Below are 72,089 nucleotides of genomic sequence, written 5' to 3'. Positions count from 1 at the left end.
TGAAGAACACCTTCAGGATGATGTCAGGGTCCACTCTGGCAGGAGGGTTGGATGAGGCGGAAGAGTTTACCCTGTGAAGAAACTCATTGTCCTTTTTCACTGAAGGGTTGTCACTTGGCCTTAACAGAATGGGCTGGTTTGAGGTGATAATGTTCCCATTCATGTGAAGATTGCACTTCATTGGTTTCCCGTCCAGACACAGGTTGTTGTATTTCTTATATGCAGTGATGGCATCATCCTTCTTAACAAAGACCACTTCTGTTATCCCCGAATGGACCAGATGAGCCATTTCAGGGCTCCACATACACAGAAAAGTTCAACAATATCTTCCTCCATGACTCTAAAGTTCTGATTAATCAGTCATCTTGGTGCTTTCCAAAGTGCTGACAACAGACTCAGCAGGCGGCAGCTCTTTGGGGGAATCCTCCTTGTTCACTAGTTCCCAGGGCATGTTGTTCAAGGCTTTTGTTCCAGCCAAAGAGGGGAGAACAGGAGCTGTGTACACATCGTTCTGAACCACTTTGGTGAGAGGGAGGGTGTTGGACATGGAAAGCTTGGAACGGCTCAGCCCTGTCAAGTGATGTAGAAAACTGCCTGAGGCTGTGAATTTCATCTGTTTACTAAGAATGGGAGTTGCAACATCATTGTCTTCATCTAGATCATAAAAATTCTGTTTGACCTGGTGATTATTGACTATGTTAGTCCTCATTCCAACAAGATGGGCACAAGGTGGTTTTGAAATGTAACTAGTTCGCAGAATTTCTGGAAGGATAATTTCTTTTCTGCAGCTACCAGATTCAGTTTCTGATGCCTCTAACAACAACAGACTTGATAGAAAGTCATTTATGATATTTACTGTAGTTTGAGCAATTATTTATAAACACATACCACACTAATGATTCTCAAATGAAAACAAATATGCAATTATTTGCCTACCCAGTTAGACATCCCCTTATTTAGCCTGTGAAACATCCTATGTTCCAACTTCTTAATGTACTTACTTGTACCTATCTGAGAGATTATTATAGTTTATTCCCTCTCTTTCTCCCATTACTTTATTGCTAGGTGATAGGAGAGTAATCTGATTGAGCTACTATAATTATAATTTGAAGGACAAATGATACAATGTTTTGGAATTAATTTGAACCCAAGAGAACAGTATATTGATGATAAAAATGAGCAGACCAGTAGTCCTGATTCTAAGTGGTGTTACACATCTTCTCTAAAACAGTTTAAGTACATTTCTAGGAGGCTGAGTACAAGGCATGAAGCAACTGGGCACTGTTGCATATATCCCTATCCTTGTGGCCTAACTATGGTATACGTACAACATAGGACAAAAGATCCTCTCTGCTGCACAGTAAAGCCATTTAATCCTGGAGTCTACCAGAAATATGTCAGAGGAGATAGAATTACTGAATGTATTTAAGTAAAACTGGAAGTAAATTTATTAGCTCACTTTTTAAAATAATTATATTAAGAGAGCACAAGGGATATGGGAATAGTAAAATCCATGAGAATGGTACACAACTGACTGAGTTTGGGAAACACCTCTCTACAGCATCTAAAACGTTGCCCCTCACTCTGGCCGGTTTGGCTCAGTGGTTAGAGCATCAGCCTGTGGATCAGAGAGTCCCAGGTTCGGTTCCTGTTAGGGGCATGTACTAAAAATAAATAAATAAAATGTTGCCCCTCTGCAGCAGTAACTTATCAGAAGGGTATTGCCAAATCTAGATTGGAAGACCATGCAAGATGACCCCTGACTGCATTCTAGAATCATCACTTCCATTAATAGTCAATCTGGACCCTGAGACCTTTGGAGATACTGATCAAAGAGTCTTTTACATGTCATACACTTATTGTTTATTATGTGTTAGGCACAGGTAGTAATTCATCTAGCAATGTTGATAACAGCCTCTGGTGGAGTTTTGGTTGCCGACACCCACAGTGCCTTCTGCCCAGACTCTCTCTCTTAAGCCACAGCTAATTGGGTTTTGGTTCTTTTTATTTTTTAAATTAGGGTATCACTGAAGAAGTTAACTGTGGGGAGAATGGCTGAAAACTCAAGCTCATGGAGGGGCTGACATGCCTGCTTTATGGCGGGTACAAACAGAGAAAAAGAAGGTGATCCTGAGATGTAGAGAGAAAAATATACAACTGACAGACTCAGATGATCAAAGGATAAGCCATATGGCCTCTGACAGACAAGAGAGAACATCAGTTCCTGACATCTCTTCAGATCATTTGAAATTTGATTGGACTTCATTTTTTTGTCCTTGGACTCAACAGGACAGGTACATTTATAAAATGTCCAACATGTACTTTTTATTTTTCTCAAAACACATTGAATGAGTTTTAGTTCCTTGCAATCCAGAGTCCTGATGAGAAAATAAATCAGGAGATAAGTACACAGAGACATGGGTAAATATAAGGCATCAAGGAAGAAATAAAGGAACAAAGAAGGGCATTTGATCATTGTGTTATTTTAAAGCTATTCAGAGGAGATAAAGGTTTTTAAAACCGAGCCTTCAAAGTTTCTTTTTCTTGACTTGTCTCATATTTTCCAGCAATCCAATCATGTGTATCAAACTGGTGTTTTCACATACGGGTTTTTCTTTCAACCAGTGTAATAAAAGTAATTAATAGGGATTCCAGAAGATACATTTTTATTTCCTTTTTTAAAAGTTACCTTTTGTTCATCTTCCTCCTCTTCTTTCTCCCACTCCCACCCCAGACACACACACACACACACACGTACGTCCAACAAAAGTTAACAGTTAACATACATCCAATATTTGATTTAGTGAAAACCAAACTAATATATACATATATATAATATATATATTATACACATATATGTTTATATAAGTTCTTTGCTTAACCTTTTCTTAGCTACATGCTCTTGTGTTTCAGTTCTGATAAATACAAAAGATATTTTGATGAAGTTTTTAAAAGTGGCATGCTTGCCTATTCCTGTGTAATAGTCATGATGCTTACTCTGACTCTCCTTATCAAGTAAAGGCAATCCAAATGCTAAGCCTCTTATTCTTGGCAGTAATTACTTATGTTGGCTGCTTTCTTTATATCCATCTTCTAATAAGCATAATTAATAATTATAGTGACCTTTCTATGAACCTCCTGGAGGATGCTTGCCAGTTTCTTCCATTCCATCTGGATAAAAATAATAGCAATAACAGTTTACAAAGCATATTCACATTTACTGTAGAAGTCTCTAGTTCAGAATAAGTATACATTGAGCTTTCCTGAAGAGAGTACAAACAGTAAGGTATATAAGCAATTCCAAGATGTGGTGCTGAGAACTAGCTTGGAAACTATGGTTTAGCATTTCTCAGCTAATTAAATCTTGTGGGTTTATCTAATTGTATTCACTCAACAAGTACATCTTTACTATTTGTATTGATGTGCATGCACATATGCCTATACATTGAACACTTCATGAAATGACATCCAACTCCACAATCAAAGGCAGGTTGGAAGCCAGATAGAATGGAATGTTTAAGAAGAAAGTTACTGCAAAAGGTTCAGCTGGTTATGGTGAAGAGATTGGCATTATCCAAAATTTGTAGATCCAAAATTAATGTGTTTATTTCTAAAAGGGTTAGTTAGCACCAGAACAGAGAAGGGAGAGAGAGTTGGTTATTTGGTTTGTATTTTCTGGGTGATTTTTTAAAAATATCACTCCCTGAAAAAAACATATTCAGTGTAAGAGGTCCAGATCTTGTCATCTGTCTGGTCATGGGTGATAGTGCAGGTGCCAGTGGAATTGCATGCTATCATGTGAAAGCCAGCATCAGCTAGTTTGTCAAAGGCTTGTTCCAGAAAGGTAAATTTGAGGTAATATCGAGAAGTGTACCGCTCAGGAGGACGGTCGGGGTCTCTGCTTTCATTTAGAGTATCTCCAAATACTTCTTTGGCTAATGAGATCTTACCACACACCATGATTCGTGCCACACGGCGAAATTTGGCATCTGTTTGGCTATCCCGACCCAGAGTATAGGAGCCTCGATAGCCAATAGTGATGAAACCTGCCTTCCTGAGGTCAGAAGCAGTGTTTGCTGTCAGAGCTGGGAGGTAATTAGGGCCACTAACTTGGATGTTATTACTTGAAGAGAGATTACATGTGATATCAATGTTGGTAGAAAGCTCTTCTAGGTCATTTTCACATAAATCATTGCCAACTGAGTTGATCTTGTTGATTTTAGGAGCCAACATCTTCACTAACTCTGGTAGCTTGAAGTATTCTGCTTCTCTCTGGAGCCGACCACACTCTGGAAAGTGATCAGGAAGCACTAGTTTCCGGTCTCTCATGTAGTCTAGCACATAGCGAAAGAGGAAACCATCTCGGTCTACAAAAAACCTCCCTTTGTTGTCCTGTATTAGGGAGCAAGGTTTCTTTTCACTGAACATTTCCCAGAGCAGGGAGCCGGGAACACTGATCAAAGTAGGATAGCGAGTGATGTACACTTGACCACCCACGTTGAGTTCAATAATCTCAGGAAAATGACTGAAATCCTCACTTGATTTCTCTGTCATGGCCATATTGATCTGTAGAAGCAAAAGACATTGTTTCTAAGTAAACATTTACAGTAGGGGGATTCTGTTTATAAACATTAATTTTCTGCACTCATACACATGATATACTTAGAAAATGAAGCAAACCATACTCTTTTGCAAATTAACTATTTTCTGTAATCCTCATCTGAGAACATGCTTAGAGAGAGGAAGAGAAAGAGAGAGAAACATTAGTGTGAGAGAGCAGCATTGGTTGGTTGCCTTCCGTATGTGTCCCAACCAGGGATTAAACGAGCAACCCAGGCATGTGTCCTAACTGGGAATTAAACCAGCAACCTTTCGGTGCACAGGTGATTCTCAACCAACTGAGCCACTCAGGCTGGGCACAAATTAATTACTTTTAACTTGAGAATGGCAGAATAAAAAAATTGTACTAATTTGGCTTTGCAATGATTATTTTTAGTGTCCTTCTGAATGGTGGGTATATCAGATGATCATAATCCTCAGTTCATGGCATGTTATCACATTTCATGCAGGGCCCCCATTTCTTGTGGTGTTGTTTATTTGTTTTCATTATTCTATTTTACTCTCGCAGTCCATTCTCATTCCTGTCCCTGCTCCCACCATAGGCTGCCATTCTGATAAGTTTAGTGTGTATCTTTGTGTACATATATATTCTTGAAAAATTTATTTTGTTGTTTTAAATAGATGTATATGTTATTGTAATATATATTTCAGTCTTCATTTATACATATTTATACATTTTTCACTCTCAGCACCATATTGTTCAAATTCTTGCATGTTGTTATGTCTATGTCTAATTTCCTGCTTCTAATTGAGACATAATGCTCCATGGTATGCACCCACTATGTTTTACTATTCATTCTCCCAGTGACTGACACCCAGATCGCCACTAACTCCCTTCTCCAATTGACACTCCTGTACATGTTTCCTATGGACCCATGAAAGAACATCTTTAGACTATATATCCAGCAGTGGTATTTCTGAGCCATACTGTATGCATATACCTAGTTTGACTAAGTAGTGACATATTGCACTCTAAAATGTCCCTTGTCTGCATTCCTATTTAATCTTCACATCCCCACCATGACTTGGCATTATCCAGATTTCTAAATTTTTGCCACTCTACTGGGCATAAAGTGATATCTCATTACAGTAGGAGAAACTTAGCTATAAAATAAAGATTACAGGCAACTATCATAAGACCATAAGTTAGTACCTTTTCACTGTCCATTTATTCCTTACCTTTAATATCCCAACTTCTGTCCCTACCACTTTACTAGAACCAGTTTCCAACAAAAAACGTGGTGTGCTCATCACCTTTCTTTGCTCCCCATTCTACTTTATTTCTACATCATTCACCATCATTGTCCATATTAGACTTTGCTGAACCTCTTCCTACCTCACAGTCCAATTGCATCTTTGTCACTGGCTTCTATCTCTTTTCAAACCATCCTAAACTGTGCCTCAGAAGTGTGTTTTCTCTCTCTCTAATCCTTCCATTGCAGAATTCATCCTCTTAACTTTTCAGACTATTAAGTTTACATATATGACTACCAAATCCTAACTTCTCTTCTAAACTTCAGTTCAATACTGGTAAGTACTTGCTGAGTTTGCCACCAGTACCTTGAATTCAGCATTTTCCAAACCACATTCCTGTATGTGAAAGTGTTTTGTAAAATCTAAATTATTATACTTATTTTTTCAGTCTAAACAGGCCACATTTTATGACATTGTTCAGTCAATAATGCCACTTTTGCCAGTCATTCAACCTGGAGATTTAGAAACTTCAGAGTCATCTTACTGGCCTATTAATCTACCTCATGCATATTCCTTAGTAACCTAGAAATTATTCCTTTATGATGTCTCTTGCACACACATATTACTGCTGCTACTTCTGTTCTTTTTTTTAAAATTAATTAATTTATTTTGGTTACAGATGTTTCTCCTTTTCCCCCCACTGATTCCCCCCTCCGGCTCCCTCCCCACCTTGTCCCCAGCTTTGTTGTCCATGTCCATTGTTCATGCATACATGCATATAAGTTCTGTGGTTTATCTCTACCCCACCACTCCCTCTGCTGGGGATTGTCAGTTTGTACCCCACTTCCACATCTCTGGGACTACCCCGTTCCTCAGACTGTTATGTTCATTATATTTCACAAATAAATGAGATCATATGATACTTGTCTTTCTCTGTTTCACTTTTTTTCGCTTAGGTTAATACTTTCCAGGTCCCTCCATGTAGTCTCAAAGGATAAAAGATATTTATTTCTTACAGCTGCATAGTACTCCATTGTGTATATGTACCACAACCTTTTTATCCATTCGTCTACTGATGGACATTTGGGCTGTCACACCTGTCAGAATGGCTGCCATCAACAAATAATCAAACAACAAGTGTTGGCAAGGGTTTGGAGAAAAGGGGACTTTAGTACACTGCTGGTGGGAATGCAGACTGTTTCAGCCACTATGGAAAACAATATAGTGTTACCGCAAACAATTAAAAATTGAACTTCCATTTGACCCAGTGACCCCACTTCTAGGAATATACCCTAAGAAGCCTGAAACACCAATAAGAAAGAATATATGTACCTCCATGTTCATAGCAGCACTATTTACAATAGCTAGGATCTGGAAACTGCCCAAATTTCCATCAGTAGACGAATGGCTACTTCTGTTCTTTACGCTGCACTAATTGATCTGAACATCTGAAATGATCTGTCCATCTCCAGTTGAGATCCATCCACATCTGCCCTATACCCTGCCCTCACCTACAAAAAATACCCTACATGCTATTACCAGGTACATTGTTATCGTATTACCTTCTTGTCTGTTTAAAAAGTTAAGTAACTCCAATTTGTCTAAAGATCAAATTCAAAACCCTTACTCTGGAATTTAAAGCTATCTATTGCTAGTTCTTTCTCTCTTTAATGATGAGAATACCTACCACTACATATAACTTGCCATGCCAGGCATTGTTCTTAACCAATAAAGTGGGTATGAACATTATCCTTATTTTGCCAATGAACAAACTGGTAAATAGCTTCCCCAACATGATACTAAGACGTGTCTGAGGGGGTATTCAAACTCAAGCAGTAGGACTCCAGTGTCCATGTTCTTAATTGATTGTATCTGCCAAGACTTCTTTACATATACAAAAATGGTGTAGACATTATTGCCTGCCCATGATATGTTCATGTTTAGTTGCCTGTGTCTTTGCCTTTCCCTTTCTGGTCCTTGATGTCAAGAGCCAATTCAAGTCCCTCCTCATATTTATATATTAAATTTGAAAATTTTATTTTGTTTTTCACTCTTTGGTTTCCTACTCTTTTATATAATATAATAACAGTGGTAGTGGTAACAAAACAGTAGCTAACATTTTTGAAGCACTTACTATATGCCAGTCTTTTTGGATCTCTCTTTTTTTTAAAATTTATTTTTATTGTTGACAATATTACAGATATCCCCGATTTCTCCCCCCTGCATTGTCCCCCTCAACCCAGTTCCCACTCCACCCCAGCCCTTCACCACACTATTGTCTGTGTCCATGGGCTATGCATATATGCATATAAGTTCCTTGGTTAATCTCTTCCCGCCTGTCAGTATGTTCCATGCTTCCATGTCTCTGGACCAATTTTGTTTGTCAGTTTATTTTGTTCATTAGAGCCCACATATAAGTGAGATTATGTGATATTTGTATTTCTATGACTGGCTTATTCCATATAACATAATAATCTCCAGTTCTATCAACACTGTCTCAAAGAGTAAGAGAACCTTCTTTTTTACAGCTGCATAGTAGTCCATGAATCTCTTTTAATGTGATAACTCAGTTAATATTTCTAAGAATCCAATGAAGTAAATGCTATTGCAATCCTCAGTTCTCAAAGGAATAAGCAGGTGCACAGTTCATTATAATTCCTCATACAGACTAGTGTTTTTAGTCTCCACTTACTAATCTATTCTTCACACAACTAGAATTATCTTTCTCAAATGCAAAACTGATTATGGTCTTCATTGCATAAACATTGTCAAAGATTTCTCAAAGTCTACAGATTGAAGTTCAAACATATTAAGTACAGTGTCTAAAAAATTCCACACTGGTCTTTGCCTTGTTCTTGGGCTTTGATTCCAACTATCTATCTTTTTGATACCCTCAAAATTACTCTAAACTTTAATTATTGAATCTAAAACCAGCCCTCCATACTAATCCACATTGCTTTAATTTATGACTCCTTCTTCCTGAAATGTCCTCTTTTACTCTACCTACCCCCAACCTCCCTGTACCTTCTTGATAAAATATTATAACATATTTGCTTCGGGAAGGTCTAAATCTGAATCCCACTTCTGCATTTACTAACTGGGTAAATTTGGAAAAAATATGTATTCTCTCTGAGCCACTGTTTTCTTATCCAGAAAGTGGATACAACAAAAAATTCATAAGATGAGGAGGAAATTATATATAATGTATACAAAGTACTTAGCACAGTAGTAAGTGCTTAATAGATGGTTGGTTACATTGGCTCTCTTAGGTCATCTTGGAACAAGCAGTGTAAGACTGTAATTCACTAGTTGACTGTGGCACTAGAAGTCTTATAGTGATCCATTAAGATTCTTCTAAAATAAAACGTCCTCTCAAACTGCCCACCTTATCCCTTCATATTCTTTATTATTCCTTCAGATTGGAAATATCTCTTAGAGTACTTATTATACAGCACATCATAATTATTTATATGTTTGTCTGTCCCAAATAACCTCTAACTTACATAGTAATCTTGACTTAAAAATCTCTGGGTCCCCAGCACTGTGAGCCTAAAAAGTAGTAAGCAATTATTGAATGATGAATAAACCACCAACACACAATTTCATTATTTTCATAATCTCACAGTATACTAGTAGAAATACATTTATAGAAATGCATTTTGAGTACATGTGTGAGTATATAAACAAGAAATATACATATACTAGATCTTACAAATTTGTGAATGCAGAAAAGCAGTTATATATTCCCTGTAAAAACAATAATAAAAGTCAAAGATAGTTGTTCCTCATTGTAGAAAGAGATCATTTTATAACACAATTAAGCAGGTAAAAAATAATAAAGTTGATACCTTCTTATTTCAGATTTTTCTTTCTTGATGCTCTAGAGTTACTTTTTCTACTCAAGTCAGCTGATGGTTTAAAATCCTATGGGTCAGAGTCACATTCAGCATGAGGAGTCAAGGTGAGTTGTCTATTTTGCTTCTCACTAGAAGAGGATTTTTAGCTAAATCCTAAGGACAGAACCTTTATTTCTGTAGAAAGAAATAAAAGGGGAAAAATTTAGGACCAGAACTGCAGGTCTTCAACTGCCACATGCCTGTGGCAAAACCACAACCATATTTTAAACCATAAGTAGAAATTTTACTCTGAAAGTTATTCATAAGCCTACTCCTGATAACTAGGTATTTCAAGTTATTTTAAAGAAATAAAAATGGTGGCCCAGCCGGTATGGCTCGGTGGTTGAGCATTAACTCATGCACCAAGAAGTCGCCAGTGCAATTCCCACTCAGGACACATGCCCAGGTTGTGGGCCAAATCCCCAGTTGGGGGCATGCAGGAAGTGGCCAATCGATGTTCTCTCTCATTGATGTTTCCATCTCTCTCTCCCTCTCCTTTCCTCTCTCTTTAAAATCAATAAAGAAAAAAATGGTGGTAGTTCCCCCAATAATGAAAAATGTCCAACTCAAAAGAGCCTCTGTTGTATTATCATAACATGAAGTCAGGAAGGACATTTCCCAAAGAGAAAGATTTCTTATCTGTTTTGTATGTATTTCTAATGTAAAAATATATTTTGTATATAAAATTCTTTAAATATACCCTTTTCTCCCCTTCTCCATTCCAGTGTTTCCAGTTCATCCAGCTTACTGAAGAGGAAGCAACATAATTGTTTATTCAATCTAACCATTCCTTGGTCTTTTAAATGCTTATTTGGGATATAGCCTATAATATCTCATTTTTTTCTCTCCTGCATATAAACCTTAGGCTGATAAAAGCTTGTGGTTACCTGCTCTCAGTAAGTCAAAGAAATAATGGTCTCTGCAAGGAGGAAGTTGAAAGAGAAGATGTTAAAGGCAAATAGTTTAAATCGGAGGATGAAATGTGCAACCCAGCTGTATGCTGCAACCCAGGAAAAGTGGAACTTTATATTTCAGTGTTTCAAGGGCAGTGAAGAAAGTAGCTACTGCATTACTTGCTTTCTGTAGTCAAAGAATCCTGCAACCAAGATGCAGTGTTTTAAAAGAAAAACAGTCAGTTATATCAAAACCCCTGATTTCTACATGAAAATAAGAAGGAAATATTTTTAAGAAAATCTGACAGTTTATAAATGAACAATTTCCAATTTTATTAAGCCTTGTATCTTTGTGTCTTAATATCTCATCTCTTCTTTCTCTCCCTCTCTCTTTTTCCTTTTTTGACCAGTCTGTATTAAAATATACTCACTTATAAAAATGAACACATAAATATTAATTTTAAATGTGGTTCCCACCTTTTATGTTGTTCCAGTTCAAAGAGAGTCAAGGAAGCAAAGTAGGTAATAGCTGAACTGGAAGTGTAAGCAAAAGGAAAAAAAAAACAACACAACTTAAGTAAGAATTACAAAATAGTTTTTTTCTGCTTGAAGGAGAAAATTCTTAGCAGCATTTCCAGCCCCTACAAGTAACTTAGATCTATGGCTTTTTATTCATAAAATGAAATGCTGTACTAAGATGCTTAAAAAATTAAAATAAAAAAATAACTAAATGATGAAAAGCAACTGAATTTTCTGAATTTCATTTCAGGGAAGAAACTTGCCTGCTTCTGGATCTCTAGGAAGATTTCACATTCAGTCCTCTCTCAGTACACAGAAAGAACACACAGAGATATGCGCATCCCCAGCTCAAATGCAGAATCTCTTGAATTCCAGAAGCAGTGGACTGAAAAGGAAAGGTAAAGGGATCAATGGAGTAGTTACCTTAAATCTCCAGAAATTGGAATATTGCCAAGCACAGCCTCAGCCCCCTCTCTGCCTCGCTGCAGGCTTGGCTCAGCTTGTGAACTGTTTTCCTGTTCTTTCCCTCTCCTTTGCTGTGCACTTTGGTGCTCAGTCTGGGTTTCCCCTTTTAATACTAGGAAGCCTGTAGAACCTCCCCTCCTGCTATGACATACTTGGCTTCCTCCCCAGGCAGCCTCCCAAATGGAAAAGGCAAGGTCTCTACTCTGCAGTTTGAGGAGGAAGCAAAGTCCAGAAAGGGAGAAGATGATGGAGGTAATATTAATAAAAGAATATCATTTGGGGACAAGAGAAATTTTTTTCTGATATTTTGTTGGTTCAAAGAGAACAAATAAACATTTAGCAGCTGCAAATTAATTGAATGTGTTTTTTTAACTAAAGAGTTGGTTGAATTTTCAACATGAATATATCAGAATTGTTTACTTTAATAACTTACTGAAATAAACACTGAAATGACCTCCATAGTTCAAATAAATAATTTATTAAGCTCTTCTTATGTACCAGATACTGTACTAAATGCTGAAGATAAAGAAATAAATTACTCACATACGCCTTACAATTTAGTCCAGGAGAGAGATTTGTGAACAAATAAATTCAATATAAATTAGTAAGTGTTACGGAAGAGGTAAGCACACAGTGCTGTAAGAACACAAAGGAAACACCCCTCGGCCATCTAGGGGTTCCCAAAGACTTCCTAAAAGAGATGTATAAAATTAGCTTTATCAGAAGAATAAGAATTAGTAGGAAAAAAAAATAAGTAGGAAAAGCATTCCAGGCAGAAAGAATAGTGTTAGCAAAGTGAATTAGGTTGAAAGAGTATGTCATGTATTAGCAACCACAATATACATTTTTTAATTTTTTTCCTTTATTGATTTTACAGAGAGAGGAAGTGAGAGGGAGAGAGAGATAGAAACATCTATGAGAGAAAACATTGATTAGCCGCCTCCTGCATGACCCCCACTGGGGATTTGGCCCACAACCTGGGCATGTGTCCTGACTGGGAATCAATCTTGTGACCTCTTGGTGCATGGGTTGACACTCAACCACTGAGTCACACCGGCCGGACTAGCAACCATAATATTTTTTTGATGTTGGAGTAAGGAGTGGCAGGATTTTATAATCCTAAACTCCAAACTAATTTTCTTCAGATTGTCCATGTAATCCAAGTAAAGAATAGACAAATTATCTAATATGGGTAGCTCTAGTTTAATGATTACATTTCACATGCAATTTCCCTCTTTTACCTCAACTTGAATCACTAAATTAAAATGTGGAATTAAAAAAAAAAATTGTGAATATTGCTATGGCCATGTCTCTCTGAACCTTGTACCTCTTCCACTTCAGTCAAACAGCCAAACAGATTCCTGAAATAATGTTGAAATGGTGAGGTTTGGGATGGTTATTTTTGCTTATAAGGACCAGAAAGCCAGACTCAACAATAAGGGGATATGTATTTTCTCACATAACAAATCTTTAGGTAGGCCAATTATACTATTGGTTATTTCAGTAAATAAATTACTTCAACAAAGACACCTTCCATTATTATGTTTAACTGTCCTTGAATGTAAGCAACACCTTTGTCAGTCACCAAATGGCTTTAGCACCTTCAAATATTGTAATATTTCACAATACTTTCTAAAAACTTGGAAGTGAAGAAAAGGGCTATTCCTTCCAAGAGCGCATGCTCTCTCTCTCATTTTAGGAGTATTTATTTTTATATTAAATTTATCTTTATTCTTGAAAGTATTACATATGTCCTTTATTTTTTCCCTCATGGATCCACTCCTTTCTGCTCCCAACCTCCACACCTTCTCTGCACTATTGTCTATGTTCATTGGTTATGCATATACGCATATAAGTTCTTTGATTTATTTAAACAAAGAAGGATGTGTGCAGTAATATCAAATAGCTTTAAAAACTCATGTATTTGGACTCTAACTACAAGAACTCATTACCTAGAGCCCATGAAATATTTATTATTAAGGTAAGACAATCATTCACAGAAGCACTACCTGTTCCCCTAGTAGATGTTCCCACAGATCATATTGGCCCTGATTAGGTCATATGCCCATCCATAAACTGATCAGTGGTAAGGGGATTTAGAAAACAATCATAGGTTTAAATCAATCTTTTACAAAATTATTGAATTTACAATAAAGAAGACCTATTTGCAGAAAACAACAGATCACTGAAAAAAGAAATAGAGAAAGATATAAAAGAGTAGAAGCATATACCTTGTTAATGGCCTGGAAGACTCAACACCATTAAAATGTCCATACTACCCAAAGCAATCTATAGATTCAATACAATCCCCATCAAACTACCAACGACATATTTAACAGAACTAAAACAAATACTCCAAAAGTTTACATGGAACCAAAAAAGAGCCCGAATAGCTACAGCAATCTTGAAAAAGAAAAACAAAGTAGGAGGAATCACAATACCGGATATCAGGTTATACTACAAAGCCATAGTAATCAAAACAGCCTGGTACTGGCACAAACACAGACATATAGATCAATAAAATAGAACAGAGAACCCAAAAATCAACCCGTCATTATGCTCAATCAATATTTGATAAAGATGGCAAGAACATACAGTGGAGTCAAGACAGCCTTTTCAATAAATGGTGTTGGGAAAATTGGATAGTTGCATTCAAAAAAATGAAGCTAGACCACCAACTTACACCCTACACAAGAATAAACTCGAAATGGATAAAAGACTCAAATGTGACCAATGAATCCATAAAAATCCTAGAAGAAACTGTAGGCAACAAAATTTCAGACATCATATGCAGCAGAATTTTCACTGATACATCACCTAAGACAACAAAAACGAAGAAAATGAACACATGGGACTACAGCAAACTCAAGAGCTTCTGCACAGCAAAAGATACAATCATCAAAATGGAAAGGCTACCTACTGTATGGGAGAGCATAATTGCCAATCATATATCAGATAAGGGGTTAATTTCCAATATATAGAGAGTACTCATACAACTCAACGAAAGGAAGACAAAGAACCCAATTAAAAAATGGGCAGAGGAACTAAATAGACACCTCTCCAAACAGGACATACAAATGGCTAAGTGACATATGAAGAAATGCTCAACATCACTAATCATCAGAGAGATGCAAATTAAAACAACAATGAGGTATCACCTCACACCTGTCAGAATGGCCACCATCAACAAATGATCAAACAAGTGTTGGTGAGAGTGTGGAGAAAAGGGGACTCTAGTACACTGCTGGTGGGAATGCAGACTGGTGCAGCCATTATAGAAAACAATATGGTGTTACCTTAAAAAATTAAAAATTGAACTTCCATTTGATCCAGTGATTTCACTTTTAGGAATATACCCCAAGAAGCCTGAAACATCAATCAGAAAGAATCTATGTACCCCGATGTTTGTAGCAGCACTATTTACAATAGCTAAGATCTGGAAAAAGCCCAAATGTCCATCAGTAGACGAATGGATGAAAAAGCTGTGGTACATATATGCAGTGGAGTACTATACAACTGTAAGAAAGAAAGATTTCTTATCCTTTGAGACGACATGGAGGGACCTGGAAAGTATCATCCTAAGTGAAACAAGCCAAACAGAGAAAGACAAGTATCATATGATCTCATTTATTTGTGGAATATAATAAAAATAACAGTCTGAGGAATGGGGTAGTCCCAGAGACATGGAAGTGGGGTACACACTGACGATCCCCAGAAGAGGTGGTGGTGGGGGAGAGATAAACCATGGAACTTATATGCATGTGTGCATGAACAGTGGACATGCACAACAAAGCTGGGGATGGGGCAGGAAGGGAGGGGGAGGGGGAAATCAGTGGGGGGGAAGGAGAAACATCTGTAACAAAAATCAAGTAATTAATTAGATTAAAAATAAAATGTAGGCAACAAAATTTCAGTCATCATACACAGCAGAATTTTCATTGATACACCACCTAAGGCAACAGAAACAAAACAAAAAATGAACACCTGGGACGACATCAAAATAAAAAACTTCTGCACAGCAAAAGAAACAACAATCAGAATGGAAAGGGAACTCACTGTATGAGAGAGCGTAACTGCCAACAATACATCAGAGATAATGGGCTAATTTCCAAAATATATAAAGTATTCATAGAACACAACAAAAGGAACACAAAAAACGCAATGTAAAAATGGGCAGAGGACCTAAATAGACACCTCTCCAAACAGGACACACAAATGGCCAAGAGACATATGAAAAAATGCTCAACATCACTAATCATCAGAGAGATGCAAATTAAAACAACAATAAGGTATCACCTCACACCTGTCAGAATGGCCGCCATCAACAAATCCTCAAACAACAAGTGTGGGCAAGGGTGTGGTGAAAAGGGGACTCTAGTACACTGCTGGTGCAGCCACTATAAAAAACACTAAGGTGTTTTTTCAAAAAATTAAAAATTGAACTGCCATTTGATCCAGTGATCCCTCTTCTAGGAATATAGCCTAGGAAACCTGAATCTCCAATCAGAAAGTATATATGTACCCCCATGTTTATAGCAGCACTATTTACAATAGCTAAGATCTGGAAGCAGCCCAAATGTTCATCAGTAGACGAATGGATAAAAAAGCTGTGGTACATATACACAATGGAATTATATGCAGAGGTAAGATAGAAAGATCTCTTATCTCTTGAGACAACATGGAAGGACCTGGAGAGTATTATCCTAAGTGAAACAAGCCAATCAGAAAAAGACAAATATCACATGATCTCGCTCATTTGTGGAATATAATGAACAAATCAAGCTAAGGAACAAAATAGACCCAGAGTCATGGAAGTGGGGTGCAGACTGACAATCCTCAAAAGAGGTGGATGTGAGTTGAGGAAGAGATAATCCACAGAACTTATACACATTTATGAGTAACCAAAGACATAGACAATAATGTTTGGGGGGAGGGGATTGGGAGGAGGGTGTCAATGGGGAAAAAAGAGAAACATCTGTAAGCAAACAAAACAAAAAAACAATACAAAAAAAATTATTGAATTTTTTGTGGTGATATTGGTTAATAAAATTACATAGGTTTCAGGTGTACAATTCTATAATACATCACCTGCATACGTATTGTAATGTGTTCACCACTCCAAGTCAAGTCTCCTTCCATCACTATTTATCCCCTATACACTCTTCTCCTTCCTCCCACTCCTTTTTCCCTCTTGCAATCACCATACTGTTGTTTGTGTCTATGAGTGGTTCGTTTTTTTTTTTTTGCTTAATCCTTTTACCTTTTTCAACCAGCCCAACAACCACCCTCTACTCTGACAACTGTCAGTCTATTCTCTATGAGTCTGCTTCTATTTTGCTTGTTAGTTTATGCTGATCATTAGATTCCACATATGAGTGAAATCATGTGGTACTTATCTTTCCCTGACTGGCTTTCACTTAGCATAATGCTCTCCAGGTTAGTCCATGCATTCACAAAGGGTAAGATTTTCTTCTTTTTTATGGCTGAGTAGTATTCCATTGTGTAAATAGAGATTACATTGCATATATAGATGACTTTGGAAAGTAAGGGCATTTTAATGACTTTAATCCTCCTATTTCTATAAATATAGGCCATATTTCCATTTAATTGTGTTTTTCTCACACTCTTTAATTACTGTCTTAAAGTTTTCAATATACAGACCTTTCACTTACTTGGGTAATCTTATTCCAAAGAATTGTATTGTTTTGAATGCTATTGTATATATGCTGTCAGATAGGGTTCCAGGTTCATTCTTGTGCATGTTCATATTTATTTCCCCCAAATTATTTATTGAAGAGACTTATTTTTCCATTTTCTGTTCTTGGAAACCTTGCTGAAGATAATTATTTCATAAATGTGTGGGTTTATTTCTAGACTCTATTTTCTGTTCCACTGGTCTATATATATGTGTTTTTTTCTACCAGTACCATAATGCTTTGATTACAGTAACTGTAAAAAATAATTTGAAGTCATGAAGTGTGATGCCACCAACTTTGTTCTTTTTTCTCCAAATTGCTTTGGCTATTCATGGTTTTCAGTGGCTACACACAAATTTTAGAATAGAGTTTTTTCAAAATAAAAATGCCATTGTATTTTGATAGTGATTTCATGAATCTGTAGATTCTTTGGGTAATATAGAAAATTTAATAATGTCAATTATTCTAATCTATCAAAAAACGAGATGTCTTTATATTTGTATCCTATTGAATTTCCTTCAGCAATGTTTTATACTTTCAGTATACAAGTCTGTCACCTCTTTGTATAAGTTGACTCTTAAGTATTTCATTATTTTCATTACTATTGTAAATAAGATTGTTTTCCTTTTTCTTTTTCAGGTAGGTCATTGATAATATATGAGATTCAACTAATTTTTATATCTTCATTTTTTATCAAGAAACTTTTCTGACTTTATTTATTAATTCTAAATGCTTTTGGACAGATTCCAAGGAGGAAACATGACGGCAGGCAAGACGGGAGGGTGAAAATGTGAATGTGGGCAAGAGAGAGTGTATGTGGGTAAGAGTAAAAATGGGCATCTGCTGGTCAGTGCAGAAACTTAAAGCAGGTGGTTCAGGTTGGGGAGCTTCTAGCTGCCTCTGTATGCTGCTTTGTGGGAACCTTCACCCCACTTAGAGTTGGTGAGTGTGCCATTTGGGAGGATCAGCCGAGTCCTCCTTGGGAAGAGGTTGGAGAGAGGGGCCAAAACCCAGTGCTCAAGGCCACATGCTGGCACCATGGCCTCCCCCGAGCCAGCACCAGGAACGTGGACACCAACTGCAACCCCACCAGACCTGCCATCACCAACTGTGCCCCCGTTGGACCCACAGAAGCTGGATTAGCAATATTCACATTTAACAAAATAGACTTCAAAATGAAGGCCATAAGAAGAGACAATGAAGTTCAATTCATAATTCTAAATGCATCAATACAACAAGAGGATTTAACCCTGGTCAACATATATGCACCCAACATAGAAGCACCTAAATATATTTTTAAAAACTTCTGGAGGAATTTGAGAGATCAAAAGCAATACAATCATGGTAAGACATTTTAACATCTCACTGACATCATTGGATATATCTTCTACACACACACACACACAATCAACAAGGAAACAGTGAACCTAAACAACACACTAGATCAAATGGACTTAATTGACATTTATAGACATTTCACAACAAAGCTGCAGAATATACATTATTCTCAAGTGCACATGGGACATTCTGAAAGATAGACCACATGTTAAGAAACAAAGTCTCTAAAAATTCAAGAAGATTAAAATCATACCAAGCATCTTCTTATATCAAAATGGCACAAAACTAGAAATCAACAGTAAAAACACTCAAAAACATTCAAACACATGAAGGCTAAATAGCATGTTATTAAATAATGAATTAGTTATCAATGAGATCAAGCAAGAAATAAAAAACATACTGGAAAAAATGAAAATGAAAACACAACAACCCAAAATCTATGGGACACAGCAAAAGCAGTCCTGAGTGGGAAGTTCATAGCATTACAGGTCTACTTTAAGAAACAAGAAAAATTTCTAATAAACTATCTAATCCAATAAATTAAAGAATTATAAAGAGAACAACAACAAAAGCACAGAGTAAGATCAGAGTGGAAATAAATGATATAGATAGAAAAAAAAAAAAAAAACAATGTAAAAGAGCAATGAAACCAAGAGCTGGTTCTTTGAAAGATAAACAAGACTGATGAATCATTAGCCAGATTCACCAAGAAACAAAGAGATTACCCAAATAAATAGAATAAGAAATGAAAGAGGTGAGATAACAACTGATACCACAGAATTACAAAGGATTGTATGAAAATATTATGAACAAGTGTGTGGCAACAAGTTGGACAACCTAGACTAAATGAACAAATTTCTAGAAATATATGACCTTCCAAAACTGACTGAGGCAGAATCAGAAGTAACCTTAATAGGCCAATAACAACTAATGAAATAGGAGCAGTAATATAAAAACTAGAAGCCAACAAAAACCCTGGTCCAGAGGCTTCACAGGGGAGTTTTACCAAACACTCAAAGAAGAAATAACACCTATCTTCTTCAAACTATTGCAGAAAATCCAAGAGGAAATGAGACTTCCAAGCTCTTTCTGTGATGCCAGCATTATCCTATTTCCAAAACCAGATAAAAATATTACCAAAAAAGAGAATTACAGGCCAAATATCCCTGATGAACACAGATGGCAAAATTTTCACCAAATATTAGCAAATCAAATCCAGCAATATATTAAAAGGATCTTACACCATGACCAAGTTTGATTTATTCCAGGGATGCAAGGTTGGTATAATATTCACAAATCAATAAATGTGATACAGCACATAAACAATTTGAAATATAAAATCACATGATCATATCAGTAGATGTAGAAAAAGCATTTGATAAAACCCAACACTCATTTTTTATCAAAACTCTCAGCAAAGTGGGAATAGAGGGATTATACATAATAAATGCCATACATGAAACCTACAGCCAACATCATAATCAATAGGCAAAAACTGAAAGCATTTCCCCCAGGAGCAGGAACAAGACAGGGATGTCTACTTTCACTACTCTTATTCCACATAGTTCTGAAAGTCTAGGCCACAGCAATCAGAAAAAGAAGAAGTAAAAGACATCCAAATAGGAAAAAAAAAAAAATGAAACTGTCATTATTTGCAAGTGACATGCTATTATTGTACATAGAAAACCCTAAAGACCCCCACCAAAAAACTACTAGAATTAATAAATTAATCTGGCAACATAGCAGAACACAAAATTAACATCCAGAAATTGATAGCATTTTTATACACCAATAAAGAAGTATCAGAAAGAGAAACTAAAAACACAATCCCATTAACCAGTGCAACAACAAAAAAGTTAAGATACTTAAGAATAAACTTAACCAAGGAGGTAAAAAGACTTGTACTGAAAAACTACAGGATAATGAAAAAAGAGATTGAGGAAGATAAAAACAAGTGGAAGAGTATACCGTGTTCATGGACTGGAAGCACTAACATCATTAAAATGTCCATTCTACCTAAAGCAGTCTATAGATTCAATGTAATCACTATTAAAATACCAATGGCATATATCTCAGATCTAGGAAAAATACTCCAAAATGTATATGGAACCAAAAGAGACCCTAAATAGCCTCAGAAATCTTGAGAAAGAAAAACAAAGTAGGAGGGATTACAATACCAGATATACCTGTAAAACAAAGCCATTGTAATCAAAACAGCCTGATACTGTCACAAGAACAGGCATATAGATCAATGGAACAGAACGGAGGACCCTGAAATCGACCCCAGCCATTACGCTTGATTAATATTTGACAAAGGAGGCAAGAACATACAATGGGATAAAGACAGTCTCTTCAATAAATGGTATTGAGAAAATTGGACAGATACATGCAAAATATGAATCTAAACCATGAATTTATACCATATACATATAAAATTCAAAATGAATAAAAGACTTAAGTTGTGAAATCATATAAATCTTAGAAGAAAATATAGTTAGCAAAATTTCAGACATCTCACATAGCTGACTTTTCATTGATATATTGCCTTACAGCAAGAGAAACAAAGAAAAAAATGAACAAATGGTACTACATCAAACTTAAAATCTTCTGCACAGCTAAAGAAACCAGCATCAAAATTAAGAGGAACCCTACTGTTTGGGAGAACATATTTGTCAATGATACATCAGATAAGGGGTTAATTTAAAAAATATATAAAATATTCATACAACTGAACAAAAGGAAGACAAACAATCCAACTAAAAATACCCAGAAGACCTGAATTGACACTTCTCCAAATAGTACATACAAATGGCATAGAGACATGAAAAAATGCTCCAAGTCACTAATCATCAAGAAAGATGCAAATTAAATGATAATGAGGTACCGCCTCATACCTGCCATAATGGCTACCATCAATAAATCAACAAACAAGTGCTGGTGAGGATGTGAAGGGAACCCTAGTACACTGCTGGTGGGATTGCAGACTGGTACAGCCACTACAGAAAACAGTATGGAACTTCCTCAAAATATTAAAAATTGATCTGCTGTTTCATCAAGTGATCTAAATCCTAGGAATATATCCTAAGAATCCCAAAACACCAATCAGATAGAATATATGCAACCCTATATTCATAGCAGTGTTTTTCACAATAGCTAATGTCTGGAAACAGTCCAAATGCCCATCAGTAGATGAGTGGATAAAAAAGCTGTGGTACATATACACAATGGAATACTATGCAGTTATAAAAAATAAGCATCTCTTACCCTTTGAGACAGCATGGAGGGACCTGGAGAGTATTATGTTAAGCGAAGTAAGCCAGTCAGGAAAAGACAATTATCACATGATCTCACTTAAACATGGAGTCTAATGAGCAAAATAAACTGATGGATATAATAAAAACAGAGTCATGGAAACATGGATCAGACTGATGAACATCAGAGAGAATGGGGAAAGAGGGCTGGAAGAGATTACCCAAAGAATTTTCACACATTATCCATGGACTATAGGGTCTTGAATGCCTGGGGTGGGATGGAAAGTGGGAGGAGGGAGGCAATGGGGGTAAAAAAGAGGGGACACCTATAATACTCTCAACAATATTTAAAAGAAAATAAAAGCTTTGGTGAGTCTTAGATTATCTACATAAATAAACATGTCATCTATAGAAATAAATAAAACAGAGAATTGAAAAACCACAAAAACTAAGAGTTGAACTTTTAAAAAGTTAAAAAAATCAACAAACTCATAGATAACTTATTTAGAGAAAATCAAATACACAAATAAGTAAAATCAGAAATGAAAATGAAGACATTACATATTATAACATGAATATTAAGAATTGCAAAGAAATGTTATGATCAAATATATGCCAACAAATTTTAAAAACCTAGAAGAAATTAAGAAACTCATAAACATTCCACCTACCAAGAAAGAATAAAGAAGAAATAGAAACCCTAACAAACCAATAAAAATAGCCTTTCAGACCCAGAGTGAAGTCAGCATCATGACATAGTGAGACAACTCCCTTGGAACTCTCCTTAAATCTATTACCAGTTGGTCATCTATTATCCAAAAACGGTTTATTTGCTCAACACACCAGGATGCTTAAGGTATTCACAAAAGCAAAAATGTCTCTGAAGTGGGCATATGCGAACATGTAGGAAAGACAGGAATGGTGTGGGGGAGTCAGGGATGGTGCACACAGCCTAGGTTATCTGATGACCTGGACTGTGTCATGATTCCAGTGAATGCAGTAGCAGTAAAGGAATTTTGGAGTGGCTCCCACATCACAGCTGGATGAAGGGTAAGCAGGTAAGGAGCATCTTATATGTCAAAAATTGAGCATCTTACCCCAATTTTAGCTGTTCAGGAAAGAAAACAAAAACTTGCACTATAGCACCACTTACTGGAAAACAAAAGAAATACCTCTACTCATCAAATTGCTTAATTGTTAAAATCAAAATGGTACCTAAATACAAAAGGTATTCACTTACTTCAAATACACGGGCAGAGACCAACCTATCAGGTACCATGAATAACCATGGTAACACAGTAACAAAAAAACAACAAAAAAAATTACAATGTTCCCAAAACTGAACTCAAAGTCATGGCAGATTATAATCAAAATGAGAGAAAATTCAAAATAGCAGTCATAAACAAAATAAAGAAGATACAATAAAACTTAGAAAGCTCAATGAACACCGAAATAAAATTAATGAACAGAAGTACTTTACCAATAAGATTAAAACTCCACAAAAAATCTAAACAGAACTTCTGGAGCTGAAGAACTCAAATGAAATAAAAAATGCATTGAAAATCAATGAAAAAAAGTGGACATGAAGGTGGACCACCAAACATGAGCAGTGCAGAGATGCAGAGCAGAAGGTTCCTGTGCTGTGGACAGGAGCAGCCGGCTACCCTGGTAAGCGGCTCTTCAGGGTGCTTCTCCCTGTACTGTGGGAGGTCCCACCATTTTGGAAGATCCCAGGTCTTCCCTGGGAGGAGGCAGTGGGAGCAGCTAGGGCCCAGCAACCTTAGCCCACCAGGGCACCTGGCACCATCGGACCAGTGGACACCCCATGTCAACACAGACCAGTACACAGTAGTGGAGCTGTCAAGGTGCCAGTTGCGGAAGCTGCAGATGGCTGGGAGCCCAGCACCATCCCCCACAGTAGCAGCCTGATCAGAGTCAAGATATACCCCCAGCAACAGAGGCTGAGGAGGAGACATCCATCCCCAGGCCAACAGAAGCACAGACCAGCAGCTGAGACCCATCCCCAAAAACTACAGCAAAGGCTGAGAAAAAGTTGAGCCCCATGGGGCAGCAGCACTCCTCAGCCACCAACGGTGGAACCTGGGGCTCCACAGAGGCCTGTGCAGTCCAGTAGCCCACAGGAGCAGTGGAAAGCCGGAGCCTGAGAGGGCCTGGTGCGATCCAGCTTCCCACCCACAGGACCAGCAGGGTGTGGAGGCACCAGAGACTAATGTACAAACCAGCAGCACACAAGAACTGTGAAAAGCTAAAGCCCAAGAGGGACTGGTGCTATCCAGCTGCCCGCCCACAGGACCTGAAGGGTGCAGGAGCACCAGAGAGGCCTGTGCGACCCAGCAGCCCACAAGATAGGCATAGAGCCAGGTCTCCAAAGGGACTGTGCGAACCTGTTACCCATGGGACCTGCAGGGTGCTGAGGTGGGAGAGAGGCCTGTGTGACCCAGATACTCATCAGATAGGTGTAGAGCCGGGTCTCTAGAAGGACTGTGCGATTCAGCTGCCCACAGCATGGGCAGACAGTGCAGCTCCAACTGGGCCTGAGCTATACAGCTACAGGTGGCACCAGCTACCAGCTGGGAACACAGCTCCAGAGGGGCCCACATGATCCAGCAACAGCACCTACCAGGACAAACCAATACCAGCCCCCAGTAGTGAATCCTCCAGGATCCACAGCAGGCAAGAGGCGACAAGCAACAAAACAGTCTGAGAGGTACAGTAGCCTTATTTGATATACATTGAGCTGCATACACATCCAAATATCCCTCAGCGGGTATAGAGTACCAGATGGCTAAAATGGGGAGACAAAGAAACAACACCCAAAGGAAAGAAAAAGAGGAATCACCAGAAAAGGAACTACAGGTCATAGAAGACAGCAACTTGTCAGATAAAGAATTTAAAGCAATTATTTTAAGGGTGCTCAAACAATTTGTGGAAACTACAAGAAACTTAATAAGAATTATGAAGAGCTCACTGGGAACTACTCCAGTTTAAAAAAAGAGGCAGAAGCTATGCATAAAGAGGTAGAAGCTATGCATAAAAATCAAGAGGAAATAAAGACCAACATAGCTGTTATGAAAAATACCTTAGAAGGGTCTAGTAGTAGATTAGAAGAAGCTGAAGACTGAATCAGCGACTTAGAAGACAAGGTAGAGAAAAACACTCAAATAGAGCAGCAAATGGAAAAAAAAACTTTAAAAGCAAAAGGAAGGTTTAAGGGCGCTGTGGGACAATACAAAATGTAACAACATTCACATTATAGGGATACTGGAAGGAGAAGAATCAGAGAAAGGAATAGAGAACCTGTTTAAAGAAATAATGACAGAAAACTTTCCTAAACTAGTGAAGAAAAAAGTCACACAAGTCCAGGAAACACAGAGAATCCCAAGCAAGATGAACTACAGAAGACCCACAGCTAGATACATCATAATAAAAATGGCAAACATTAAAGACAAAGAAAGAATCTTAAAGGAAGCAAGAGAGAGACAGAAAGTTACCTACAAGGGAGCTCCCATTAGACTGTCAGTTGATTTCTCAACAGAAACGATGCAGGCCAGAAGGGAGTGGCATGAAGTGTACAAAGTAATGCAAGGCAAGGGTCTGAATCCAAGTCTACTCTATCCAGCAAGGCTATCATTCAAAATTGAAGGCAAATTGAACGGCTTCACACATAAAAAAAAAAAAAAAAGCTATAGAAATTTACCACCACCAAACCAGCACTGCAAGAAATGCTGAAGGAACTGTTGAAGAAGAAGAAGAAGAAGAAGAAGAAGAAGAAGAAGAAGAAGAAGAAGAAGAAGAAAGAGAGAGAGAGAGAGAGAGAGAGAGAGAGAGAGAGAGAGGGAGAGAGAAGAGTACAGGCATAAAATTAAAGTGGCAACTAATAACTATCAATAATAACCTTAAATGTAAATGGCTTAAATGCTACAATCAAAAGACATAGGGTAGCTGATTGGATAAGAAAACAGAGCCCATATATATGCTGTCTACAAGAGACAGAACTCACAACAAAAGCCTCACACAAAGTAAAAGTAAAGGGATGGACAAAAATTTTCCAAGCAAATAAAAATTTTAAAAAAGGTGGTGTAGACATATTCATATCTGACAAGATAGACTTCAAAACAAGGGCCATAATAAGAGACAGAGAAGGTCACTATATAATATTAAAAGGAGCAATGCAACAAGAGGATATAACCCTGGTAAACATATATGTACCAAATACAGGACCACTAAAATGTATTTAAAAACTTTTGGAGGACTTCAAGGGAAAGATCAATAGCAACAAGATCATAGTGGGTGACTTTAACACACCACCGATACGACTGGATAGATCTTCTAGACAAAAAATTAACAAAGACATAGAGTCCTTACAAGACAAACTAGATCAGTTGGACTTAATTGATATTTACAGATCATTTCACCCTAAAGCTGCAGAACTCACATTCTTCTCAAGTGAACATGGGTCATTCGCAATGATAGACCACATGTTAGGACACAAAGCAAGTCTCTACAAATTCAAGAAAATTGAAATCATATCAAGCATCTTCTCAGATGACAGTGACATGAAACTAGAACTCAATTACAGTAAAACCACACAAAAACATTCAAACACTTGGAAGTTAAATAGCATGCTATTAAACAACAAATGGGTTACTAACCAGATCAAGGAAGAAGTAAAAAAACTTCCTCGAAACCAATGAAAACAAACACACAACACAAAATCTATGGGACACAGCGAAAGCAGTCCAGAGAGAAAAGTAAAGAGAACTACAGGCCTACCTCAAGCAACAAGAAAAATTCTGAATTGACTTTCTAACCCTACAACTTAATAAACTAGAAAGTAAACAAAAAGAAAAACCCAGACCTAATAGAAGGAAGGAAATAGTAAAGGTTAAAGCAGAAATAAACGACATAGAGACTAAAAAAAAAAAAAAAAAAAAAAACAATTCAAAAGATCAATGAAACAAAAAGCTGGTTCTTTGAAAAGATAAACAAGATTGATGGACCTTTAGCTAGACTCACTATGAAACAAAAAGAGAGGAACCAAATAAACAAAATCAGAAATGAAAGAGAAGTAACAGCTGACACCACAGAAATACAAAGGATCATCGAAACATACTATGAACACTTGTACATCAACAAATTGGACAATCTAAGAGAAATGGACAAATTTCTAGAAACACACAGCCTCAAAAACTAAACCAGAAAGAGATAACAAATTTGAACAGACCAATAACAACAAAGGAAATTGAAGATGTATTCAAGAAACTCCCAGCAAACAGAAGCCCAGGCACAGATGGTTTCACGAGAGAGTTTTACAGAACATTCAAAGATCTAATACCCATTCTCCTCAAACTATTCCAATAAATCAAAGAAGACAGAACACTTTCAAACTCATTTTATGAGGCCAGCATAATTCTATTCCAAAACCGGATAAAGACACTACAAAGAAAGAAAACTACAGGCCAATATCCCCGATGAACACAGATGCCAAAATCCTGAACAAAATACTAGCCGATCGGATCCGGCAATACATCAAAAAAATTATTCATCATGACCAAGTGGGTTTCATCCCAGGCATGCAAGAATGGTACAATATTCGCAAATCAATAAATGTGACACACTACATAAACAAAATGAAAGATAAAAATCATATGATCATATCAATATATGCTGAAAAAGCATTCAACAAAATCCAGAACCCATTTCTGATAAAAATGCTCAGCAATGTGGGACTAGAGAGATTATATCTCGACATAATAAAGGCCACATATAAAAGACCTACAGTGAACATCATACTCTACTCAATGGGCAAAAACTAAAAGCATTTCCATTAAGAACACAAACAAAAGAAGGATACCCACTTTCACCACTCTTATTTAACATAGTACTGGAAGTCTTAGCCACAGCAATTAGAAAAGAAGAAAAAATAAAAGGGATCCAAATTGGAAAGGAGGAAGTGAAACTGTCATTATTCGCAGAGGACATGATACTATACGTAGAAAACCCCAAAGACTCCATCAAAAATTTACTAGACTTAATAAATGAATTTGGCAAAGTAGCAGGATACAAAATTAACATCAAGAAATTGATGGCATTCTTTTTTTTTTTTTTTTTTTAATTTTCCATTTTTTATTCAGGTAGAGTGGGAGGGAGAGAGAGAGGAACAGAGAGAGAGAGAGAAACATCGATGTGAAAGGGACCCATCGAGTGGCTGCCACCCGCACGACCAACCAGGGCCGGGGACAAACTGCAACCGAGGTACGCGCTCTTAGCGGGAACCGAACCCAGGTCTCTCAGGACCGCAGGGTGACGCTCTGACCGCTGAACCAAACCGGCCAGGGCTTGATGGCATTCTTACACACCATTGATGAACTCACAGAGAGAGAAACTGAAAAAAACAATCCCATTTACCATCGCAGCAAAAAAATTAAGATACCTAGGAATAAACTTAACCAAAGAAATAAAGGACTTATTCGCAGAAAACTACAGGTCATTGAAAAAAGAAATAATGGAAGATATAAAAAAGTGGAGGCACTTACCTTGTTCATGCACTGGGAGAATTCACATCATTAAAATGTGCATACTACCCAAAGCAATCTATAGATTCAATGCAATCCCCATGAAAATAGCAACGACATAATTAACAGAACTAGAACAAATACTTTTAAAGTTCATATGAAACAAACAAACAAAAAAAAAAGCCAGAGAAATCTTGAAAAAGAAGAACAAAGTCAGAGGGATCACATTACCAGATTTCAGATTATACTACAAAACCACTGTAATAAAAACAACCTGGTACTGGCACAAGAACAGGCAGATAGATCATTGGAACAGAATACAGAACCCAGAAATGGACCCAAGGCAATATGCTCAATTAATATTTGACAAAGGGGGCAAGAGCATCCAGTGGAGTAAAGACAGCCCTTTTAATACATGGTGTTGGGAAAATTGGAAAGCTATATGCAAAAAAATAAAACTAGACCATCACTTACACCATACACAAGAATAAACTCAAAATGGATAAACATTTTGAATGTGACTCATGAATCCATAAAAATCCTAGAAGAAATGGTAGGCAACAAAATTTCAGACATCATACGTAGCAGAATTATTACTGATTCATCACCTAAGGCAACAGAAACAAAGGAGAAAATGAACACATGGGACTACATCAAACTCAAAAGCTTCTGCACAGCAAAAGTTACAATCATCAAAATAGAAAGGCAATCCACTGTATGGAAGAGCATAATTGCCAATGATATATCAGATAGGGGATTAATTTCCAATATATATGGAGTGCTCATACAACTCAACAAAAGGAAGACAAAGAACCCAATTAAAAAATGGGCAGAGGAACTAAATAGACACCTCTCCAAACAGGACATACAAATGGCCAAGAGATATATGAAGAAATGCTCAACATCACGAATCATCAGTGAGATGCAAATTAAATCCACAATGAGGTATCACCTCACACCTGTCAGAATGGCTGCCATCATCAAGTCATCAAACCACAAGTGATGCCGAGTGTGTGGAGAAAAGGGGACTCTAGTACACTACTGGTGGGAATGTAGACTGGTGCAGCCACTATGGAAAACAATATGGTGTTACCTCAAAAAATTAAAAATTGAACATCCCTTTGACCCAGTGATCCCACTTCTAGGAATATACCCTAAGAAGTCTGAAACATCAATCAGAAAGTATATATGTACCCCCATGTTTGTAGCAGCACTATTTACTATAGCTAAGATCTGAGAACAGCCCAAATGTCTATCAGTAGACAAATGGATAAAAAAGCAGTGGTACATATACACAATGGAGTACTATGCAGCTGTAAGAAAGAAAGATTTCTTACTCCTTGAGATGACATGGAGTTACCTGAAGAGTATTATGCTGAGCAAAGTAAACCAGTCAGGGAAAGACAAATAGCACATGATCTCACTTATTTGTGGAATATAATGAATAAAATAGGCTTACAATCAAAATAGTTCCAGAGACATGGATGTAAGGAACATATTGACAAACCTCAGAGGGAAGGGCTGTGGCAGGTGGGAAGAGATAAACCAAAGAACTTATATGCTTATTTGCATAACCAGTGGACAGAGACAAAGGTGTGGAGAAGGCAGGAAGAGGGTGGGAGCAGGGAGGAGGAGGTCAATGGCAGAAAAAAAGGAAGGAAATGTGTAATACATTCAACAATAAAATAAAAATATTAAAAAGAAAAGAAAAGAAAACTAAAACCAGGAATATTCTCTTTATAAATCATCCAGAATAGAAAATCAGTAGTGAAATGTTGGCCTTAAATTGCACATTTTACCAGAAGGATATAATCAACATTTACAGAGCCTTTCATTCTAGAACACCAGATTATACATTCTTCTCTAGTGCACATGGAACATTCTCAAGGATAGACCATATGTTGGGTCACAAAACTATCCATAACACATTTAAAAAGACTGAAGTCATACCAGCCACATTTATTGACCACAATTATTGGAAATTAGAAATCAACTGCAAAAGGAAAGCAGAAAAGAAACCCATAAATATGTGGAAATTAAACAATATTCATCTAAAGAAAAAATGGGTGATAAAGTAAATAGAAAGAGATATAAACAAAATCAGAAATGAAAGAGAAGACATTACTCCAGACATCACAGATATACAAAGGATCATACTAGAATACTATGAAAGACTTTATGCTACCAAATTCAATAACCTAGAAGAAATGAATAAGTTCCTAGAAATATATAACCTTCCTAGACTAAATCATGAAGAATTTGAAAATCTAAATTGACCAATGAACAGTGAAGAAATAAAAACAACCATCAAAACCCTCCCTAAAATAAATCCAGGACCAGATGTCTTCACTATTCAATACTACCAAACATTCAAACAAGATTTGAGAGCTATCCTCTCAAACTCTTCCCCTAAAATTGAAGAAGCAGCAAAACTTCACAACACATTTTATGAGGCCAATATAACCCTGATATCAATACCTGGCAAGACTAACACAAAAAAGAAAACTACAGACCAATATCTCTGATGAATCCAGATGCAAAAATCCTAAACAAAATACTAGCAAATTGAATACAACAATACATTAAAACATAATACATCACTCTATGGTGGGTTTATTCCAGGGGCACAAGGGTGGCTCAACATATGCAAATCAGTCAATATAATACAGCACATTAGCAAAACAAATGATAAAAATCATATGATGTTGTGAATAGATGCAGAAAAAGCATTTGATAAGATACAACATCCATTTATGATTAAAACACCTAATAAAATGGGTATGGAAGGAAAGTACCTCAACATAATAAAAGCTATATATGGCAACCCTCAACCAATATCATACTCAATGTTAAAAAACTGAAAGCTTTCCTTCTAATGCCAGGAACAAAACAAGAATGCCCATTGTCATCATTCTTATTCAACAGTACTGGAAGTCCTTGCCAGAGCAATCAGGTAAAATAAATAAATGAAAGTTATCCAAATTGGGAATGCTGAAGTATGTGTCATTTTTTTTTGCAAATGACATAATTCTGTACATTGAAAACCCTAAAGATTCCACCCAAAAGTATTAGAAACAATAAACAACTACAGTAAGTTTGCAGGATACAAATTAAATGTACAAAAATCCACTGCTTCCCTATATACTAAAAATGAAACTTCAGAAAAAAATGTAGCCACTATGGAAAATAGTATGGAGGTTCCTCAAAATATTAAAAATAAAATTACCTTATGATCCAACAATTCAACTTCTGGGTATTTATCAAAAGGAAATGAAGACACTAACTCAAAAAAACATTTGTACCCCTATGTTCACTGCAGCATTATTTACAAAGGTCAAGACATGGAAAAAACCTGTGTCCATCAAGGGATTAATGGATAAAGAATATGTGGTATATACATACCATGCAATACTATTAATCCATAAAATCAATAAAATATTGCCATTTGTGGCAACATGAATGGATCTTGAGGGTACTATGCTAAGTGAAATAAGTCAGATGGAAAGGTAAAAAATCATATAGTATGTGTTTATATATGGAATATAAAACAAAAAAATATAACACACTAACAAATATAAGAAAACAAACTCATAGATGTAGGCAACAGAATGACAGTTACCAGAAGGGAAGGTGAATGAGGGGAAAACGAAATACGTAAAAGGAGGGAAATATATGATAAATGATGGAAACTAGACTTTTGGTGGTGAGCATGCAATAGAGTATATAGATTTCAAGTTATAATGTTGTATATCTGAAATTTATATAATGTTATTAAGCAATATTACTTAATACAAAATTAAAAAATATGAAGTTGGATCCCTACTTTCTACCATATATTATAATTAACCCGAAATGGATCAGAGACCGAAATATAAAGGCAAAAACTATAAAACTCATAAGAAAAGAGAGCACGTTTTCATGACTTGGATTTGATAATGGATTCACAGATATAATATGGAAAGCACAAACAACAATAAAAATAAACTGAAATTCATCTAAATTATAAACTTTCATGGATGAAAGGACATTATCACAAAAGTGGTAGGAACCCACAGAATAGAAAAGATTTGCAAATCACACAACTGATCAGAGTCTGATATCCAGAGTATATGAAGAACACTTAAAATGCAATAAATAAAGATAAAATTTTTTACGTGGGCAAAGATTTGAAGAGACATTCTCCAAAGAAGACAGATCAATATTGAATAAGCACATGAAAACATACTCAACATCATTAGTCTTTAGGGATATGCAGATCCAAGCCGCAATAAGACACCATCTCACACACATTAAGATGACTACTATCAAGGTTCCTTCAAAAAGTAAAAATGCACCTACCGCCTCCCTTCCCACCCTGCATGGGCCCTGGGAACTCTGTAGCCTGCTAAGCTCTCGGCTGAGGCCCACAGACTCGCGGGCACCAGGGGACACAGCAGGACCAGGGAATTCGGCGGGAAGTTACTCCTACCGCCTCCCTTGCCACCCTGCATGGGTCCTGGGAACGCTGTAGCCTGCTAAGCTCTCGGCTGGAGCTGCACAGACTCCCGGAGACCAGGGGACTCGGCGGGATTCTGCTACGAAGACTGAGTCCTGCGAACTCTGCGTGCTAAGCCCTCGGCGGGCGCCGCGCACACTCGCGTGGACCAGGGGACTGTGGTAGACGCTACTGCCACCTCTGCAGAGTCCCGCTACCGCGGCTCAGTCCTGGGGCTTCTGCTGAGTGCAACCCCCTCAGCTGGTGCCACAGCCACAGCCGCAGCCACCCTTGGCTGGAAGCAGCGCCCTCAGGTTAAAAGTCCCAGGTGGCTCCAGGACGCAGAGTCCGGACAGAGGCTAAATTGGCAGCAGCCACTCACCTTGGGCTCCGGCGGAGGGAAGGCAGACTGGACTGGAACTGTGTGGGGACACTCGGGTTTTGGAGGGTGCTAAGAGCTTTCACTGAGTGCAGCCACGCAGGACTGTGGTAATTTTACTTTTTCTCAGGGCCCTGGGGAGAGGCGGTGGCCCCTCCCTCAGAGATTCAACCCCACCTGGCGGCCACTGAAATGCTAATTGAGGCCCATTAACAAGGAACACCTGCCTCATTCTCAGGAAATCCTCATACACTGAGCACCTGAGGGAGTTTTCCAGGCAACTCAGAAACCAAGGGTCTGGAGGTGACCTCTACTAATAGCCTCCAGGCAAAAAAAAAAAAAAACCTAGAGAATAACTACCATTCCCGGGGGCGTGCAACACTAACCAGAAAAGCTAAGACTTGACGGTGGTGTTTAAAGTGGGTCCTCCCTAGTGCATCCAAACCCAGGAGAGGGTGCCACAAACAGCAGAACACCAACACCCATTGGGAAAACTTGGCAGATTCCAAAGCCCACTGTGATAACCAAAATGGTGAGAAACAGAAACAAAAGCCAAATGAAAGAACAAGAGACCTCTACGGAACATGAAATAAATGAGGTGCAGTTAAGCAAGATAACAGAACTAGAATTTAGAGCCATGATGTTCCGGAAGCTCAACAGCATGTGTAAGGACATGAGCAACATGAGTAAAGACATAGAAATGTTGAAAATAAACCAGCTGGAAATGAAAAACCAACAGGAGGAAATGAAGAATGACATATCAGAAATGAAAAACACACTGGAAGGTCCAAAAAGCAGAGTAGGGGAAGCTGAGGACCGGATCAGTGAATTAGAAGACAGGCTAGAAGAAATCAACGAATCAGAAAACCAAAAGGAAAAAACTATTAAAAAACAGGAAGAGAGCTTAAGAGAACTGTGGGATAATGGAAACGGAATAATATTCGCATCATAGGAGTCCCTGAAGAAGAAGAAAGTAAGCGAGGGCTAGAGAATATATTCAAAGAAATAGTGACAAAAAACTTCCCTAATTTGGTGAAGGAAGAAGGCATTCAAGTTCAAGAACCTCAGAGAGCCCCAAGTAAGAAGAACCCAAACAGGCCCACACCAAGACACATAGTAATCAAACTGCCAAAAATTAAAGACAAAGAGAGAATCCTAAAAGCAGCAAGAGAGAAGCAACAGGTTACCTACAAAGGAAACCCCATAAGGCTCTCAGCTGACTTTTCACAAGAAACAATACAGGCTAGAAGGGAATGGCATGAAGTAATAAAGGTCATGAAAAACAAGAATCTGAATCCAAGACTACTCTACCCAGCAAGGCTATCATTCAAAATAGAAGGTCAAATAAAGAGCTTTTCAGACAAAAAAAAGGCGAAGGGAATACATTAGCACCAAACCATCACTGCAAGAAATGTTAAAAGGACTGCTGTAATTACCAGGAGAAATGGGACGGAAAATAGAACCACACTAAACAAAAATGGCAATAAATAAGTACATATCAATAACCACCTTAAATGTAAATGGACTGAATGCTCCCATAAAAAGTAGCTGATTGGATAAGAAAGCATGACTCATCTATCTGTTGTTTACAAGAGACCCACCTCACAACAAAAGACTCACATAGATTGAAAGTGAAGGGATGGAAAAAAATCTTTCCAGCAAATGGAAAAGAAAAAAAAGCTGGGGTAGCAATACTTATATCTGATAAAATAGACTTCAGATTGAAGGCCATAACTAGAGACAAAGAAGGCCACTACGTAATATTGAAAGGATCTATCCAACAGGAAGATATAACCTTGATAAATATATATGCACCCAATATCGGAGCACCAAAATATATTAAAAAACTATTGGAGGACTTCAAAGGAGAAATCGATAGCAATACAATCATAGCAGGGGACTTCAACACCCCCCTCACATCACTGGATAGATCCTCTAGACAAAAAATTAGCAAGGAAACAGAGACTCTAAATGAAGCACTAGACCAAATGGATTTAATAGATTTCTACAGAGAACTACACCCCAAAACTACAGAATTCACATTCTTCTCAAGTGCACATGGAACATTCTCAAAGATAGACCACATGTTAGGACACAAACTAAGTCTCTACAAGTTCAAGAAGATTGAAATTATATCAAGCATCTTCTCAGACCACAATGGTATGAAACTAGAAATCAATTGCAAGAAGAACATACAAAGACATTTGAAAACATGGAAGCTAAATAGAATGTTATTAAACAATGAATAGGTCACCGAGGAGATCAAGAAAGAAATCAAAAAAATCCTGGAAACCAATGACAATGAAGACACAACAACACAAAATCTATGGGAGGCAGCGAAAGCTGTTCTGAGAGGGAAGTTCATAGCACTACAGGCCTACCTCAAAAAAGAAGAAAAATCTCTAATAGACTACCTAACCTCACAACTTAAAGAACTAGAGAGTAAACAAAAAGAAAACCCCAGAGCAAGCAGAAGGAAGGAAATAGTAAGGATCAGAGCAGAAATAAACGACATAGAGACCAAAAAAACAATTCAGAGGATCAATAAAACAAAGAGCTGGTTTTTCGAAAAGATAAACAAGATTGATGGACCCTTAGCTAGACTCACCAAGAAACAAAGAGAGAGAACCCAAATACATAAAATCAGAAATGAAAGAGGAGAGATAACAACTGACACCACAGAAATACAAAAGATCGTTAACAAATACTATGAACAATTATGCGGCAACAAATTCGAAAATCTAAGCGAAATGGACAAATTTCTAGAAACACATAGTCTCCCAAAACTGGACCAGGAAGAGATTGAAAACTTGAACAGAACAATAACAAAAGAAGAAATTGAAGATGTAATCAAGACTCTTCCAGCAAACAAAAGCCCAGGCCCAGATGGCTTCATGGGGGAGTTTTACCGAACATTCAAAGAAGAACTAATACCCATTCTCCTCAAACTATTTCAAAAAATTCAAGAAGAAGGAAGACTTCCAAACTCGTTTTATGAAACCAGCATAATTCTAATTCCAAAACCAGAAAAAGACACTACAAAGAAAGAAAACTACAGGCCAATATCCCTGATGAACATAGATGCTAAATCCTGAACAAAATTCTAGCAAATCGAATCCAGCAATACACCAAAAAAATTATCCACCATGACCAAGTGGGATTCATCCCAGGGATGCAAGGCTTGTACAATATTCGCAAATCCATAAATGTGATACTCCACATAAATAAAATGAAGAATAAAAACCACATGATAGTATCAATAGATGCTGAAAAAGCCTTCGACAAAATCCAGCATCCATTTCTGATAAAAACGCTCATCAGTGTGGGAATAGAGGGATCATATCTAGACATAATAAAGGCCATATATGAAAGACCTACAGCCAACATCATACTCAATGGGCAGAAACTAAAAGCATTTCCCTTAAGAACAGGAACAAGGCAAGGATGCCCACTTTCACCACTCCTGTTTAACATAGTACTGGAAGTCTTAGCCACAGCAATCAGACAGGAAGAAAAAATAAAAGGGATCCAAATTGGAAAGGAGGAAGTGAAATTGTCATTATTTGCAGATGACATGATACTGTACATAGAAAACCCCAAAGACTCCACCAAAAGTTTACTAGACTTAATAAATGAATTTGGCAAAGTAGCAGGATACAAAATTAACGTCAAGAAATCGATGGCATTCTTATACACCAATGATGAACTCACAGAAAGAGAAACTAAGCAAACAATCCCATTTAGCATTGTGGCAAAAAAATTAAGATACCTAGGAATAAACTTAACCAAAGAAATAAAGGACCTATTCGCAGAAAACTACAGGTGTTTGAAAAAAGAAATAGAGCAAGATATAAAAAAGTGGAAGCACATACCCTGTTCATGGATTGGGAGAATTAACATAATTAAAATGTCCATAGTACCCAAAGCAATGTATAGATTCAACACAATCCCCATCAAAATACCAACGGCATACTTCACAGAATTAGAACAATTACTTCAAAAGTTCATATGGAACCAAAAAAGGCCTCGAATAGCCACAGCAATCTTGGAAAGGAAGAACAAAGTTGGAGGGATCACAATGCCAGATTTCAGGTTATACTACAAAGCCACTATAATCAAAACAGCCTGGTACTGGCACAAGAACAGGTATATAGACCAGTGGAACAGAATAGAGAACCCAAAAATGGACTCAAGGCAATATGCTCAATTAATATTTGACAAAGGTGGCAAAAGCATAAAGTGGAGTAAGGACAGCCTCTTTAATAAATGGTGCTGGGAAAATTGGACAGCTACTTGCAGAAAAATGAAACTAGACCATCAACTTACACCCTACACCAAAATAAATTCAAAATGGATAAAAGACTTAAATGTAACTCATGAATCCATAAAAATCCTCGAGGAGACTGTGGGCAACAAAATCTCAGACATCATACGCAGCAGAATTTTTACTGACACATCACCTAAGGCAATAGAAACAAAGGAGAAAATGAACACATGGGACTACATCAAACTCAAAATCTTCTGCACAGCGAAAGATACAATCATCAAAATGGAAAGGCTACCCACTGTATGGGAGAGCATAATTGCCAATGATATATCAGATAAGGGGTTAATTTCCAATACATATAGAGTGCTCATACAACTCCACAAAAGGAAGACAAAGAATCCAATTAAAAAATGGGCAGAGGAACTAAATAGACACCTCTCCAAACAGGACATACAAATGGCTAAGAAACATATGAAGAAATGCTCATCATCACTAATCATCAGAGAGATGCAAATCAAAACAACAATGAGGTATCACCTCACACCTGTCAGAATGGCTGCCATCAACAAATCAAACAAGAAGTGTTGGCGAGGGTGTGGAGAAAAGGGGACTCTAGTGCACTGCTGGTGGGAATGCAGACTGGTGCAGCCACTATGGAAAACAATATGGTGTCACCACAGCAAATTAAAATTTGATCTTCCATTTGACCCAGTGATCCCACTTCTAGGAATATACCCTAAGAAGCATAAAACACCAATGAGAGAGAATATATGTACCCCCATCTTTGTAGCAGCACTATTGACAATCGCTAAGATCTGGAAACAGCCCAAGTGCCCATCAGTAGACGAATGGATCAAAAAGCTGTGGTACATATACACAATGGAGTACTACGCAGCGGTAAGAAAGAAAGATCTCTTATCCTTTGAGACGACTTGGAGGGACCTGGAAAGTATCATCCTAAGTGAAGCAAGCCAAACAGAGAAAGACAAATTTCATATGATCTCACTTATTTGTGGAATATAATGAACATAACAGTTTGAGGAATGGGGTAGTCCCAGAGACGCAGAAACGGGGTACAGACTGACAATCCCCTGAGGAGTGGGGAGGTGGGGCAGGGATGAACCACAGAACTTATATGCATATATGCATGAACAGCGGACATGGACAACAATCTGGGGAAGGGGTAGGGAGGGGAGGGGGAGAGGGGAATTAGTGGGGGAAAAATGAGAATCATCTGTAACAGAAATTAATCAATATAAAATAAATTTAAAAAATCTACTACTATAACTTAAAAAAAAAATTAAAAATGCAACTACTATATGTTCCAGCAATTCCACTTCTAGGTATCTATTGAAGAAAGGAAAAAAAACCACTAACTTGAAAAGATACATGCATCCCCATGTTTACTGCAGCATTATTTACAATAGCTAGATATAGAAACAACTTAAGTATCCATGGACAAATGAGTGGCCCTATATGTATATTATTAGCCACTAAAAATGAAATATTGCCATTTGTAACAATATGGATGGATTCAAATGCATTAGGTTAGGCAAAATAAGTCAGACAGAGAAAAACAAATACCATATAAGCTCACTTATATGTGTAATCTAAAACAAAAACAAAACAAGTTTATACATACAGAAAATAGATTGGTTGCCAGAGGCTGAGGGTTATCGGTGGACAAAATGGGTGAAGGGAGTCAAAAGGTACAAACTTCCAGTTATAAAGCAAATAAGTCATGGGGATGTAATGTACAACATGGCAACTATAGCTAATAATCCTGTACTGCATATCTGAAGATTGCTAAAACAGTAAATCTTAGAAGTTCTCATCATAAGAAACAAAATATGTAACTATGTATGGTGATAGATGTAACCATATGTTAAGTATGTTTATGGTGGTTATCATTTCACAATATATACAAATATCAAATGAAGATCTCTTACCCTTTGAGACGACATAGAGGGACCTGGAGAGTATTATGCTAAGTAAAATAAGCCAATCAGAGAAAGACAAGTATCATATGCTCTCAATTATCTGTGGAATATAATGAACAAAATACGCTGATGAACAAAATAGGTTCAGACAAGGAAGTAGGGAACAGACTGACAAACCTCAGAGGAAAGGGTATGGTGGGGGTCGGGAAGAGATAAACCAAAGAACTTTTATGCATATATGCATAACCAGTGGACACAGACAACAGTGTGTTGAAGGCAGGGTTGGGGGTGGAGGAAGCGGAGTGGAGGGTGTCAATGGGGGGAAAAAGGAGGGACAGATATCTGTAATACTTTCAACAATAAAGATAAATTGAAATAAAATAAAAATAACAACAAAACTGCTCATTAAACTATGAAAAAAGGGGGCCATGGGGATATCTGTTATAGTATCAACAATAAAAATAATGTCAAAAATTATCATAAGTCTATAAATTGGAATTTTGTGATGCCCTTAAAAAAACGTTTTAAAATGAGAAGAAAGAATGTGTTATCTGGAAATCTTGCCCAGTTGTATGGTTAAGTTAAAATAAAACAAAACAAAACACAAAGTATGAAAGTATAAATACTTCAGAGAATTCTTTAAAAATTATAGTTAAATAATTCATTAAAACCTAAAATAAAACCAAAAAATCATAAGTATATTTTTCCTCCCAATCATCCTTATTTTTCATTTTATGATAATGTTACAGAAACTCCAAGATTCTTGTCCTTAGATGTGTACTTAGGTCATGGAATGGGTAGGTGGGGAAGGGTAGAGGTGGGCAAAGGGGAGGGGGAAGTGAGACTCCTGCAGTAACATCAACATTAAAAAATTAACAGAAAAGCTCTTTATATTTCCACATAGAAGAGAAAAATTCTTGGCCTTGAGATGAAAGCTCATTTCTAAAAGAAATCACAATGAATCAACCAACTTCTCAATTAAAAAAATAATTAAAAACAGTTTACTATCACCCAGAGGTGAATTCAGTTTTGTGTTTTCTCTTTGTTCTCTCTTTGGGCACGTGCAATTAAGAAATTGTGATCTACCGCAATTTTCAAATCTGGTTCTTTAACCTAACAGTGCCCTCTTCTGGTTTCATGATTTACACTCAACTAATTCATCAATGTTGGGGGGAAAAAAGCTTAACTTGGAAAACTAAAGCCTTTTACTTCTAGGTTTCAAAATAATGTTCCCCAATGAAACATTATTTTGAAACCTAGAAGTAAAAGGCTTTAGTTTTCCACCTTGCTATGACCAAATATATGAATAAAGATAATGGTAGTAGCCAAGGGCTGAGGAGAGGGGAAAATGGAAGTTATGTTTAATGTGTATGAAAATTTTCTGGAGAATGTTTGTACAATATTGGGGATATACTTAACACTATTAATTGGCACACTTAAATGGTTAAGGTGGTACATTTTGCTGTATGTATTTTATCAGAACTAAAAAGTAAAATAAACAAATCCAGTTGAAACAAAGAGTCTAGGTTGATGGCAGCAGCTCTAAGTTGAGACTGTTTTCACCTTAAGTCAAATGTTTATGATAAATCAAATCCCGCTGGATTTAATATAATTTTTAATTCCTGTCATTTCACTAAATAGGCAAATATTCCTCTTAATTTACTAAAAGTATAGTTATAAAACAACTTCAACTTTTACTTTTAAAGTCCTTAGTCTCAAAGATTTAGAGACCCATGTAAAAAGACTGTAAAAATTTACTTTCTTTTACTTTGGGAAATAATAAAATATTCTGCAATATCAAAGAAAAAAAGGACACTGAGGTTTGTCTTCTACTGGGTTGAAGGCATGACATTGACTGAGATTAAAAACAAAACAAAACACACACGCACACACACACTAGGAAAGGAGCAAGTGGGGTGCTACTAGCCTGGGTTGGGATACTGCTAAACATCCTACAATGCTCATGATAGCCCAAGAATGATCTGTCCTTAAATGTCATTCAAACCGATGAGAAACCCTGGGTTAGAGTTCTTTTCTCTGATTTTGGCCATTTTTCTTAGCCTTTGTAGCAGGCTTCTCTTTTGTCTCTAATTACTCACTATTCTGCCTTTAGCCCAATAATCTTTTCTCTATATTTTCTCTTAGGGATATCATCCTTTCCCATGACTTCAACAACCACATCTATGTTACTGATCTATATGTCTAGTCTCAACCCCTCTTCTAGCTCTAGAACTTTGTTTCTCTTGATTTCCCTTCACATATTTCTGTTAACTTACTGATAGAAAACCACAGGGTCATTCATATTCCCATTTCCTGAGTATCTTAGTTTGCATAAAAGGCTGTGCTGCTTGGAGGAAGGTAGTGGTGCTGGAGATGAGGGGCAATCAGGGTTAATAAGCACTTTAGTTGCATTATACCTGATTATGGTAATAGTACTGCAAAGAAAAAAAAGGATTACCTCTTGGAAACTAAAGCTCTAAGTGTTTTTTTTTAATTAATTAATTTTTGTTACAGATGTTTCTCCTTTTCCCCCCACTGATTCCCCCCTCCCGCTCCCTCCCTGCCCTATCCCCAGCTTTGTTGTCCATGTCCATTGTTCATGCATACATCCATATAAGTTTTGTGGTTTCTCTCCCCCACTACCCCCTCTTCTGGGGATTGTCAGTCTGTACCACACTTCCACGTCTCTGGGACTACCCCGTTCCTCAGACTGTTATGTTCATTATATTCCAGAAATAAGTGAGCTCATGTGATATTTGTCTTTCTCTGCTTGGCTTGTTTCGCTGAGGATAATATTTTCCAGGTCCCTCCATGTTGTCTCAAAGGATAAGAAATCTTTCTTTCTTACAGATGCATAGGACTCCATTGTGTATATGTACCACTAAAGCTCCAAATGTTTAATGAACTTCTTAAATATCGCAAAGCTTGCATTTAGCAGAGTATGTTGAAAGTCAGTTATATTTCGATATTAATGACTGAATTATCTCCAGTTAAAAATATAAATTAAAAAATGAAGCTACACCACCAACTTACACCATACACAAGAATAAACTTAAAATGGATAAAAGACTTAAATGGAACTCATGAACCCATAAAAATTCTAGAAGAAAATGTAGGCAACAAAATATCAGACATCACACACAGCAGAATTTTCACATACAATGCCTAAGGCAAGAGAAACAAAGAAAAAAAACAATGCACGGAAACAATGCACGGGACTACATCAAACTAAAAAGCTTGTGCTCAGCAAAAGAAACAAGCATCAAAAAGGAAAGGGAACCCACTATATGGGAGAGCATAGTTGCCAATGACACATCAGATAAGCGGTTGATCTCCAAAATATATAGAGTACTCATACCACTCAGCCAAAGCAACAAAGATAGTCCAATTAAGAGTGGGCAGAGGATCTAAATAGACATCTCTCCAAACAGGACATACAAATGGCCAAGAGACATATGAAAAAATGCTCAAAGTCACTAACCATCAGAGGGATGCAAATTAAAACGACTATGAGGTATCACCTCACACCTATCAGAATGGCTGCCATCAACAAATCATCAAACAACAAGTGCCCACAAGGATGTGGGGAAAAGGAGACTCAAGTACACTCTGGTGGAAATGCAGACTGGTGCTGCCACTATGAAAAACAATATGGTGTTTCCTCAAAAAAATCAAAAATTTATCTGCCATTTGACCCAGTGATACTACTTCTAAGAGTATAACCTAAGATGCCTGAATCACCAATCAGAAAAATATATATATGTACCCCCATTCGTAGCAACACTATTTACAATAGCTAACATCAGGAAACAGCCCAAATGTCCATCAGTAGATGAATGGATAAAAAAGATGTGGTACATACACACAATGAAATACTATGCAGTAGTAAGAAAGAGAGATCTCTTATCCTTTGAGACTACATGGAGGGATCTGGAGAGTATTATGCTAAGTAAAATAAGCCAGTCTGAGAAAGACAAATATCACATGATCTCACTTATTTGTGGAATATAATGAACAAAAAAAACTGATAAAGAAAATAGACCCAGAGATATAGAAGTAGGGTGCAGACTGACAAACCTCAGAAGAGGGAGACACAGGGAAGGAAGAGATAAACTAAATAACTTATATTTATGTATGAATAACCAATGAACACAGACAACATTGCTGTGGGGGCGGAGGGGGAGGAAGGTGTCAATGGGGGAAAACGGAGAAACATCTGTAAGGAAAATAAATTAATTAAAAAAAGAAGAATGGGCATACTTCAGTAGGATTACCTTAAAAATAAATAAATAAATAAATAAATAAATAAATAAATAAATAAATAAAAAGGACAGTGCTAGAAATGTGAGGTCTAGTTTGTCCATAACCAAAAGCGGATGGATGTGACTGGTGAAGTTCTAGTAACCCTTTTCCCTAAGCCAATTTGCACCCTCTCCTGGCTACTTACCGTATATCATAGTATATAACACACTTGCGATAGTAAGATGAATCACAGTTTTCCTAAACTCTAGGAAAAATTAAACATTGCCAATTGAAGTATGATATGCCATCAACTGTCAAAGATTTTTTAGATGCTGAACCATTTTGTCAAAGGTAAGCCTTCAAAGATTTCTAATTTGTTAAAATATGAAGAAAGCAGTGATCTTAGAGTCTATGACATGCGGTGAATTTATTTTTCACATTCTATTTCCAAGGTCAGAACTAGTGCTCTACTTTGCACTTTAGTCAATGAACACATGTATATATTGGTTTTTGATCGGAGGTAGTTACAGACCTTTATATTGAGCATCTGCAACTCGATCCCAAAACCCCTAGCTCGTCAATAATTTCTTTGTTCGCCCGCCCCGCCCCTCACACTCCGCGCCTTTCAACAATCTGTGCAGAGTTTACCACTTAGGAGTAAACCTGAATTTCTTCTCATGATAAAATTACATAGATTGTATAAACCTCTCCATAGAATTAACTACACTAAGGGGAGGGACGATGGGAAAGCATTATATTATGTAAACGCATCTTTTTAAAGACCCATTCTCCTAGAAACGTTAAAATGGGGTGGGGTAGGGAGCTGGGCGGAGGCGGAGAGGGGATATACGTCTCAGGATACAGGAAATACGGTAAGAGAAAAACCAGGAGGAAGCTCTGTCTGGAGGGGACCCGCCGCCATTTCAGGTCTCTCTGCCTTGCTAGGGCCCACCAGAGAGAGCTGTCGCCCAGAACCTACAATCCTTATGGGGGACCAACCTTGTACCTCCGGGAGATCCACGCTCCCACCTGGAAACACGCGGGACACCAAGCCTCCAAAAAAGCGCTGCCTCTTAGCTCCACGCTGGGATTATCCGGAAGGGACCCCAAACGGAGGTAGTACCCCTCTCCCCTCTGCACCTCCTCCTGCAGCACCTGGCCTGAAGTCGCACCCTCCTCCTCCAGAGAAGTAGTAGAATGAATATACTTCTCCCACCCTAAACCAGGTCAGATTCTTTCTTTCTCATCTGGGACATTCTGGTTATCTGAAACTTAATTATGCATTTCCCAGACTGTCTTCCCGTTTTCCCTGTTCCCTCCACGATTTTAAAATTGAAGAAGGAATAGGTAAACATTAAATAGCTCTTTCACAAAATATGCTTGGATGAAATTTTGGATATTTAATGACATTAAGTAATTATATTTAATATATTAGTTGAGATAATTGTGGGTTATATTTTTAAAGTAGACTTGAATTTTTTTATATACTCGAAAGTAATTTAGTGGGGTCCAGGTGGGAGGTACAAACAAACGGTTCATGAGTTGATAATTGTTAAAGGTAGGTGATGTATTCATTATAATGTTCTCACTACTTTTGTGTACTTTTGAAACTTTTCAGTTTAAAAATACTTTGTTCAAGATTAATAACAACAGTGTGTTCAAGGCCTAATTCAATTCCTATACCTTGCAATGTGCTAACAGAAGATATTTGTAGGGTGAACTACAAAAGTGTGTGTTTTCTCTGTGTATGGTGGGAGAATTTAATAAGTAAAAACAGTTATAACATTGTAAGTCAAACCTAAGTGCCATAATGTTTGCCTGTTCAATGTATTCAGAAAGCGACTAGGATGGACCCAGTCATTCTTCCTGGTAGTAATCATGAACTTTCAGAGAGTAAAAGGGAAATTTGGGTGAGCCTTAAAGGATGACTGATATCTGCCCTGTGGAGGGGGAGAGAATGTTTTTTAGGCCTAGTGTTTCTACAACAAAAGCCTCAAGACAGGTTTGTTCTGGGAAAACCTTGGTTATAACTCTGAAATCTCTGAAAAGACCTGAGGTGAGATAGAATTTTACAGGACTTTGAATGTTATACTAAGGAATATGCTGTTTAATCCATATGCAGTGGCAACTATCGACGATATTCAAGCTAGTGATGTATTTTAGGAGTCCAGATTTTAATATCAGACAAACAATCTTCCGTTTACATGAACTTAAATAATGCAAAAAATAAAACCAAATCTGATCTAAGCCTCACAGGCCATCCTTTCTTCATTTTTGCAATAAATCTCTCAGTGAAACCCTTGCAATGGACTAGGCATTGTGCTGGCAGCTGGAAGGAATGGGTGACTAAGGCATAGTGTCTGGTACATAGTAAGAGTGAAACACATAATTTGAATGAATAAGTGAATGATAGGACAACAGTGGCAACTAAGGGGGTTCTGGATTTAGGGTTTGGTGGTAGTGCATAGAAAATGAATGAGCTCTATTTTACCCGAAAGCATGCCAGTTCATTCCCTACTGCCTCACTTCCCTCAACTTGAACTCTGTTTCCAAACTAGTAGTGGTGGTGGGTGGAAGAGCATGGGGATAGCAGTGCTTAGATAGAAAGCAGAGGAAGTAATATATGGCAAGACATGCAAGAGCTACATAGTTTCCTCTAGTGATTCAAATCATTGAAAATTGTAATAATAGTAAATATTTACTGAACATTTTTATGTGCCAGATACTGTTCTAAAGGGCTTCCATAGTCTATGGTTGTTATCATGATTATTAATATGCTTAATTAGTATAATTGCTATGCAATAAACCTTTTCTAATACAATCTGTATAACTGGTTTACAGGAATATATAATTGAACTGTGGTTTGGAGCATAAGGACTTGAGGAGGCCAGGGGAAAGAGATAAACAGTTAACAGAAAAAAATATTTTACCTTATTTTACTATTTTTCAGTCTTTGAGAGATTGCAGTATGACTCCATTTCCTTGGTGCATTCATAAAATAGTTTATCCAGTGAAGACAATGAAGATTATTGGCAATGCTACCCTACTTTTTCTGTTGTTCTGCACTGGGAAGTTATGATTTTTAAGGTAATGTCTTTACCAAAAACTTATTAAGGGGGGAAGAAAAATAAAAGTTGATCATGACACTAAATTGATATAACATTACAAATGACTAGCCCAACAAAAACCAAAAAGCTATCACTAAATGATAAAATGGAAACTATTTTCTATACTACATGAAATCATATATGCCACATAATAATGTAATATATAAACTGTTTTGTTAGATTAACTCCTAATTACCTTATACTTACTGTGCAGTGTGTCTTTTAAACCACATCATCTGATTATTTCTGGTAAATGAGAACTTGATTGATATATTTACATACTGATATTATATGCTGCAACCTTTCTGAACTCTACTTATTCTAATAATTTATGGATTCTCTATTAATTAATTATATTATGAATAATGGCAATTTCTTCCTTTCCAATATTTTTTAGCTTGTCCAATATTTTTAGCAATTTTCAGCTTGTTTTACTGGGCGAGCTAGGATCTTCATTACAACAAAATATAGTAGAAGTGCTAGAGAATTTTCTTGTCTTGCTACTGAATGTACAAGGGAATTCCGCAAATGTTTCATTATTTTTAGTAGGTTTTCTTTTTCAACTTAAGGAAGTTCCTTTCTATTTTTAATTTGCTGAGAGTTTTTGTTATGAATGAGTATGGAGTTTTTCTCCAGATACTTTATATTTATGGCCATGATCACATGGGTTATTTCTTCATTAATGTGACAGTGTAACTGTGTGATAAATTAAAACAATCAATTTGTAATACATTTCCTGCCTTTGATTTCATCAGCTCTCACCGTTGAATATTTTGTTTTCTGTTTTAGTAATTACTGCTTTTATCGTTATTTCTTTCTTTTTGTTTGCCCTTTTCCTAATTTATTTGGACCTTTAGCTCAGTAATTTTCACTTTTCTTTTCTAAAATAATTTATGACTAAATTTTTAACTATGTATGAATTTAGAATAATTTCATAGGTTTTTATATGTAGTAATTTAGTATTCAGTTATTTTACAATTTCACTTACGATTTCATTTTGACTCAAGTTATTTGTTTTTTAAACATTTACAAACGCATCTCTTTTTAAAAAATCATTGTGAAATCATTAGTTCAATTACAGATTAACTTCATCTTATTTTCTGCTCTAAAGTATTTAATGTTTTTTTATCTTTCTGGTAACAAAAAACAAAATTATACACTAGCTTCTCATCCCAGTAGATTTTGACTATATAAAACTTTTTATTTCATTAAATGCATAGGGAAAAGTGTGATTATACTATTCAATGATGGAATTATTGCTGTTATTTATGCTTGTGTGTCTTTAAATTTTTATTTTGACCTAATTCTACACTTAAAGAAAATGTGTAAGAATATTACAACAAACTGCCATATACCCTTCACCTGGATTCACCAATGAACACATTGCCATGTTTGCTTTATCATTCTCTATGTATTTCTCTATTTCTATATCATTCTTTATAATTTTCTATCATTCTGCTCCCCCTCTCCCTTCCCTTTTTTCCTTTCCTTCTCCCCTACTCATTCCCCTTTCCTCCACCCTCTCCCTTTCCCTCTCTGAACTATTTGAGACTAACTTGCAGACATCATGCTCCTTTACCTGTAAATACTTCAGTATATATATCCTCAGAACGATGTCTTTCTTTTACGCAGCCTCAGTATATGTGACAAAATAAAAATTTGACATGGTTCTATAAACCTTTATTGTCAAGATTATACCCTTATACTTACTGAAAAAAGGGATGAGTTTTGGAAAACATATATTTCTACTTTTTTAAAACATTTTAACAGTTTTATTGCAGTATGGTTAACATTCAATAAACTACTGTGGGAGACTGTTTGCATGGCATCTATTTTGCTAAAATCTGCTCTGCCATCTCCTGCCCCAAGGCAGGATATCTCTTCATCTCTGCATACAATGTTTCTGCATTCCTTTAAGAAACCATTTACTCAGCCAGTTATGCTCTGTTTGTCTTTTGTTCCACCTGTGATATTTACATGATATTTACTTGGAATTGCTTAGGGGTGGTTACCACAAACATAGCTTGGCAACAAATGTTCCTGTTTTTCTGCTTCTTGCCATATATATATACTGTGGATCTCCCCAGAATAAACAGAGTTGATCAGAGCCCTGAGAAATGGAGATTTCTCCTGTCTCTTGTCCCTCCTCATTCTCACTCCCCCTCTAGAGTCCTCGTTGCTCGACCTGTGGGACGGGTCACTGTACATATTTAAAATGTACAGTTTGGTAAGTTTTATCATATCCATAAGACCATCACCACAGTCAAGATAGCATCGCATATTCTCTTGGGGTTCCTTTTTAATCCTTCCCTCCCACTACTCCCTGTGTTTCTCAACCCCATTCTCCAATTTATAACCTTGCTCTGTTATGGAGGCTAAGCCAGGGGTCCTGCCAGACACCCCACCTTCTGGATTGGACAGGTTGCTTCTTCTTGGTGCCATTTAGTATATTTCTCTATCTTTCACATTTCCTATAAAGTGGAAGGTATATTTAGAGGCCTGATGAAGTTTTGTTATGCATTTTGACCTAAAAACAGTATATGTATTTCATGAGGCATCACATCAAAGACACAATATCTGGTTGGCAGAACTATTTTTACTTTACTTTCTCTGATACCAGTTTTTATTTGTTCTTTTATTTTTATTCTTTGCTTTTTTTTCAGTTGTTATTAATAGCTCTTCTTTTTTTTCATTTCCTTTTTCTATTGTTGACAGTATTACAGATATTCTTGCTTTTCCCCACCTTTGCCCTACCCCTTCAGGCCTTGCCCCACCCCAGGCCTTCACCACACCATTGTCTGTGTCCATGGGCTGTGCATATATGCATATAAGTTATTTGGTTTAATCTCTTCCTGCCTCCCCCACCCCTTCCCTCTGAGATCTCTCAGTCTGTTCCATGCATGTATTTCAAGTGGACATTGTAAGCTGTAAATTTTTTCTCCAGTTTTATTGAAATATATTTAACATATAACATTTTTATAAGTTTAATGTGATGATTTTCTATACATATATATTACAGAATGATTAGCACAATAAGGTTAGTTAACACATCAGTCATCTCACATAGTTACCTTTTTTTGTCTTGGTTAGAACTTTTTAAGATCAATTATCTTAGCAACTTTTTTTTTTTAATTCATTTTTTTGTTACAGATGTTTCTCCTTTTTACCCCATTGACACCCTACTTCCCACCCCACCCCGCCCCGTCCACAGCTTTGTTGTCCATGTCTATTGGTTATGCATACATGCATATAAGTTCTGGGGTTTATCTCTTCCCACCCCACCCCCTTCTGAGGGATGTCAGTCTGGCCCTACTTCAATGTTTCTGGGTCTACCGTATTCCTCAGACTGTTCATTATATTCCGTATATAAGTGGAGAGGTGGAAATCTTACTCTATTGATGTAGCCAATTAAAAATCACTTTTCAAAAAGATGCTGCTGACAATTTAAACAAAGGAGAAGAATACTAATCTCCCTGGACAGGTAGCATCTGAGTAAATAAAATTCCTGTGCTGTTCTCTTGTCAGGCTCTGCCAATCATTTGAAAATATGACAGTGGTTAAACTGTCAAGATTTCTTTGTACAGTGTTTGACAAATTGGAGAGTTAACATTTGTTATAGAAACATGGCTGATATACTAAAATTTTTATGTTATCCAGTGATAAATATATTTTAATTTTCCTTATTTATGTTAAAAGTGTGGTTAAGTGTAAAGTATATAGTGATTGTCTAATCACTGAAACCAATAAAAAAGAATAATGAAAGTGAACAGTAATTGAAAAATTTAAAAATATATATATATATACATGTATATATATATATATACTTTTGGTACATGCCCCTAATGGGAACTGAACTGGGACTCGCTGGTCTGCAGGCCAATGCTCCAACTGCTGAGCCAAACTGGCCAGGGCTAAAACATATATACTTTTTTTCTTTTCTTTTTATTTTTTTAAATTTTTTATTCATTTTTTTGTTACAGATATTTCACCTTTTTTACCCCATTGGCACCCCCCTCCTCACCCCACCCCCGCCCCGTCCCTGGCTTAGTTGTCCATGTCCATTGGTCATGCATACATGCATATAAGTTCTGTGCTTTATCTCTTCCCAGCGCCCCACTCCCTCTTCTGAGGGATGTCAGTCTGTGCCCTAATTCCATGTTTCTGGGTCTACAGTATTCTTCAGACTGTTATGTTCATTATATTCTGTATATAAGTGAGATCATGTGGTATTTGTCTTTTTCTGCTTGGCTTATTTCACTTAGGATAATACTTTCCAGGTCCCTCCATGTCGTCTCAAAGGATAAGAGATCTTTCTTTTATTACCGCTGCATAGTACTCCATTGTGTATATGTACCACAGCTTTTTTATCCATTCGTCTACTAATGGACACTTGTGCTGTTTCCAGATCTTAGCGATTGTAAATAGTGCTGCTATGAACATGGGGGTATATAGTTTCTTCCTGATTGGTGTTTCAGGCTTCTTAGGGTATATTCCTAGAAGTGGGATCACTGGGTCAAATGGAAGTTCAATTTTTAATTTGTTGAGGTAGCACCATATTGTTTTCCATAGCGGCTGCACCAGTCTGCATTCCCACCAGCAGTGTATTAGAGTCCCCTTCTCTCCACAACCTTGCCAATACTTGTTCTTTGATGATTTGTTGATGGCGGCCATTCTGACAGGTGTGAGGTGATACCTCATTGTTGTTTTAATTTGCATCTCTCTGATGATTTGTGATGTTGAGCATTTCTTCATATGTCTCTTAGCCATTTGTATGTCCTGTGTGGAGAGGTGTCTATTTAGTTCCTCTGCCCAGTTTTTAATTGGGTTCTTTGTCTTCCTTTGGTCAAGTTGTATGAGCACTATATATATATATATATATATATATATATATATATATATATATATGAAATTAACCCCTTATCTGATATATCATTGGCCATTTATGCTCTCCCATATAGTGGGTAGCCTTTCCGTTTTCATGATTGTATCTTTCACTGTGCAGAAGCTTTTGAGTTTGATGTAGTCCCATGTCTTCATGTTCTTCATTTCTGTTGCCTTAGGTGATGTATCAGTGAAGATTCTGCTGCGTGTGATGTCTGAAATTTTGTTGCCTACGGTTTCTTCTAGGATTTTTATGGATTCATGAGTCACATTTAAGCCTTTTATCCATTTTGAGTTTATTCTTGTGTATGGTATAAGTTGATGCTCTAGTTTCATTTATTTTGCATGTAGCTGTCCAATTTTCCCAACATCATTTATTAAATAGGCTGTCCTTACTCCACTGTATGCTTTTGCCACCTTTGTCAAATATAAATTGAGCATATAGCCTTGGGTCCATTTCTGGGTTCTCTGTTCTCTTCCACTGGTCTATATGCCTGTTCTTGTGCAAGTACCAGGCTGTTTTGAGTACAGTGGCTTTGTAGTATAACCTGAAATCTGGTAATGTGATCCCTCCATCTTTGTTCTTCTTTTTCAAGATTGCTGTGGCTATTCGAGGTCTTTTTTGGTTCCATATGAACTTTTGAAGTATTTGTTCTAATTCTGTGAAGTATGCCGTTGGTATTTTGACGGGGATTGCATTGAATTTATAGATTGCTTTGGGAAGTATGGGCATTTTAATGATGTTGATTCTTCCAATGCATGAACCAGGTATGTGCTTCCACTTTTTTATATCTTCCTCTATTTCTTTTTTCAATGACCTGTAGTTTTCTGCAAATAGGTCCTTTATTTCTTTGGTTAAGTTTATTCCTACATATCTTAATTTTTTTTGCCACAATGGTAACTGGGATTGTTTTCTTAGGTTCTCTTTCTGTGAGTTCATCATTGGTGTATAGGAATGCCATCAAATTCTTAAGGTTAATTTTGTATCCTGCTTCTTTTCCAAATTCATTTATTAAATCTAGTAAATTTTTTATGGAGCCTTTGGGGTTTTCTACATATAGTATCATGTCATCTGCGAATAATGACAGTTTCACTTCCTCCTTTCCAATTTGGATCCCTTTTATTTTTTGTCCTTGTCCGATTACTGTGGCTAAGACTACCAGTACTATGTTAAATAAGAGTGGTGAAAGTGTGCATCCTCGTCTTGTTCCTGTTCTAGGGAAATGCTTTTATTTTTTTCCCACTGAGTATGATGTTGTCTGTAGGTCTTTCATATATGGCCTTTATTATGTCAAGATATGATCCCTCTATTCCCACATTGCTAAGCTTTTTATCAGAAATGGATGCTGGATTTTGTCGAAGACTTCTTTGGCATCTATTGATATGATCATGTGGTTTTTATTCTTCATTGTATTTATGTGGTGTATCACGTTTATTGATTTGCGAATATTGTATCAGCCTTGCATCCCTGGGATGAATCCCATTTGGTCATGGTGAATAATTTTTTTGGTTTATTGCTGGATGCGATTTGCTAGTATTTTGTTCAGGATTTTGGCATCTATGTTCATCAGGGATATTGGCCTGTAGTTTTCTTTCTTTGTAGCGTCTTTTTCTGGTTTTGGAATTAGAATTATGCTGGCTTCATAAAACAAGTTTGGAAGTCTTCCTTCTTGAATTTTTTAAAATAGTTTGAGGAGAGTGGATGTTAGTTCTTCTTTGAATGTTCAGTAAAACTCTACCGTAAAGCCATCCGGGACTGGGCTTTTGTTTTCTGGGAGAGACTTCATTACATCTTCAATTTCTTTTGTTGTTATTGGTCTGTTCAAATTTTCTATCTCTTCCTGGTCCAATTTTGGGAGACTATGTGTTTCTAGAAATTTGTCCATTTCACTTAGATTGTCGAATTTGTTGCCATATAATTGTTCATAGTATTAGTTAACAACATTTTGTATTTCTGTGGTGTCAGTTGTTACTTCTCTTTCATTTCTGATTTTGTGTATTTGGGTTCTCTGTCTTTGTTTCTTGGTGAGTCTAGCTGAGGGTCCATCAATCTTGTTTATCTTTTCGAAAAAGCAGCTCTTTGTTTCATTGATTCTTTGAATTGTTTTTTTTTTTTTTGGTCTCTATGTCACTTATTTCTGCTCTGATCTTTACTATTTCCTTCTTTCTACTTACTCTGGGGTTTTCTTTTTGTTTGCTCTCTAGTTCTTTAAGTTGTGAGGTTAGATAGTCTATTAGAGGTTTTTCTTGTTTTTTGATGTAGGCCTCTAGTGCTATGAACTTCCTTCTCAGAACTGCTTTCGCTGGATCCCATAGATTTTATGTTGTTGTGTCTTCATTTTGATTGGTTTCCAGGAAGTTTTTAATTTCTTCCTTTATATCCTCGGTAACACATTCATTGTTTAATAACATGCTATTTATCTTCCATGTGTTCAAATGTCTTTGCATGTTCTAGTTGCAGTTGATTTCTAGTTTCATGCCATTGTGATCTGAGAAGATGCTTGATATGATTTCAATCTTCTTGAACTTGTAGAGACTTAGTTTGTGTCCTAACATGTGGTCTGTCTTTGAAAATGTCCCATGTGCACTTGAGAAGAATGTGAATTCTGTAGTTTTGGGGTGTAATTCTCTGTAGATATCTCTTAAGTCCATTTGGTCTAGTGCTTCATTTAGAGTCTCTCTTTCCTTGTTAATTTTTTGTCCAGAGGATCTACCCAGTTTTGTCAGTGGGGTGTTGAAGTCCCCTGCTATGATTGTATTGCTATCGATTTGTCCTTTGAAGTCCTCCAGAAGGTTTTTAATATATTTTGGTGCTCCTATATTGGGTGCATATATGATTATCAAAGTTATATCTTCCTGTTGGATAGTTCCTTTCAATATTACGTAGTGGCCTTCTTTGTCTCTAGTTATGGCCTTCGTTTTGAAATCTGTTTTGTCAGATATGAGTGTTGCTACCCCAGCTTTTTTTTTTCCATTTGCTTGGAAGATTTTTTTCCATTCCTTCACTTTCAACCTATGTGAGTCTTTTGTTGTGAGGTGTGTCTCTTGTAAAAAACATATAGATGAGTCATGCTTTCTCATCCAATCACCTACTCTGTGTCTCTTTATGGGAGCATTCAATCCATTTAGATTTAAGGTAATTATTTTTTTTTAATCCTCACCACCCGAGGACATTTTTCCTTTTTTTTTTTTTTTTGTTCAGGTGGAGTGGGTGGGAGAGAGAGGAACACAGAGAGAGAGAGAGAGAGAGAGAGAGAGAGAGAGAGAGAGAGAGAGAGAAACATCGATGTGAAAGGAACACATCGAGTGGCTGCCACCCACACAACCCAACCAGGGCCGGGGTCAAACTGCAACCGAGGTACGTGCCCTTAGCGGGAACCGAATCCGGGTCTCTCAGGACCGCAGGCCGACGCTCTAACCGCTGAGCCAAACCGGCCAGGGCGATTTAAGGTAATTATTGATATGTACTTATTTATTACCATTTTTGTTTACTGTGGTTCTATTTTTCTTCCTATTTCTCCTGCTAATTACAGCAGTCCTTTTAACATTTTTTGCAGTGCTGGTTTGGTGGTAATGTATTCCCTTAGCCTTTTTTTGACTAGGAAGCTCTTTATTTGACCTTTTATTTTGAATGATAGCCTTGCTGGGTTGAGTAGTCTTGGATTCAGATCCTTGTTTTTCATGACCTTGATTACTTCATGCCATTCCCATCTGGCCTGTAGTGTTTCTGTTGAGTAGTTATCTGAGAACCTTATGGGGTTTCCTTTGTAAGTAACCTGTTGCTTCTCTCTTGCTGCTTTTAGGATTCTCTCTTTGTCTTTTATTTTTGGCACTTTGATTACTATGTGTCGTGGTGCGGGCCTGTTTGGGTTCTTCTTACTTGGGGCTCTCTGTGCTTCTTGAACGTGAATGTCTTCTTCCTTCACCAAATTAGGGAAGTTTTCTTTCACTATTTCTTCAAATATGTTCTCTAACCCTTGCCCATTTTCTTCCTCTTCAGGGACTCCTATGATGCGAATGTCATTACGTTTCCAGTCGTCCCACAGTTCTCTTAAGCTGTCTTCCTGTTTTTCAATCGTTTTTTCCTTTTGGTTTTCTGATTGGTTAATTTTTTTCTACCCTATCTTCTAATTCACTGATCTGGTCCTCAGCTTCCTGTACTCTGCTATTTAGACTTTCCAATGTGTTCTTTATTTATGATATGTTATTCTTCATTTCTTCTTGGTGTTTTTTAATTTCCAACTGGTTGATTTTCAACATTTCTATGTCATTACCCATGGTGCTCATATTTTTATACCTGTTGTTGAGCTTCCTCAAGATCATAGCTCTGAATTCTAGTTCTGTTAACTTTCCTAACTGCACCTCATTTATCTCATCTTTGGTAGAGGTGTCTTGTTCTTTCATTTGGTTTTTGTTTCTGTGTTTCACCATTTTAACTATCACAGTCGGCTTTGGAGCCTGCCAAATTCTCTCTGTGGGTGTTGGTGTTCTGCTCATTTTGGCTCCCTCTCTTGGTTTTGGATGAGGCAGGGAGGATCCAAGTTAATCACCACTGTCAAGTCTTACTTTCCTGGTTAGAGTTGCTAGCCCAAGGAATGGTAGTTATCCTGTAGGTTTTTTGCCTGGAGGCTATTAGTAGGGGTCACCTGAAGAACCTTGGTTTCTGAGTTGACTGAAAAACTCCCTCAGGTGCTCAGTGTAAGAGGATTTCCGGAGGGTTGGGCAGCTGCTGGTTAATGGGCCTCAATTAGCATTTCAATGGCCACCAGGTGGGGTTGAATCTCTTATGGAGGGGCCTTCCCCTCTCCCCAGAGCCCTGGGAAGGAGTAAGGTGACCACAGTCCTGCGTGGCTGCAACTCAGCAAAAGCTCTGAGCGCCCTCCAGATCCCGAGTGTCCCCACACAGTTCCAGTCCAGTCTGCCCTCCCTCTGCCCGAGTCCAAGGTAAGTGGCTGCTGCTATTTTAGCCTCTGTCCTGGCTCTGCGTTGTGGAGGCACTTGGGAGTGTAACCCGTGGGCGCCACTCCTAGCTATGGCCGTTGCTACTGCAGGTCCCAGCCTAGGGCGCAGGTCCCAGCCTAGGGCGCAGGTCCCAGCCAAGGGCGCAGCTCCCTGCAGAGGCGCCACAGGTTCCAGCGGAGGCTGCTGCAGGTCCTAGCGTAGGGCGCAGCTCCCAGCGGAGGGCGTAGATCCCAGTCAAGCCCGCCGCAGCTCCCAACCGAGGGCGCAGGTCTCATGCAAGGCCACCGCAGGTCCCAGCTGAGGCCGCCTCAGCTCCCAGCCCAGTCCACTGCAGACCGTGGGCTCCCGGGCCCCTCTCGCGTCTTTGCAATCCTACCAGGATTGAGTCAGTGTCCCTGGTTATGTGGTCGTCCAGGCTGCTTTTCAGTTGCCTTTTCCTGACGCTTTGTCTTTATTTTCATTGTAATTCCAGTTTGGTCCTGGGAGATGGTCTGTGTAGCTTCCATTCACTCCGCCATCATTTTCCAAGTCCTCTATTTTCTATTTTTTAAAGCAAACTCCTTACTGTTTTCCCTAGAAGCTACACCAATTTACAATTTCCAAAACAGTGCATGTTGGTTCCTTTTTCTCCTCATCTTTGTCAACACTTGTTTGTTGATTTATTGATGATAGCCATTCTGATACATGTGAGGTAATATCTTATTGTGGTTTTGATTTATAGTTCCCTGATGGTTTGTGATATTAAGCATCTTTTCTTCTGCCTGTTAGCCATCTGTATGTCTTCTCTGGAAAAATATCTTTTCATGTCCTCTGCCCATTTTGTGTTTGGGTTGTTTATCTTTTTTTATTATTGAATTATATGAGTTCCTAATATATTTTGGATATTGATTTCTTATTGGGTATATCATTTGTGCATATCTTCTCCCATTCAGTAGGTTGTCTCTGTTTTGTTGATGGTTTCCTTTATTGTGCAGAAGGTTTTCAGTTTTACAAAGTTCTACTTGTTTCTTTTTGCTTATGCGTTTACCTAGCTTGAGGGGATATATCCAAAAAAGATATTACTAAGACTGATGTCAAATATTATACTACCTATGTTTCCTTCTAGGACTTTTATGGTTTCAGGTCTTATATTTAAGTTTTTAATCTATTTTGAGTTTATATTTGTATACGATGTAAGAGAGGGGTCCAGTTCCTTCTTTTGCATTTATCTGTCCAGTTTTCCAACACCACTTGTTGAAGAGACTGTCTTTTCTGCATTGTATATTCATGGTTCCTTTGTCTCAGGTTAGTTGATCATCATATAAGCAAGGGTTTATTTTGGGGATTTCTATTCTGTTCCATTGATATATGTGTGTTTTGTTTGTGTTCCAGTACCATACTGTTTTGTTATTATATTTTTGTAGTATAGTTTGAAATCAGGGAATGTGATACCTCCAACTATGTTCTTTCTCAAGATTGCTTTGGTTATTTGTGATCTTTTGTGGTTCAATATAAATGTTAGGATTATTTTTTATAGTTATGAAGAATGTCATTGGAATTTTTTTTATAAGGATTACATTGAATTTGTAGATTGCTTTGGGTAGTATGGTTCTTTTAACAATATTAATCCTTCAAATTTATGAGGACAGTATATCCTTCCATTTATTTGTGTTCTCTTTATTTTATTTCTTCAATTGTTGTAGTTTTTATAGTGAAGTCTTTCACCTTGGTTAAATTTATTCCTAAATATTTTTGGTACTATTGTAAATGGGATTATTTTCTTAAATTTTCCTCTGATCATTCGTTAGCAGTGTATAGAAACATGATGGATATCTGCATATTGATTTTTGTATCCTGCTATATAACTGAATTCATTTACTAATTCTATTAATTTTTGGTGGATTCATTAGGATTTTCTATATACAGTATAATGTCATCTGCAAATAGTGACAATTTTACATCTTCCTTTCCAGTTTGGATACCTTTGATTTCTTTTTCTTGTCTGTTGGCTGTGGCCAGGAACTTCCAGTACTATATTTAATAATTGTGGTGAGAGAAGGTATCCTTGTCTTGTTCCTAGTTTTAGAGGAAAAGCTTTGAGGTTTTCACCATTGTGATGATGTTAGCTTTGGGCTTTTCATATGTAGCCTTTATCATTTGAGGTAAGTTCTTTCTATACCAACCTTGTTGAGAGTAGAATTGATCACAAAATGGGTGTTGAATTTTGTACAATGCTTTTTTGCACCTATTGAGAGGATCATATTATTTTTATCCTTTTTTTTGTTGATGTGGTGGATCACATTGTTTTGTGGATGTTGATCCACTCTTGCAACCCTGGAAAAAATCCCACTTAATCATGGTGTATAATCCTTTTTAAAAATTATTTAATTAATTTATTTTTGTTACAGATATTTCTTCTTTTCTCCCGATTGACACCCTGTCCCCCCCCTCCCCCAGCATTGTTGTTTGTGTCCATTGGTTATGCATATATGCATAAGTTCTTTGGTTTATCTCTTCTCCCCCCCACCACCTCACCCCCTGTTCTGAAGTTTGTCAGTCTGAACTCTACTTCTGTGTCTCTGGGTTTATTGTGTTCATCACCTTATTTGGCTCATTTTATTCCACAAATTATAATCCTTTTAATGTTGAATTTGATTTGTTAGTATTTTATTGATAAATTTGGCATCTATATTCATCAGGGATATTGGCCTGTACTTACCTTTTTTTGTGTGTGTGTGGTATTTTTCTGGTTTTGGTATAGAATAATTCTGGCCTCTTACAGTAAGTTTGGAAGCATTTCTTCTACTTCAAGTTTTTGGAATAGTTTGAAAAGGATATGTATTAATTTTTCTTTAAATGTTCTGTAGAAGTCACCTGTGAAGCCATCTGGTCCTGGGCTTTTGTTTGTTGAGAGGTTTTGATTACTACTGCAGTACCGTTAGTAGTACTTGGTCTGTTTGTATTTTCTGTTTCTTCCTGGCTTAGTCTTGGCAGGATTTATATTTCTAGAGATCAATGTATTCCTTCAAAATTGTCTAATTTGTTGATATATAATTCATTGATTTTTTTTTTTTTTTTTTTTTTTTATCCTCACCTGAGGACATTTTTCCATTTTATTTTGTTCAGGTAGAGTGGGAGGGAGAGAGAGGAACAGAGAGAGAGAGAGAAACATCGATGCGAAAGGAACACATCGAGTGGCTGCCACCCGCACAACCGACCAGGGCCGGGGACAAACCGCAACCGAGGTACATGCCCTTAGCGGGAACCGAACCCGGGTCTCTCAGGACCGCAGGCCGACGCTCTAACCGCTGAGCCAAACCGGCCAGGGCCATTGATATTTTTTAATGAGTCTTTGTTTTTGTGATGTCAATTGTAACCATTCTTTCATTTCTGATTTTATTTATTGGGCTCTCTTTTCTTGATGAGTCTTGTCAATTTTATTTATTCTTTCAGACATCCAGCTTTAAGATTCATTAATCTTTTCCATTGCTTTTTAGTCTTCATTTTGTTTATTTCTGCTCTGAACTTTATTTCCTTCTTTCTACACACTTTGGGTTTTGCTTGTTTCTCTTTTTCTAGTTTGCTTAGGTGTAAACTCAACATTGTTAATTTGGGGTTTTTCTTGCTTCTTGTGGTGGGCCTGTGTAGCTATAAACTTTTCTGTTGTAATTGTTTTTGCTGCATCCTATGAATTTTATAAAGTTGTGTTTTCATTTGTCTCAAGGTTGTTTTTGATTTCCTGCTTAATTTCCTCTGTGATCCATTGTTTTTGTTTAGTAACATGTTGTTTAATCTCCACGTCTTTAAGGTTTTTTTTATTTATTTATTTTTTTAGTTTTCCTCCTGTAGTTGATTCCTAGTTTGGTGCCATTGTGATCAGAAAATAATGCTTGATATAATTTCAGTCTTTTTCAGTTAGTTTATGGAGACTTTTTTGTGGCCTAGTATTTGGTCTATCTTGGAAAATGTTCCATGTGCACTTGAGAAAAATGTGTAATCTGTAGTTTGGGGATGAAATGTTTTATAAATGTCTGTTAAGACAATCTGTTCTAATATGGCATTTAAGACCATTATTTTCTTACTAATTTTCTGTCTGGATGATCTATCCTATAAGGTAAGTAGGGTATTAAAGTCCTCAGCTACTATTTTTGTATTATTGTTTTATTATTCTGCTTTTTTGTCTGTTAATATTAGCTTTATATACTTGAGTGTTCCTATGTTGGGTCCACAGGTATTTACAGTTGTTATATCTTCCTTCTTGGATTGACCTCTTTATCATTATGGGAAGTCCTTCTTTGTCTCTTTTTACATTATTTGTTTAAAGAGTATTTCATCTGAGATGATTATTGTTCCCCCAGCTTTTTTTTGTTTCTATTTGCATGGAATATCTTTTTTCCATCCCTTCACTTCAGTCCCTTTGTGTCTTTTGATCTAAAGTGAGTCTCTTGTAGGCAGCGTATAGGTGGGTCTTGCATTTTTATCCATTCTACTACCCTATGTCTATTGATTGGAGTATTTAGTCAATTTATATTTAAAGTAATTATTTATAGATATGTGCTTATTGCCATTTTGTTAATTGTGTTTTGGTTGTTTTTGTTGTTCTTCTCTGTTACTTTCTTCTCTTGATCTTTTCCCTTGTGATTTTTTCGGTTTCTTTAGTGTTTTTTGGAGTTCCTATCTTCATTTTTTATATGATTTTTGTAGTTTTTGGTTTGTGGTTACCATGAAGTTCATATGAGTTAATTTATATTTATAGCAATCCATTTAAATTTATAGACATTTCAGTTTGGGTGCATTTTAATAGAACTGCATTTTTACTCCCATTCTGTACTTTAAGTTTTTTATTTCATATATTTTTATTTTCAGTATCCCCTAATACTTATTGTAACTATAGTTAATTTTGCTATTTTGTCTTTTAACCTTCATTTTCTACTTTTTTATTTTACAGTAGAGTATTCTACAATGTAAGTTTCTTTTTTCAGTACTTTAAATATATTCTACCTACTGTCTTCTGGCCAGTAGAGTTGCTTCTGAGAAACTAGCTAATAGCCTTATGAGGTTTGCCTTGTATGTGACTTGTTTATTCCCTCTTGCTGCCTTCAAGACTGTCTCTATATCCTTAACTTTTGTCATTTTAATTCCAGTGTGTCTTGGTTGGCATCTATGGGTTCATCTTTTTTGGAATTCTATGTGCTTTCTGGACTTGGACGTGTGTGTGTGTGTTTTCTGCCCCAGGTTAGGAAAGTTTTCAAGCATTATTTCTTCAAATAAATTTTCTTTCCCTTTCTCTCTCTTGTTTCTCCTTCTGGGATCCCTATAATGTAGTTTTTTGTGTGCTTGATATTGTCTCAGAATCCCTTAAACTATCTTTGTTTGTTTTTTCTTTTTGGTGTTTTCATTGGGTGAGTTCCACTATTCTATCTATCTACAGGTCACTAATTTGTTCTTCTGTATTATCTTATCTACTGTTGATTCCATTTAGTGTAATTTTTATTTCAGTTATTATATTCTTCAGCCCTGATTCATTCTTTATTATATTTTCTAACTCTTGACATTCTCTCTGAATTCCTCTATTTTACTCTCAAGTTTGGTGAGCATTCTTATGATCATTACTATGAATTCCTTATGAGGCAGTTACTTAATCTCTGTTTCAGTAGGGTTTACTTCTGGACTTTTTTCTTGTTCCTTTATTTGGAACGTGTTTTTGTGTTTTGTCATTTTCTTTGACTTTCTGTTATGTTTTGTTTCTTTCCCTATAAATTAAGTAGAGTAGCTTTCTCTCCCAATCTTTAAAAAGTGGTGTTGTATTAGACTCTGTGTACAGGGTGGCTTTGACAGGCCATTTGGAGTCATATTGGGTACATGCAGCACCACCTCCAATTCTAGAGAGGTCTCACAGATCCTAGAGAGCTTTTGTGGTTCCTCAACCTTTCCTAGTTTGATGTGCAGAAGCTGTTCAGGAAGAATTGCTCTATATGTAAGTGTATATTTGGTGTGTTTGTGGGAGGGGCAGGTTCAGAGTCCTCTTCTGCCCCATCTTGGACCTTCCTCCAGTACCATATTGTTTTGACTACTATATCTTTGTAGTAAACTTTGAAATTTGTTGTCCAATATTATAATCTAGGCCATATTCCAATGTAACCAACTGTCCCGATATTGTCTTTTATAGCTATTTTCTTTTCTTAGTCAAAATTTTCATTCAGGACAATGCATTACATTTAGTTTTCATATCTCTTCAGTTTTCTTACTTAGGAACAGTACAACCTGTTTTTGTATTTCATGACATTGACAACTTAAACAGGAAAATTATTATGCCCTTTAATTGAAATTTGTGTGCCTTTTTCTCATTATTATATTTTGTTTTGCATTTTAGCAGGAATACTAGAGGACTAGTGTTATATTTTTCTCAGGGTATCATATCAATGGTACATGATGCTGGTGTGACTGCCTTAGAAGTAATGTTAACCTTGATTACTTGGTTAAGATAATGCTTAATGGACTAAACCCTTGTAAAGTTACCATTTTTCTCTTTGCAGTTAATGATTTTGCTGGGGATACTTTGAAACTGTAAATATCCTGTTTCTCATCAAACTGAAATCCACTGGTTTGATAGCCACTGACAATTCTTGAATGAATCAGTTTTTACTGTGATGACTGCAAAATGGTAATTTTCAAACTCCATAATTTTTACTGCATTTATTAGTTTGTATTCTACTTCAATGAAGAGATTTTTGTCCATATATTTGGATTTTTATTTATGTTAGTTTGGAAACATAGATTTTTACTTATTTCATGGATATCCTATATCTATCATTTATTATTCATTTTCCCAGATTTATCCAGTGGCAGCCAACTCAGACTGGTTTCCCTGACTTTTTGACACATCACCATCATTCTTTGATATATAGTTTGACCTCAGAATAATTTTACTTCCTTAGTTTCAGGCTTATCTTGTATTTCCTGCTTCATTAACCATTTCTCTGTGGAGCTCTGATACCTTCTAATGGGAAATGATATTTAGAAACCAAGATATGGGTACATAAATATTTTTTAGCTTAGCATTTTGTTTTTTTCCATTTAATTGAACATAGTACAAACATTATAGTTAATATGGTACTTATAATTTAGTATTTGTTCAGTTTTTTGTGTGTGTTATAAAGAACATGATCAGTTTTTAAGTGTTTCATGTACACCTGAAGAGATTTTATAGATTCTAATTACTGCATGTAGAGTTCTATAAATGTTTATTAAATTTAGTTATTCTTCTTCTATATCACCATTATTGTTGTTAGTTGCTAAATCTATCATTTATGGAGAAAGTTATTTTTTTCTTTTCATTGACTTTACTAGGATGACATTGGTTAACAAAATTATACAGGTTTCTAATGCACAGTTCCACAACATATCACCTGTACAACTATATTGTGTGTTCACCACACCAAGTCCAGTGTCCTTCCATCACCATTTATCCCCCATAACCTCCTCCACCTCCCCCATCAGCAATCACCACACTGTTTTCCATGTTTATGAGTTCTTTTCTTTTTCATGTTTTACTCAATACCTACACCTCCCTCCCCCTCCCCCCAGCACCCACGCCTCCTACAGTTGTCAGCCTACTCTCTGTGAGTCTTTCTCCATTTTGCTTAAAATTTCCTACTGTGATTGTGGATTTTTCAGATTCTTGTAATTCTGTAAACTTTTGCTTTATATATTTGAGGCTTTGTTATTATGTGCATAAAACTGAAACAGACACATCTTTTATTATTTTTAGTTACCTGTTTTACTTTTTGAATTTAAAGCCTATTTTATTTGATAGACTTTCCTTTGTTTGGATGATATTTCTTTATCTATTCTTTTACTTACTCACCTTTTTCTTTTATTTTTCAGAAAATGTTCTGCCAAGAAAAGTGAATGCATTGATTTATTTCTGAACTTAACAGCAGGATCTATAATTAGCAGAAAAGATAAGCTTTTATATCTCCAAAAATTATTTTTCTTCACCAATTTTTAAATAAAATTTTAAATTTTCAGAAAAGTCAAAAGGCATTCTTTGGGTTGATCCATCAATTGTTTATTTTTCTACATATCTCTCTATATGTATGTATACACACACACGCACACACTTTGTTTTGGCTGAACCATTTGGAAGTAAGTTGCAGATATGACACTTCAACTCTAAATACTTAAGTGTTTATCTCCTAAGAACAGGGGCATTACTATTATCACACTCAGAGAAATTTAACATTGATACAACACTATTATATTGTTTATATCAAAGTTCCCCAATTGTCCTGACAATTTTCTTTATAGTTTTTGTATTTGTTTTGACCCAGCATCCAGTCAAACATCATGCACTGTATTTAGTCGTCATGCCCATTTTAGTTTTTTAAAATCTCATATGGCAGCTTCCTATCTTTAAAAAATTTTTTTTTATAACATTGGCATTTCTAATGAGTCCAGATAGTTGTGCTGCCTGTATTCCATAGGCTGAATTTATCTGTTTTCCCATAATTAATTTAAGCATTTTTAGCAAGAAGACTATATAAGTATGCTGTGGTCCTACTATTTTATCACATCAGAAGGCACAAATACCAGTTTGTCCCATTTATTATTGATGATACTAACTTTGTTGACTTTTTTAAAAGACTTTTTAAAATTGAGAGGAATTTACAGAGTTTTGTTATCTTCCCCCTGCCTCTACACATGCATAGCCTACTCTATTATCAACATTGCCTACCAGAGTGGCACAAATAAATGATGTCCTAACTGATAAACCTACAATGACAGATAATCACCCAAAGTCCATAGTTACATTATTGCTCACTTTTGATGTTATACATTCTATGTGTAACAGATATATAATGACATATTCATCATTACAGTATCATACAGACTATTTCACTCCCTTGGAAATTCTCTATGCTATGCATATTCATCCCTCTCCTCTCAACCCCTGGCAGCCACTGACTTTTTTAATATATCCATAGTTTTATCTTTTCCAGAATATAGTATAGTTGGAATTATACAGTATGTAACCTGTTCAGATTGGTTTCTTTAGTAATATACATTTAAGGTTTCTCCATCCTTTTCCTGTCTTGATAGCTCATTTTTTTAGTACTGTGTAACATTCCAATGTCAGAATGTACCAATGTATTTATCCATTAACCTGCTGAAGGACATCTTGGTTACATTTGACAATTATGAATAAAGCTGCTATAAACATCCATGTGCAGGTGTTTGTGTGGATATAAGTTTTCAACTACTTTTGGTAAATATCAAGAAGCACAATTGTTTGTTTATATTTTTATATTTATTTTTATACACATAAATACATATATTACACATGTACGTTTTTCTGAACCATTTAACAATAAGTTGCCTCATGACTTCTAAATATTTCAGTATGTGTTATTTTCACCAATTATGTCAATAAATGTATTTTAGAGAATAAATACAGAAAATAATCTGATCCAGGATTCAGTACAGAATTATATATTGCATTCAGCTGTCATGCCTGTTTAGTTTTCTTTAATCTGCAATAGTTTTTTAGATTTTCTTTGTCTAAGAAAATTATTTTTAAAGATGATAACAATTATTTTATAGCATGTCCTCCAATTTCAGTTGGTCTGCTGTTTCCTCATGGCTAGATTCAGTTCATTCACTTTTGTCAAGGAATACCATTGAAATGATGTTTTGTTCTTCACAACCTATTATATCAGGAAGTACATGGTGTCAAATTGCTCTATAACTTTTAATTTCTTGTTACAGAATGCTGTTGAGATTTCTGAATGTAAGGCTTTGGTGATTTCATGCATAGCGAGGCAGGTACTTTTTACTTTCCCCTTAGAAAATAGTCACATATTTTTGGAGACAAACCAAATTTTACTTTATAAATAGCACCACCTTCCTTGTCTAGGTTACCTGTATGTAGAAGTGCTCATCAGTAAAGAGTACTCTTGTCTGTTCTGCTATAATATTTTCCTGCCTCAGAACATTTACGTAGCCTGACTAGTTGGCTATTTTTCTCTTTCAGGAAAGTTTTGTCAGCAGTTTTATGTGTAGAATCTTCTTAACCACTTTTCTCTGTGAGGTTAATCAATTTTTTCCCTCTAATTACAAAAGGACCTTTCTATACTATGACAGGTTGATTGTTTTTAAAAGGAAAATATGATTAAGTTCCTTTCCTGATAATCTTATTTCATGATCTCTTATCATATCATGTCAGTCCTTTATCTTTCTTGGAAGTTCACCAACTTTTCTTGCATTGATTCCATTTATTTTTAAAATATTGCTATAACAAATTTAGTGCAGACTTAGGGGCTTAAAACAATACATTTATTATCTTATAGTTCTGTAGATCAGAAGTCTGGTATGGGTCTCATTGGATGAAAATCAAGGTGTTGACAGGCAGCATTCCTTTCTGGAGACTCCAGGGGAAAATCTGTATTTTACCCATTTGTTTGTTGGCAGAATTCATTTTCTCCTCACTAGATCTTAGACCCCGGTTTCTATGCTAGCTGTTTTCAGCTTCTAGAGGCCACCTGCATTCTTTGGTTTGTTGTGCCTTACTTTTATTTTCAAAACCAACAACTGCAGATTAAGTCCCTCTCATGTTAGGATTTCTCCATTTTCTTTTTTCTGAGAAAGATAATCTTTAGAAATTTACGTAACCTAGGATATGTTTATGTCTTTGAGTAGCATTGCACTAAAAATACATAGTCATACTAAGAGAATGCAACATTTTTTCTCTTAAAAAGTATGGCTATATGTTTCACTTTTGAGGAAAAATAAGTGAATAGAGGCATTTTTATGTTGTTGTAAGAGAATCTCTTCTGAAATCACAAAATCTGGGTTCAAATATAATTTCATCATTTTCTGATTATATTACCTGAAGCAAGAGATTGAACATCTGAGTCCAATTTTCATCTCTATATATGAGGATAATAAATATCTGTAACATTTGACTCATAAGCTATTATGAAGGTCGACATAATTAAAATAACTATGTGCATGTTACAATAGATTAAGATAAATCTATTGCAATTTTAGTTTTGGCAGAACTCTCAAATCTGTGTATCAACTCCTCCAAGCTTCAAAGTCAGCCATCACACCAGTGCACTTGACCTGCAAAAAGGTGAATGAAAGCTAGTTTTGTGACTATTACCCTCAACCACAAAGAGTGTATATAAGGGTCCACATGGATAGTAGAGGAGAAATTTTTCTACAGGTGGACTATATGTACCCCATGCCCTCTAATAAAGGTAGGAATTGATAGTTTTCTTTAATATAAGTAGTATTGATATATAACTATATAAATTCCTTGTGTGCAACATTATAATTCCACATCTATATTCACTATATAGTAGTAACCACCAAAAGTATAATTTCCAAACCTCACCATAAAATTGACCATTTTTATCCATTTCACCTTCCCTCCATTCCCACTTCATCTCTGCTAAAGAATGATCTGTTGTTTGCATCTATGAGTTTGTTTTTGTTTTATATTCCACACATGGGTGCAGTCATAGGGTATTTATCTTTTCCTCTCTGACTTATGTCACTTAGCCTGATACCCTCAAGGACCATTCATGTTTTCACAAAAGGCAGGGTATCACTTTTTTATAGCTGAAGAGTATTCATATATAGAGAGATATGTAGATATATATGTATGTTTTTGTATAGATAGATATCTCACATAAGTGTCTATAAACACTTAAATTGTTTCCATATCTTGGCTATTGTAAATAATGCTGCACTGAACATAGGGGTGCATATATGTTTTCATATTCTTTGTACAAATACCCAGAAGTGGGATAGGTGGAACTTATGGTAGTTTTAGTCTTAATTTTTTTGAGCAATCTCCCTATAGTTTTTCATAGTGGCTGTACTGATTTACATTCCTACCAACAGTATACAAAAGTTTGTATTTCTCTGCATCCTCTCCAACACTTGTTTCTAATGCCTTTTGTTATTGATGTTGCTAATCCTCATCTGAGGATTTTTTTAGAGAGTGGAAGGGAGGGAGGGGGAAAGAGAAACATCAATGTGAGAGACACATCAATTGGTTGCTTCCCACACCTGCTCCACCTGGACTAGGGCCAGGGAGCAAGCCCAAAACCCAGGTATGTGCCCTTGACCAAGAATCAAACCAGCAACCCTTCAGTGTGCAGGCCAATGCTATAACCAATGAGCCACACCGGCCAGGGCTATTGTCTTTTTGATGATAGTCATTCTAACAGGTGATGTAATATCTCATTGTGGTTTGGATTTACATTTCCCTAATAATTAGTGATGTTGAACATCTTTCCATGTGCCTGTTGGACACCTGTATGTCTTCTTTAGAAAAATCTTTATTCAGAACATCTTTATTTTTTAATCCTCACCTGAGGATATTTTTCTATTTATCTTCAGGTAGAGTGGGAGGGAGGGAGAGAGAAAGAGAGAAACATTAATGTGAGAGAGACATCAACTGGCTGCCTCCCGCATGACACCGACCAGGGCTGGGGACGTACCACAACTGAGGTATGTGCCCTTGACCGGAATCTAACCTGCGACTCTTTGGTCTGTGGTCTGATGCTTTTTACCACTGAGCCAAACCTGCCAGGGCCATCTCCTTTTTAATAGAGCTGTTGGGTTATTTTGTTGTTGTTGAGATGTATGAGTTCTTTATATATTTTTTTATATTAACCCGTTATTGGATGTATAGTTTGCATATATCTTTTCTTTTTGGTAGGTGACATTTTCATTTTGTTGATATTTTCCTTTGCTAGGTAGAAGCTGTTTAGTTTGATGTAGTCCTGTTTCATTATTTTTGCCTTTGGAGTTGAATCCACAGAGACACTTTTGAGAATGACATCAGGGAGCTTACTGTTTATGTTTTCTTCAATGTGTTTTATGGTTCTAGGCCTTATATTCAGTACTTTTACCCATTTGGACATTTTCTGTGTAAGGTAGTGGTCTAGATTCAATCTTTAGCCTGTGGCTGTCCAGTTTTCTCCACACCATTTATCCTTTTCTCATTGTATAATCTTGGATCCTTTGTTGTAAATTCATTGAACATATATGCATAGTTTTATTTTTGAACAATGTATTCTGTTCCATTGATCTATGTGTCTGCTTTAATGTGAATACCATACTCTTTTGATTACTATAGCTTGATGATAAAGTTTGAAATCAAGAAGTGTGATGCCTCTAGCTTCATTCCACTTTCTGAAGATTGCTTTGACTTTTGGGTATCTTTTGTTGTTCCATACAAATTTTATGATATTTTCTGTTTCTGTGAGAAATGCCATTGAATTTTTGCTAAGGATTGCATGGAATCTGTATATTGCTTTGGTAGTAGGAATATTTTCACAATATTTATTTTTTCCATCTACTAGAATGGATTATCTTTTTCTTTTTGTCTTCAATTTCTTTCAGCAATGTCTTATAGTTTTTAGTGTACAGGTATTTCACCTCAGTTAATTTTATTCCTAGATGTTTTATTATTTCTGATACTTGTAAATGGTATTATTCTATTAATTTCTCTTTCTGATATGTCATTATTAGTGTATAGAAGCACAACAGGCTTTTATATAATGATTTTGTGTTCTGCAACATTATTAAATTTGATCATTAGTTCTAAAAGTTTTGGGTGTAGTTTTTAGAAATTTTTTATTTTAATTTTTTTATTAACACATAATTGACATAAAACATTGTATTTATTTCAGGTGTACATCATAGTGATTGATATTTATATACATTGTTTAATGATCCCCATAGTAAGTCTAGTTACCATCTGTCACCATACAAACTTTTTATAGTATTATTGACTATATTCCCTATGCTGTACTTTACATGTCCATGACTTATTTTATAACTGGAAGTTTGTATCTCTTAGTCCCTTCACCTATTTCACTCACTCTCCAACCTTTCTCCCCTCTGCTAACCACCAGTTTGTTTCTCTGTATGTGAGTATATTTCTGTATTGTTTTGCTTATTAATTTGTTTTGCTTTTTAGATTGTACTTAATAAGTGAGATCATATGGCATTTGTCTTTGTATGTCTGACTGACTTCAGTTAGTATAATACCCTCTGGGTCCATCCATGGTATCACAGATGACAAGATTTCATTCTTCATATGGCTAAGTAGTATTTCATTCCTTATCCGTTATCCTATTGATGGACACTTAGATTACCTCTATATCTTTGCAATTGTAAATGATGTTGCAGTAAACATAGAGGTGCATATATCTCTTTGAATTAGTGTTTTTGTTTTCTTTACATAAATACACAGAAATGGAATTGGTGGATTGTATGGGATTTTTACTTTTATTTTTTGAGGAATCTCCATACTGTTTTCCACAGTGGCTGCACCATTTTACATTGTCACCAACAGTGTACGAGGATTCCCTTTACTCCATAGCGTTATCAACACTTGTTATTTTTGTCTTTTTGATAATAGCCATTCTGACATATTTGACATGATATCTCTTCGTAATTTTGATTTGCATTTTCCTGATGATTAGTGATGTTGGGCATCTTTTTATATGCCTTTGGCCATTTGTATGTCTTCTCTGAAAAGTGTCTATAGAATTCAGTAATAAAGACATCTTGGACTTTTGTTGGGAGGTTTATTATTACTGATTCAATCTCTGTAGTAATTGCTATGTTCAGATTTTGTCTCTCTCTCTCTTTTTTCCATTAGGTCTTGGAAATTTGTATGTTTCCAGGAACTTATCAGTTTCTACCATGTTTTTCAATTTTTTGGTGTATGATTATTCACAATATCATCTTAAGTTTCTCTGTATTCTTGTGTTATCTCCTGTAACATGTCCTCTTTAATTTCTGATTTTATTATTTGAGCCCTCTCTCTTTGTGAGTTTTGCTAAAGGTTTGTTTATTCTATTTTTCTTTTCAAAAACTCAGCTCTTAGTTACATTTATCTTGCCTATTTTCTTTTTAATGTCTATTTCACTTTTTTTGTCATTCTAATCTTTTTTATTTCCTACCTTCTAAGAGGACTTAGTTTGTTATTTTTCTCATTCCTTGAGGTGTAAAGTTACCTTGTTAATTTGAGATCTTTCTTGTTTCTTAACATCAGTGTTTATTGCTATGTTCTTCCCTGTTAAAACTCCTTTTGGCCCTGGCTGGTTTGGCTCAGCAGTTAGAGCATCAGCCTGCAATCCAGAGAGACCCGGGTTTGGTTCCGGCTAAGGGAATGTACCTCGGTTGCAGTTTGTCCCCGGCCCTGGTTGGATCGTGCGGGTGGCAACCGCTCAATGTGTCCCTTTCACATTGATGTTTCTCTCTCTCTCTCTGTCTCTCTCTCTCTCCCTCCCACTCTATCTGAACAAAAAAATGGAAAAATGTCCTCGGGTGAGGATTAAAAAACAAAACAAAACTCCTTTTGTTTCCCAGCCAGTGTTGCTCAGTGGTTGAACATCAACTCATGCACCAGGAGGTTGCCAG

General features: G+C 36.5%; 2 protein-coding genes and 1 pseudogene across 2 annotated transcripts; 1 reads left to right on the top strand and 2 right to left on the bottom strand.

The window, feature by feature from the left end:
- The window catches only part of LOC118635420, a 3,215-nt pseudogene extending 125 nt beyond the window's left edge, over positions 1–3,090 (bottom strand).
- A 606-nt stretch (positions 3,091–3,696) lies between these two features.
- On the bottom strand, positions 3,697–4,560 carry LOC118636388 (BTB/POZ domain-containing protein KCTD12-like). The gene has a single exon (XM_036271491.1). It carries the CDS (start codon positions 4,558–4,560, stop codon positions 3,697–3,699), a length of 864 nt encoding a protein of 287 aa, XP_036127384.1.
- A 40,069-nt stretch (positions 4,561–44,629) lies between these two features.
- On the top strand, positions 44,630–64,634 carry NBDY (negative regulator of P-body association). Its single transcript, XM_036271466.1, has 4 exons — positions 44,630–44,936; positions 46,661–46,797; positions 63,176–63,303; positions 64,527–64,634. The coding sequence occupies exon 1, from the start codon at positions 44,697–44,699 to the stop codon at positions 44,901–44,903; it is 207 nt and encodes a 68-aa protein (XP_036127359.1). The 5' UTR covers positions 44,630–44,696; the 3' UTR covers positions 44,904–44,936; positions 46,661–46,797; positions 63,176–63,303; positions 64,527–64,634.
- The last annotated feature ends 7,455 nt before the right edge of the window (positions 64,635–72,089 follow it).

Source organism: Molossus molossus, unplaced genomic scaffold (genome assembly GCF_014108415.1).
Source record: "Molossus molossus isolate mMolMol1 unplaced genomic scaffold, mMolMol1.p scaffold_m16_p_2, whole genome shotgun sequence".
Classification (NCBI taxonomy): Eukaryota; Metazoa; Chordata; class Mammalia; order Chiroptera; family Molossidae; genus Molossus; species Molossus molossus.
The sequence above is the reverse complement of the archived record's forward strand: the minus strand, read 5'-3'. Positions and strand labels throughout refer to the sequence as shown.

Excerpts from the sequence above, each read along its gene's own strand:
- NBDY (XM_036271466.1), top strand. The coding sequence starts at position 44,697 with ATGGGGGACCAACCTTGTACCTCCGGGAGATCCACGCTCCCACCTGGA.
- LOC118636388 (XM_036271491.1), bottom strand. The coding sequence starts at position 4,560 with ATGGCCATGACAGAGAAATCAAGTGAGGATTTCAGTCATTTTCCTGAG.